We start from the raw sequence: 71,488 nt of genomic DNA on the forward strand, positions 1-71,488 counted from the left end.
TGGAGAGTCCCTGAAAAAACACGTCAACCAGCGCATCATCTGGCCAGCGGGTATTCGCCGCTAGTGTCCAGAACTCCGCTGCATAGGCCGACACGCTGCGTCCTCCCTGTCTGAGCCGGAGCAGCTCAGAAGTGGCAGTTCGGTGAGGCGTGGTTGGATCAAACACTGTGAGGAGTTAGTTGGAGAAAGCCTGAAAGGAGCGAACGATCTCTGCTCCACGGTCCCACTCTGCTAGCCCCCACCTCTTGGCCCCTCCCGTCAGAAAGCTCATAGCAAAAGCCACCTTGCTTTGATCCAAAGGGAATTCACTGGGGTTAAACTCAAAAGGAAGTCTGCAAGACGCAAGGAACGGCGGGCACTCCTCTGCGGTACCATCAAAAGGCTCAGGGGGACCCAAACGAGCCTGTCGAGATGGCGTAGATGCTTGTTCTAACCTGGATAGACGTCCCGAAGTTGCTGCAGTCCAGACATGCAGCTACGCATCTCCTGGACCAACGCTGGAAGACCGCCTCCTGAACCCTCCTCTGCCGAAGGTAAGGGAACTTCGTGGGCCTGAGTTCCTCCTGCTGGGTTGGACATTTTGGTGGAATTGTCATGGTGAGGTCCAGGCAGTAACCCAATTGCAGGAATAACCAGCCTTGGTTCTGGTTCAGAGTCTTTAATAACCAAAAATCACCACACACAGTGGGGAAAACAAATCAGAAGTCACAAACACGAAGGCACACTGGCTCTATTAAGTAATACAGAAAAAACAATGCCACGCTGAGGGCTGGAAAACAGTGGCTTAAGTAAGGGTGGTAATTGGGCAATTGCAGTCAGCTGCGACACTCCGGTGAAACCCACAGGGGGGCAGGGCACCTGGAAGGAGCTGCAGCTGACCTGCACACAACACAGAAACAGATGATTAGAAAACCAGTAACAGAAACCAAAACATGAATAAAAATCAACAACTTGTAACACCTGTTCTTAAAAACATGAACGTTCTCTGCGGCCCTGAGATCCTCCGGGAGCCCGTTCCAGAGGCGAGAGCCGTAATAACTAATAGACGCCTCGCCGTGAGTGTGAGTCATGATTTTCGAAATGACAAGGAGATGGCTGCCAGAGGAGCGCAGGGACCACAAGGGTTCATATGGTAAAAGCAACTGTGAGAGTTAAAAGGGGCCAATACCATGAAGACACTTAAAAACCATTAAAAGTATCTTAAAATCGATCCTGAAACATACGGGGAGCCAATGCAGTGATTCTAAAATCGGAGTGATGCACTCTTGCTTCCTGGTCTTCATCAGGACATGAGCTGCTGAGTTTAGTAAAAGTTGTAGACCTGAAGTGCTCTTTTTGGGAAGACCAGAAAGCAGGGCATTGCAGTAGTCAATTCTACTGGTGATAAAAGCGTCTCCGTATTGGCCGAGAGAGAATGGGGCAGACTCTGGCGATGTTCTTGAGATGATAAAAACCTATTTTAGTGAAGTTTTAATTGTGGGGGATAAAAGTCAGCTCAGAACCGAAAATCACGCCCAGGTTCTTCACTTGTGAAGATGGATTAAAAGACATTGATTGTAGTTTTGGTAAACGTTTCTCTCTCTGGGCCTTTGGACCGATGACTAACACTTCAGTTTTGTCCCGGTTGAGCTGGAGAAAGTTTTCTGCCATCCAGGATTTAATGTCTAAAATGCAGTTAAAAAGTGCCTCCATTGGCTGAGTCATCAGGAGACACAGAGATGTACAACTGTGTATCATCAGTGTAACTGTGTAAATTCACTCCATGTCCCCTGATGATGCTGCCAAGAGGGAGCATATAGAGGTTAAAAAGTACTGGGCCTAAAACTGAACCCTGGGGCACACCACATGCGATGCTATGGACCCCAGAGGAACACGTATCCAAACTCACCATAAAAGTCCTGTCTGTGAGGTAGGAAGTGAACCATCTTTGTACAGCACCAGAGAGACTGATCTGTTTTAAGTGGGTTAAAAGAACAGTGTGGTCCACTCTATCAAAGGCAGCGCTTAGATCCAGTGGAACCAACACTGTCGCCCTCCAGGCATCAAAATTTATTCTAAAATCATTTAAAATCTTCAGAAGGGAAATCAGCCCAAAAACACTATCGGGTTATATTGGACTGCATCAAAAATCTCCAATATAATCAGTCCATTAAGGTTCACATTTTTGCAAACAATGGTTAAATTAAATTTTCCTTTTTTTTCAAACTTACCGTATTTTCCGGAGTATAAGTCGCTCCGGAGTATAAGTTGCACCAGCCATAAAATGTATAATGAAGAAGAAAAAAACATATATAAGTTGCACTGGACTATAAGTCACATTTTGGCGGGAAATTTTGTTACTTTTCTTACAAAATCTGAGACCAAGCATTTCACATTGCAAGGCAAGTACCAGTAACAATAACAGAATAAACAACTAGGGCGCAGCAGCGCGTCACGGTCTCCAGCAGAGGATGGTGGTGTTTCAAACCCTCCCAGAAGGACAGGAGGGCTGATTCCTGGGTCGGAGCCGCCCGGCCCGCAGCAGCTCACCACAGAATCCAGCAGGTGATGGCGGGGCAGAGGAGCTGAAACCTGGACCAGAACCGGCCTGCAGCAGCACGCCACGGTCTCCAGCAGGTGATGGCGGGGCAGAGGAGCTTATTCCTGGTCCGCAGCCGGTCCGCAGTAGCACTGTATACATAATTTGGTATACAAGTCGCTCCGTAGTATGAGTCGCAGGACCAGCCAGACTATGAAAAAAGTGTGACTCTTAGTCCAGAAAAAATTGTACTGTCATTGGCTTTTGTTCTCAGATTGAGTAATATAATTTCATCAAGCCTTTCATGCATTCCACACTATGAAATAAGTAAAAGTATGTATGATTTGTGCTGATGTTGTATCAGATTGATATTGGTATTGGTCAACATTGAAGGCTGCAATACCGGTATCATATCGGAAGTGAAAAAGTTGCATCGGGACATCCCTATCTCTTACTAAATAAAATATCTACTAAGACATCACAATGTAGCCATTGAAACACTGCTTGTATGTTGTTTGTGTGTGGGTGCACGTGTGTGTGTGTGTGTGTGTGCGTGCGTGCGTGCGTGCGTGCGTGCGTGTGTGTGTGTGTGTGTGTGTGTGTGTGTGTGTGTGTGTGTGTGTGTGTGTGTGTGTGTGTGTGTGTGTGTGTGTGTGTGTGTGTGTGTGTGTGTGTGTGTGTGAAAACTGAATTGAAATCCTTAAGTGGAAGCAAAAATGATTGTCCTTGTTGAGCCTCCTCCCACTCACATCTGCCACCTAGTGAGTCTCCTCTAACCTGGTGAGGTGCAGTTTGGCTGTCAGAGGCAAACAGATCTGACTGCAGAGGTGAACGCTCCTCTGTGGGGAGATTTTCTCTGCTTTCTGCAACACAAATATTACAAAGAAAGACAAATCTGGAGTTTAAAGGAGCTTTTAAAGTAGAGCTTTCCTTTCCTTGATGTTAGTTAAAGTTTAGGATACGTTTCAACTGTAAAAAAATGAAATAATAAATAATTAGAATTTAAAATATCAAGTTGGTATAATGGCTGTCTTTTCTTCAGTTCAGTTAGTATTGGTGTTTTTATTTCATTATTAGGAAATGGAGACGCCTGTTTTTGTTTTCCCCTCTTGGTGATATTTTAACATTTTCAGAGCAGCAAAAACTGATGGTGAAGAAGAGATGACAGCTGAAAAAAGTTCAAAAGTGAGAATAAATGGAATTATTAAAACACAGAAACACAAAAGGAGAAATGAAAAGGAGGAGGAAAGGAAGGGAACGGAAAGGAAGCTGCGGGTCGAAGGCAGGAAATTAAAAGAGATATTAGAAGTAAAAGAGAATAAAGCAGGGTAAGATTTTACTGTAGAGTCATCCTGCCCTCTAGATGTGACAGGAGGTATAACAGCTGTCTGACTACTGATCAGACAAACCTGAGCTGACAACCACAGGTTGTTTATGTCACACAGAGTGAGGGATTTGGGATATTATAAATTAATAAGACAGATTTTAATAAACTCTTTCTTTCATGACAGCGTCTGTTCAGAAGCAAGCAGAGGGACGTGGATGGACAGGTGGGGAAGACTGTCTCTGGGATGGAGCTGCAGCAGACAGCAAAAGCGTGTGGACCAGGCTGGATAGTAATCAGAGAACAGAGGGGTGGGTTTTACTCACCAGCCCAACTCAGAAAGGTTTAAGGATTCATTTCTTCATCTGTCAGGTGTTATAAAACTCCTCTGAACTTAGACAAGCAGGGTTGAAAACCAAAAACTGTATCAGGTAATTCTACTGCAAAGTTAGATTACTTTTTAAGTAACATAATGCATATAGGCCGCTTTTAGTTTCACATCTACCTAACTAATAAATACAAGTGTTCTAATATTACTCAGTTTATGAATTTATTTTTATTTACCTTATGTCTTTTTAAGTTATACATTTTCCTCTCATCTGCTGGACCCAATATTTGTGTAAATTGTTTTATTTTATTTTATTTTGAGGCTCATTACTATGACACAGTAACATAAACAAATGTTCTTAACAACTAAAGGATCAGAATAAAATTAGTTTAGTAAGACATGATGAAATCTAATCATCGATTACAAAATAAGTGTAAAAAATCATTAAATGATGTAAATCAATTAAATAAATGAGCAGAGGCTGTGTGTAGTATACAAATAGAATTATGCATTTAGCAATATCAATTTTTTTGAATCAATAATTTTTAAGTAAAACTAAGTAAACTTTATTTATATAGCACTTATTACAGAAAGGCAAATCTCTAAGGAAATCATAAAAAATTAAAATGTGATTAAAAGACGATATAGAAGCAAATGAATAATGATCAATGAAATGAAAATGATCATAAAACAGATGAAAAAACATAAAGTGGTGTTAAATTGGAGGGTCTTCAGCTGCTTTTTAAAGGTGCCCAGGCTGTGAATACGAAATAAAAATAAAGGAAGTTAAAGTCGCCTGGAAAGACTTTTATATCTTCTCTTTGGAACTTCTAGAATATTGTGGTCTGAGGACCTGAAAGGAAACATGGAAATTATTCAAATCCTAAAACAACCACATGATAAACCGTAAGTCAGATATCTGACCATGTATACATTTATTTAAAATTTGTGGGCTTAGATTTATTATTAAGATTTTTCTTTACTAATATTTTTGTCCAGTTACCAAAATAAAAACATAGTTGTAAAAGATACTTTTTTGTGAAAATACCAAAAAATAAATAAATTCATGGTGGGGGGTGAATCCAGAAAAACTGTCTAAAACCAGCTGAAACGTTGAATAGAAGTTGTCATGTGCAACAAAAACAATCTAAATGTGTGAACAACAGGAACAATATTCATTATAGGAGAACGTAATGAACTGAACTCACCTGGAATGGTTACTTTGTGAAGAGCCTTGAAGCGACTCTTGTTGTGATTTGGCGCTATATAAGTGAATTGAAGTAAAATTCTTCTGGATCTGGTGAATTAAAAAATATTTGGAAGCTTTTTTGAATACTGAAGGGTGCCTGACTCGTGTAAAAGCCCAATACTACTGCTACTGAACCATGATGTAACACACACACACACACACACACACACACGTTTAAAACTTTATTCATACTTCAGCTGTTTTCTGCTCTAAAGGGTAAAACTTTGATTTAAAAATACTTCTGACTAAACAACACATCACATCAAAACACTATAAAGAAAGTCTATTTCTGTGATTTTTACCTATTCCCCTCCTTGTCTGTTCCAAATCGATTTGTTTCTTTTGAAGATGGATTGTGAGAAGAAAACAGAACGGCTCAATCCATCATTCTGTCTGCCTGAGGCCCTGCGCCATGAACAATATATTACTGGTGGTATCTGAAAGCACCCGTAGGACACCGGCGCGGTTCAAAGCCATAACCACAAACTAACAGCATGGAACTTATTTCAGGTCTTTCACACTACTTCTCCAGTTAAGATCACGCTGAAGGAGCATTTAACGCTTTATGTTTATCTGATGATCTAAACTGGAAGCAAAAGGAGACACTGTCGGGATTCATGAGTTGCTGTGCAGCAGAAACTAGCTACTGAGTCCTTTCTGCTTCACGAGAAGACAAAAGTAAGTCTGCAGAAGGAAACCAGGAGATAGTTGGTTCATTAAAGAGAAGTCCTGTGTTTCCTTTTAGGACTCATATCCTGCATGAGGATTAAACAGTTCTTCCTGGAATCATTCAAAGTTTTTAATTCTAATTTCTAGTTTTTGTCTGCCAACCAGAAGATGAAGCCACCAAATAACCGATGCTAAATAATCCATTTTTGCATTGCTGCACAATTATGGAAAATGTGCGGAGACACTCTTTAGTGTGGCTTCCCTTTATTAAGTTCATAGAATTACAATTCATGAGGAGATTCAGACTTTTTCGTCCATTTTTCTAAAAGCTGTTCTCACACAGCAGTTTTGTGCTTCTTAATTAGTGCTTGTGCTGCCGGTCTTCATTAGAACCAGGTAAACACCTGCTTATCTGACAGCTACACTAAAAACATCTCTGAATGCTTTCAGCATGATATCACATGTTCTCGTCTTTGACAAACTCCCATCCATGCATTTTTAAAGACATTGTTTTTGAGAGGAAACAGAATCTCTGGTTGTCTTAGAAGGTTTTAATCACCATGAAAAAGCATCATCCCTTTGCTGTCTTTCTAAACGCTGCTGTCCAAGTCACTTAAGTGGAATTGATGCAGAGGAAGTAAACACTTCTGTCACGATGGTCCGATCTTAGCCTAAATGAAAACTAAGGCTCTCGGGGTGAAGGCCAGGAATCTGCTTCAACACACAGCCTCATTAACCAGCAGCTATCCTGCCCTATTAGCTGTAATGGAAAGGCTCCCTAAAGGTGGTAGACCTGCTATTTTCTAGTCCCATAGACAAAAGGAGACTATTTTCACACTTACTGCTCCCATGAGGGCTCCCTGGCCTGGTTAGGTGGCTCAGATGGAGACCACAGGCCACTATTAGAGTTCTTTAATGGAAACTAGTTATGGTGGCAGGCAGTCTGAGAGAGCTCGCCATTTCCCCAAACAACCAAAGAGAAAACAAGTCTGCTTTGCTGTCACTAAGATAAGAATAAAAATCTAACAGCTTTCAGGGCCCTACAGAGGAATCTGCTACTGAACTCCCACGATGTGTTTACCTTCCGCAAGCAGGCAGCATGCTTTCCGGAGGCGGTTACAGTATGTAGTTCGTGTTTGTTTAAATCAAAGGATTTCATCTGCAAAATGCAGGCGTTGACAAGTTTAGACCTTCAGGGACGGAGTCAACAGAGGCCCTGAAGAACAAAAATACACAGTAAACACAGTCACTTGTAAAAGCGGCTTCTACCTTGAACAGACAAGAGGATCTTAAAGAGATGCTTGACTTTGCTTCTTCTCTCACACTCTCAGAATAAAACCAACACACACACATAATGTTCTGTTTGCACACTGACCGTCTGTGTGATGTGTTTATGTAATGTATACGGCAAAAAACTCAAGAAAATGTAGGTGGAGACTATTTTCAATGAATAATTTAATTCAGGGGTGCTCGTTACATTAGTGTGGATGGATTGTCTTTTGTTGACATAAGTTTTATGTCAACAAAAGGCGAGAGCTGTCCATCCTTTCCAAGATGGCACAGCTAAAAGACTTTTGCAAACACCGAAGGCTTTAAACTGTTATGTCTCGACACCAACTTAACAAGAAAAGTTTGAAACTTTGAGTTTGGTTGACTTTTGTTACTTTTCAGTGATTTTACAGGTAAAACTTAAATGAGAATATGATTTAAAAAAATTTCAAAAAAGTTCATTAAATTTTGTAATCCATCTTAGACTGAGAGACCATGTAAAGCAGGGGAACTCAAATAAAAGTCTCGAAAGATCACATTAAACATTTTCGATGACTCAAAGGTCCATTTGTCAAACAACGCACCTTAATACAATTAGCTTGAACACAACTACCCTGCTCAAATTTAAACAGCAACAAGCATACAATGCAATTTACATTTGGTAATGAATTCAAATGAATACTTAAATAAATCTAAAAATAAAACCCCTGTAATAAATTCATCCACAGCTAAGGAATGAATGCATTTATTATTCTGTCACAAAGCTGTTTAGTCAGACCACCATTCGGTATTTCTGTGTGTCTTGCTGCTGTAGAGTCTGAGAGAGGGGTCCATCACTTTCTATCACTTCGGTCATACATTCTTTTAGAAGTTCTGCATCAGAGAAAGGCTTCTAGTGTTCGCTTAAAATCCACAAATCTCTGAGGGAGCATCCTGTTGCTTTTTGTTGTTTGATGAGTAATGGATGCAGGGTACTAGCCAGAAGGTGGGTGTCCCACAGGACATAGGAGTTACGTTTTCTTCACTAGTGACTAGCTGCAGGTCAAATGAGGTGTTTTATTATTGACAATGTTAAAATAAAGTGGGAAGTTTATCCTTTTTTCTGCCTCTTGATCAGCTGATCTGTGGGTCTGACATGACGGCTGTGCGCGGTGTTTCGTTACTGAGCTCTATCGTGTCTTATTGTGACTAAAATGGGAGAATCACAGGAAACAGTTGATGGGAATTTGTTGAAACTAAATCACAGGAGATGCTTGAAAGTCTGTGTGTTCATCATGTATTAATACACGAACGACACCTGGGGTCATTTGCATTAAAGAGCTATTAACGCACATACTTTACTGTCGCCCAGAATATTTTAATGTGGATGTTTTCCTGCTCAACATCAGACTCAAACCCAAACTAGGCCTGTATAACCAATGTTACGTCTTCCTTACAAACACATCTTTATCCCTGCTCCAGCCACTGCGTACAAAGTTTGACAGAAATGGGCACCTGTGCTCTAGCCCTGCCATTAATCTGCGTATTTCCACTTGAACATGTTTGCCTTATGAATTGTGCAATAATCTGATTTTTATTTTACTTCCATGCAAATTCTAGATTAGACATTACAGAAAACAGGAAGGTCTGCCATCAAATTTTAAAGCAGTCCCTCATTAATTAGGCTGTCATTTTAGGAAATCTCAGATTTTTCAAGATATTTGTCTTCAAAATCCTTGTGCTGCGTCTCATGAGGTATGTAGAGGGGGTAAATATGTTGCTTTTAAGCTTAATATATTACTTTTACTTATGACCAATAAGATGTGATATTCTATATAAATAAAGAGTATCACTCTGATTGGTCTTTGAATGTTTAATCAGAAGAATTAGGATTCTTTGCTTTTTCAGGGATCAAACACATTTCGTATCAATGCAGATGAAGTCAACTTTATAAAAAGTAAGAAATTTATGTACCAAACAAATTAAAAACAAGACAAGTTATAAATAAGACGAATGTGATGGATGAATATAAGTGGATGGAACGTGATGTATGATGATTGAATGGTGTGTGTGTGTGTGTTCATCAGAACCTTGTATCTAGAAGCAGTGGCGGTTCGACATGGAATTACTCCCCGGACGAGGCCCCCTTTGAGCGCCCCCCCACCACCACCACCACCACACCACCCCACCTGCACGAACACACGCATGTTTTCTACAAACAGGAATGTTTTATTAGAACGACTATTGAACATTCATTTTTCTAAGTTGCACATATTTACATTAATTACTATGAAGTTGTCAGAATGTAAAGCACTATACATTATAAACTGTATCAAAATATATAGAATCAATTATACAAAAACAAACAATAACTAAATATTAAGAATATATGAACATAATATATAATAAATATTCTAAATTGCAAAAATATTTCACACGTAACAAACTAAAGATAATCACTACAGCATTGCACTTAGAACAGAAAACACAAACTAAAATTAAAACCTAACCTTGATGCAAAGTCATCAATAATGTCATCATATGAAATCTGCTCCCCTACTGAGTGATTGATACTAATCAGAGCCAGGTTAGTGAGCCGCCCCTGAAACATAGATGACCTCAGGTATGACTTGATCAAGTTTTGAAAAGCTCCTCTCAGCTTGAGCCACAGTGACTGGCAGAGCAGTCCAAAAGTTGGGGTAGATCTCCAATAGATCTTTATCATGATCCATAATATTTTAGAATTGCCCCTGAAATTGTAATTTAAACTGACATAAAAAAAACTGTAACTACCAAAACTGCCAACTTTTACAGAACAAATCATGTAAAAAATAATCAGTGCAGCCATCTGCAATAAATAAACAGGATAGTTAGAGGTGACTGGGGAGTTTTCTTCTGCTTGTAGAGTTGTTTTATTTATTATTATGTGAACATGATCAACATGTTTGTTGTTGTTCAGGCAGGCCACAGGCTGCAGTGAGCATTTAACAAATCCTAGTTTGAATCAGTAAAAAAAACGAAGGAATTTTTTTGAACCATTTGAATATTCGTTTCAATATTTCAGCCCTATTAGCTCTGTTAGCAATTAGTTGACTGAATTTAACCGTTAAAATCCCAGTTAACTGGTTCAAAAAATTGAAAACATGCGTCATGAGAGCGTACAAACCTTTATCTTTCTCCTCTTTTTTTCTTTTTATTCCTGAATCAGGCACCTGGTGGTTTTAGCCTTTTTATGTTCATCTCTTCTATTTGGCTCTTGACTCAATAAGTTTCCTTTAGTCAGGACTAAACAATTTGACCTTGATGGGGGGTGACCACAAAATCGTTTTGTTTTTCCTTATTTTATTCGGCCATTTCACACAATTCAGATAAATCTGAAAGAATGTTAGGCCTGTGTTTATGATATTATGAATGAAATGTGCGTTAAATGGAAGAACAAGATGTGATTGACTTTAGCCATGTTAATACAGATGATTCAGCCCCTACCCGCTCATTTCATTTGGGAAGACCCAGATGTGAATTCCCCCGCCGCGCCCCTTCCCTTCCCATGGACGTAATTTTCACTTTAGAAGTGGGGGGGACACGGGTGTGTGTGTGTGTGTGTGTGTGGGGGGGGGGGGGGGTATATCTTTACAGTATGCTCTAATGGGAAACAGGCTTCAACACAAACAGTTGTTTTCCACTTGGTCCTAGAGCTCAACCAGTGTCAATTTAATATAGCGTAATATTGTTTTTGGATGGTAAAAAGTGCAGGGGTCAAAACTTGACTTTGGAAAAAGTGGGGGGGGGGACATGTCCCCCCTGACCCCCCCCCCCCCCCAAAAAAATTACATCCATGTCCCTTCCTCTTCTTCATACACACACGGTGCACCCACCTGAACCCTCAGTCAACAGGAGCGCCTGCAGCTGCAGGGGGCGCCAACTTGCTGTTTCCAATCCAGACACTGTGATATATGACAGATAATAGAAAACCTCGGTGCGGTGCAGATTTATTTATTTTTTATTTTTTACTCAGCGCTTGTGCGCCCCTTTTGTGTCATGAAAAAAATACTGCCCCGGGCAACTGCCCTGTCTGCCCGTGCCTAAAACTGCTACTGTCTAGAAGAAACTTGAGTTCTAGGTGTGAAAAGAATTTGGTCTGCATTAAACTATAAGTGATTGTTTATAAAACGGCATCAGACGCAATTCATGTCAAGCCTACGTACCCGTTCCTGGAGACCCCGTTTGGATCCAAGATGTCAAGGAGTCAGTGACTCCAAATGCACGTGGCTCGTAGGAAAACCTTGAATGCAACCAAGTCAGTCCTAGGATGTCTCCCAAGTCACAACAGATAGATGAAATCGTTTGCGTCTAGAACAGTTGTTCCTGAATAGCTGAAGGAACCGTTTTGCTGTGTCAGCTGTAGCGTTCAACAGGTTTTGACAGCTTGTCAAGAGATGCGGTGGTCAGAGAGTTTCCTCCGGTGGCCAGTCCGGAGTTCTGCTCAAAAACTAACTGGATCACTCCGCAAGTGAGTCTGTTTTAATATTCCCATATTATGATTACATGGTCAATCAGGAAAAAAGAGGTTAAGAGGTGTTAACAAACAAACCCCAGAACACACGCCTTTTCCATATACAAGAATGTTCTAGTTCTGTGGATAAAGAATCTTTATGTGCAGTGATGTTAACGTTAATTTATATCTAATGAACATTGTGTATGAGTGTAGATAATGATTCACTTGTTAAACCAAACATTTCCGATCAGAACCTCAAAATGTTTCATTGTAATATTAAAATTCATTTCAACTTCATTGAATTAGGCACAGATTATTCAAACATTAATATTATTATTCATATAACATTTGTTCATTCAACCATATTATTATTTAATGATTATTTAACTTATGAGTTGTACAAGTTCATTTTTCTAGAGAGTGTACAATCCTGCAATCTTAACAAAAGAAAGCTTTGTTTGGGAACATAGGCTGACATCTTGTTCCCCTGAAATGTCAACAAGGACTGCAGGATCTGCTGGCTTGTTGGAAGACAGAATATAAAATCCACTTTAGAGAGTGGAATAATACCTGCAGATGACCGGACATTGTGTAAGTCAATATGTAGGTGAAAACTGACCGTTTCTGGACGTTACAGGTAGTTTCCCCGGAGCACTACTCAGAGTGACTGGTGCAGCTCCACCCGACCACTGTTCCCAAGGGCATGGTTCGGTATTTTCCCTCTACTTTCCCCCCTAAATTTAGTGCCTGCTTCAATGACATACCTGGCAAGGCTGAGTCGAGCCAAAGCCATTGCAATGCAAAAACCACCTGATGTGTGTGTTCTTCAGCAGAGAATCTCCAGAGTGGGGGGTGCACTAGTGAGCTATATGATGAACCTGATCATTGGCAATCATCAGATGGTCCAGTTCGACAGCCAGGCCACAGACATGTCCCAGTCCTCCTGATGGCTGTGTGTCACCAAAGCTGCTTTCATCTTCTTCGTCTTCTTTGCTGCAGATCTTGGGTCAGGTCATGAAGTAGGTGGGATTTTCATGAGTGGACGCGGAATTTCATTGAGTCCATATGTCTTATTTCTGGGTGGATAAAATGTCTCCTAAGGAGCATCAGTAATTTTTTTTTTCATAGATGGACCTATCAGTGCTCTGAGTGGTTTAAACACAACCTTAAATACAACCTTTAAAGTAAAGATGTTGAGAAAATTGTGGCGGTCAGAGTTGGTGACGACTTCTAACTGCTACAGATGTTTGGCTCAATGTCAGTGTGGTGGCCATGTAGGTATAGAGGAATGAGTACTTCCTGAGTTTTACACTGACATGCATCTATTGAATATAATGTTAATGCTAATCACAATGCATTTATTAACTAATGGTTGAGAAGTGTGAGAGCAGACGAATGAACATCTTGGTACAATTTCTTGTTTATCAAATGCAGTACTGTTAGGTTAAGAGTGCTTGTGTCTTCAAATGCTGATGGTGTTTATAGAGAGCCTAAATCTCCTTCCTTTCCAGTCGGCTCATGGGACAAAAAAATGAATGCAAGTCAACAGGGCTAAAAGAGCTATTTTCTAATCCGCTTTGCCTTACGCCCTGGATCGCACATATGTTGTGCTGCAATTTAAATGAAAAGTAATGGTGGGTGTTTCGACCACACCAGTCACGTACTTTGAGATTTATCAGCTTGTAAAAGTTTGTAAACAGCATGACGACGCACCAGACATCGGCACGTCGCATATGTGACATCACCACATAATCTCTTCTCCCCTAACGTAGCTGCTACTTACCACATGACCAGATTCATGGTGGTTCCTTCCTCCTGTGGGAAGGTTGCTGAGCTTACAACCCTTTTCCCTCAGTTTTCTCGGTGTCTGGTTCGATGACATTACTTTCGTGAAGCGCATTTGCATTCCTGGACTTATTTTCACACAAAACCTAAAATATCGTTCCCCGGTTCAAAAGTAAGCGCGTTCTTGATATAAAAACATTCTTTAAAATTCACAGACATCATATGTAAAATCCATGGCACAAAACAAACGGAATTAGAAAGTAGTGTATTTAGCCCCATTGGCTTGAATTCATTTTTTCGTTCTTTTGGGGACCCATGATGCGGAAGTGACTTAGGCTCCCTGTAGGATTGTTGTGCCACCTTTGCAACCAACCTGACAGGAGCTTATAAAGTGTGCGCCATAATAATTAGCCTAAATTGGCTGTTTCAATGATAGAATATGATTCCAGATAGTTATCCAGTAGGACCATCAAGGCTAATGATAATGTTTCCTTTGTAGCTCTGAAACTCAATAGCTCTGCTCTTTATGAGAGTCACATTTCCCTTGAGAGTTTTAGAAATAACAGTCATTTTAATCCAACTGTGAAGAGTTCCTGAGCCAACACAACACCACGAGAAGGACATTGATTATTTTTACCTTCCTTGTTTTCAACAGCATCTCATGAACTTGTTTTTCTTACAAATTACATTTTAATTGAGTGGAGTGAACAACACAAAGCACTTTAATGAATAACACAAGTAACATGTTTACAGTTGTCCCCTTTAAAAATCCATAGAAAATTATTAGGTGAACACTTGATTACAGTTTTGTAATCAGGGTCTTGTAAAGAGGCACTTGTTGTGAGATCAAGTGTTTCCATTTGAGCTGCTTTTAAACTGATGTCTTGAGGAAAACAGTTCTGCTAAGTTGACACATGCAAACACATAATATCTAAACCACCCACCCACACAAACAACACATGCACACACAACCTCTCTGGTTCATAATAGTGCATTAGGGAGAAATAAACCTATAAATTTGTTGGAATGAAGAAACAGCCTCAGCGGGCATTGGAGACAGACACACTCTCTGGGTTCATAACTGTGTTTCAGTAGCTCTTGGACAGACTGGTTATTTTTTTGTTTGTTCAAAGATTACTTGTGCTTCAAAGTGTGAGTTTCAATAAATTTCAAGTGTGTGAATACGGCAATGGAATAGGACTTTCAGTTGGCCTCAAAGAGATTCTGGCAAACTATCTGAGGACTCACGCGTGGGAAGCAGTGCCTCGCCAACACCTTTTACAGAAGGGACTGGATCCTGCTGACCTCAGCTGAGGATAAAGTCTGGTTGGAGAAGAAGTACTTGAGGATTTTCACACCCCAGCTGGAATTTCTGCTATAACGGAAGCAAGGGTCTGGGTATTCTGAGAGGGTTAAACCAATTGGTGGTCACTCTTTGAAACAGACAGTCTTGCATGTACTGAGAAATCGCACAACTGCCTGAAAATGGAAAAAAAGATTACAGTTGATAGCAAACTCTTAGTTTTAGAAGGAGTAATAGAGGGTTTGTTGAATATTTGCACCAACCTATTCAGAAATTATAAAGTGTAAATGAATGAATGATAGCTCAACTAGTGAGGTGGTGAACTTCTGTAGGGACAAGCATTTAAATCCCTATGGACTGGATGTAGATGATGGTAGAGGGACCAAAATGCAGGACACGGACAGTCATGGATAGGCATAGAGTAACAAACTTAACTCATATTTTACTACATTTGCAGTAGTCTCTAGTAAGAATGGATGCCTTGTAAGTCACTCTATGGGGCAGAAAAGTTCAGGTGCGCCTGTTTGAGGACATAGAAGTCAGCTGGAGGAGAAAGTGTCAGCAGACAGCAGGATTTGAAGTCCTGTCTATTTGGACATCTGCTGTGAGATTACCGCATGTCCATAAGGGGCTTCCGTACTGAGCAGGAGTACTGAGAGGCGGGGCTTAGACCGGAGATTTGTTCTGTGCATTTTAACGATTTTAACTAGTAAATTGAAGCAATAGACAACTAACGTGATGTGCTGCTGAGTTTCATGACATCTCACCTCTGATTGGCTGGCAACAATGCAACTCTACCACTGACTCTGTTTGCTCAGCAACGTTGATGTTTTTTCTCCACAAATAGTCTGGTGGAGTTCTGCCATGTGGTGGAGTTGCTAATGCTAACGTTTTGCTTCTACTAGTCAAGACATTGTCAGCTCTTTCCTGGATGCTAAATCAACTGTTAAGCTCACTAAATCACGAGCTAAGATGGGTGAGTCCATGAATGACAGTGTGATGTCGATCTGTCAGGCTTTTCTGAACCAAAAACTTTTCCGTCCATTTTCTATCAGAAGTTAATGCAGGAGATAAGGTAGAAGACTATTTTCATGTTCAACCTGCATATTAACCTCAGAGTGGCTGATCATTTTCAGTAATAATGAGTATAAAATGGTTTCTCCGTGAACCTTCTCTTTGAGAAAACTAATAAAAAATAATTCAGTTTAAGTATAATCTTGTTTATGAGTGAGGGAAAGATGGATTGAGAGATCGACAGATAAATTGGTGCGGGCATTGTACCGGTCTTTTGTGGTTAAGATTTACTGGTTTACCGGTCCATCTACGTTCCAACCCTCACCTATGGTCACAAGCGTTGGGTAGTGAACGAAAGAATGAGATGGCAGATACAAGGGGCCGAAATGAGTTTTCTCCACGGGGTGGCTGGGCTGAGAATGAAAGCTGGGCTTCTCTTCTTAGGCTGCTGTCCCTGCGACTTGATCCCGGATAAGCAGAACAGGATGGATGGAATAATTCAAAGACAAGATAGTCAATGTAGTGGCAAGAATCTTAGAATAGTTTCTCAAAACTGGGAAGTATTAGGACAGAATAAAGGTAAACATACTTAAGGCAGGTGTCCTGAACCCCACGGACTCGACCACACTGACCTGGTTCTGCATTAGGAGCAGGTGCTGTCTAACAATGTCAGTACTGAATCACATTAGTTCATTCTGGGTGCTTGACTTTACCAGGGCTGCACTAATGTCACCAGTTCAGCGCTAAATGTTTAATAGCATTATGGTGGAGAGCAGGGGTAAACAACTCTTCGCCGAGGGCCTGTATTCAGCATGTTTTTGTTGTCTCCCTGCTCCAACACAGTTGATTCACTTGTTCAGTATGTCATGGAGCTCTGCAGAAACATGTTCATCATTTAATCACACTGACACTCTTTCCTATTACTAATTAAAGGTGTGGTTCACTAATAAACCATTTTTAAATGTTTTTTTTCTGATAATAATCAGTCACTATCCCAGTTTTTCATGCAGGCTGAACATGAAAATCGGTCTTTGTCAGACACTTGACCCGTCTGTCACCCCCCCCCCCCCCCCCCCCAAACGCCATCTTGGGTGCATGACTCGTGTTGCAAGGGGGAAGCCACAGCTGAAGTTGAAGCAGCACAAGAGTCAAAAGAATGGATAAAACAACAAGGACAAACACATCCCTTACAGATATGAATTTATGAAGGTTAGGGATCGGTATTTTCAGAAATTGTCTACTATCAGCAATGTAGATCCCTACGACCTCAAAGAAAACAAATAGAGCTCAGCTCGTTTCATTAATGCACAAAATATATCACTTGCACTATTTCAGCACATTTATAAGAAAGTAAAGGTAAAAAGTAGCCGCCCCAAAACATTACTCCACTTACACAGACGCTGCGCCAGGTTTTCATTTTTGGATGGGCCTTAATTATACAAGTTAATACCGTATCTGAATAAACTAGCAGGTACAGAAACATTACCTATAGTCAGTGTCACGTTGTGGAGGGAAGGTGAGGGAGGAAGAGTGGATCCTTCAGGCAGGTAAATCAACCCAGGCCAGACAGCAGCAGACATTTGGTTCCTTTTAATGGTCAGGAGTGCAGACACGACAGGGTAGACAGATGTGAACATAAATTGACATGTAACGAGTACGAACCGACAAAACCACAAGCAACACACAAGGCTTATATACACACTGGGATGGGTAATCAGGTAACAAGAGGCAGGTGGACACAATTAAGGAAAAACTCAAGGCACAGGGGAGCAATAATGTGACAGTCAGAAGTTATGCTAGATATTTTTGCTTTTAAAAATAATACCTAAACTAAATGAATTACACAAAAAGGAGGGAAGACATGAAGGGAAACAGGAGACAAGGACACAGAACGTGACTGAAGCAGATTTCAGCACTTTTCGTCGAGAGGAGCCAGTTGAGGTGGCTCGGGCATCTGGTCAGGATGCCTCTTGGATGCCTCCCTGGTGAGGTTTTCCCAGCAAGTCCAACCGTGAGGAGACCTAAAGCAAGATTTAGGACATGCTGGCCAGGGAACGTCTGTAGCTGGCCCAAGTGGCTGGAGAGAGGGAAGTCTGGGCCTCGGGGCTAAGGCTGCTGCCCCTACGACCTGATTCCAGATAAGCAGAAGAAAATGGATGGAGTAAGACTTTGTTTACATGATGTTTCTTATTCTAGTCCTTGGGAACCGCTGTCCTGTTATTATTCCAGTTTAACTCCAGCGAAATGAAGAAACATCTAAATGTTGCAGAACAGAGCATCCCAGAGACAGGTTTTACATTTAAATAATAGCTCAATATTTTTAAATGGAATTAAAGTCATTTATTTAGGAAATTATATATATTTTTAAAACATCTCACATTCTGCTTGATTTACACATTACTTGGTAACTACAAAATAATTAAACAAACTAAATCCTAGAAGCTGGTTACGCATGATTAGAAGTGGAGATTGTATTGATTCTTGCTCGACGGATGTTTTAAGTAGTTAAAATAAAGCAGTGACTGTTATGCTAAGGTACTCTGGGTGTTTCTCAATGTCAAGAGGCCTAGCCTTGTGAGGCGATATCTTGAAAGGCCAGGCGCCTTGCGTGTGAGGACACTGTCCTTCCTTGGTCAAAGAAAACTGTTAAATGGAACAGACTTGCATCTCGCGATGCATCCGCATTTCATTGTTTTGAGTTCTTCAACCAGTTGTTTTGAATTGGTACAGTGAGGTTCTGATAGTCCCAGTAGAAGCTGGATGATCTCCACCAGGGCTTTGGATAGGGTTCAAACGATGGATCAGGGATGCATTAGAAATAAGGAAGCAGGAACAGTGGAACATGAACAGAGATGAGGGGGGCCTATCAGTTGTCTCGCACCTGAGATTTCCTTCTCCAAAGAGCAGCCAGCGGGGGTGGGTGTGACCGACCCAGCAGATCTGACATATCAGGGTTGGTCACGCCCACCAGAAGAACAACTGATAAAGAAGCATCACACAAACATCTGTGACACTTAAGACCGCAGTCGCTGGTCGAAACATGTCAAGGTAGTCATAACATAACCTTTCATGTCTGAATCAATAAAGAACCTCATTAAGTATTTAGGAAGAGGACGTAATGAACATGAAGTGTTTCAAAATTCACCCGAGTGAGAGCTGAATTGTACAGAGGAGCGGAGCATGCGCACAATTGTGTTCACAGACATGTAGTTCAAAACAGGTAAGATAAAAAAAATCCAAGGCAAAAATAAGATTAAACAATTAAACAAAAATACAAAGAACTGTCCTCATTTACAATATGTACAAGCAATCAGAAGTTTACGCGTGTTGGTGTGCAGCTTCTCACATTCAACTGCACATACCCAAGTTTCTAATTAAAATCATGTTGTACAAACACACAACAGATCTACAAGTTTGTGCATTTGAAACAGATTGGCCTTCATAATCCAGACCTTTAAAGCTTAAGCATACGAGATAGGAGATTTGTGATGTTAGCAACCTATTTTTTTCTTTTGTTTTATTGGGGGGACCACGCATATGTCGGTATCAGTTTTTATCGGAGTCAAAAACGTTAGACAATATAGAGCATCCCTAGTGATTAGGATCCCCTCCAAACACCTTTTTGAACATCTTTACAATTAACTTTCAGGCACTGGACAAAGGACCGCTGGGTAAACTCAGGATCAGCATGAGAGAAACTGATCGCGTTGTCCCGCTGGCAGAGTTGGAGGAGGCAGCTAGGAACTAGTTTTTACCATGATCCAGGCTTACAGATAGATGCCTTGTGAAGGAGTCAGACTGGATAAAGCAAAAAAAAAAAAAGGGTGGTGAAAAAAACCTGACATCGTCTAGCCTTTGTATCGCTGTGAGCCAAAGTAAAAAGAAGAGATGAGAGCCAAAGGTCCTTGATTGCTCTTTTTATCCTCCTTGGTGAAAAGCCAGGATGGCTATGTGTTTGTCTTTTAAAACACAGGCACTGAGAGAAAAGCAGAGAGTAAAGTTGTGTCATCAGAGTAATTTGTGCTCAGTGTTGAAAAAGGGCTGCAGGGAGACGAAAAAAAAAACCTTGACATTTCCATCAAGCCATTGAAGAAAAGAGAGGCTGCTTGCAGAAAGGCTATAAATGGCAGGTTTGAGTTTCCGTGTCTCAAAGTCATTGCTGGTGTCTTCATGCATATGCCACCTTCAGATAATCACTAAAATGCACCCATCTGTAATTGTGGCCTGCTGGCCTGCAGTACAGACAGAAAAGTCAGGAAGATTTGACAGCAAATAGCCCAGAGAAGCGTTTCCAGACTCAGAGTGTGGGCTGAATTTTACATCAGTCTGTTGTGGAACGTGTGTGTGTGTGTGTGTGTGTGTGTGTGTGTGTGTGTGTGTGTGTGTGTGTGTGTGTGTGTGTGTGTGTGTGTGTGTGTGTGTGTGTGTGTGTGTGTGTGTGTGTGCTCAAAGCTTCATGTAACAGTTAGATTTGGATACTTGGTAACATTTAAATAGACATCAAGTGGATAACATAACTCTGCTTAGTTTTGTTCTTCTGAAACAAACTGTCCGTTTGCACAGAACTGAAATCCAAGAAGGTTGCGCATTATGCTTTAAAGAGTAAGTCACCCCCAAATCAACTTTTTTTTCTGATAAACTATATAAATGCATGTCTAATCATGCTGCATACACATGTGGTCAATAGTTTTGCACTTTAGTGCATTTTAGTTAAAATTTTAATTTTCTGCCTAAAACTGTCAGTGTTGTGCCGTTGTCAGGTAAAAACTCTGCACTGCATTTGAATTTAAATCTGCCATCGCTATTGGCTAAGAGGTACATTATGATGTTAGATGGTACATTATGATGTCACAATGTCGTGAGTGTGTGTATTTGTGAGCGGCTCCGCCCTCTCAGTCTGCTAGGCAACAACATTTGTTGCATTTTTCAAACAGGAAGTGGGAGTTGAGTAAGAATCTGGTAGGGGGTGACTTGCTCTTTAAAGTACAGATCTATGCAGTATTATCCTGGTGAACTAGACCAAAGTCTTGCATTGCAAAATACAAAGTAAGAAATTGGTCTAGAAACGCTCCTTTGGAACCTCCACAGCCCCTGGCAGCAAAGGTTTATGATGGGTCAGTCCTCCTGCATGCTCAGATCATTCCCTTCCCTTGCCTGAAAAATTGTTCCAAAATGAAAGTTGAACTCACATCTTTCTTATCCGTGAATTCAATGCCTTTTGGCGAGTCTCAAATAAAAAATTGTGCGTCTTATTTCTGTAAAACATATGCCATTAATCATTAACGTAAAATACATTCACAAGTCCAGCGTTGCGCTAATATTACTACCAAGCGTGGCGGCATGAATGCCACAAAATTCCCGCATCGCCACGCCGCGTTCATAAGACACACAGCATTTTCATGCTGATTTGCCAGCAAGGTGTGCCCTCTAAAAGGTCCAATAAATTCATCACATCACAAATCCACTAATACAATAGTATCTGGTGTCCCATCCAAATCCCTTACTGAACTCAACACATCCAGAATTCTGCTTCACATCTCCTAACCTACACCTGCTCTAATTACCACATCTCTCTTGTCTCCCTGACCTGCTCCACCACCGTGTCCCAATTTGGTGCCTCAGGAGCAGCTTTGGATCTCCCAGCAGGAGCTGGATGATAGATTTTAAGCGTTTGTTGTAATATCTGCAAGACATTTCCTCTTTTTTAGTTGTGCAAAGTGATTCAGAAAGGTTCTTTAACAGGTAATCACACATCTGACTTTACAAGATTGATCACGTAGTAAAACAGTCTGACACACACAGCGCAGGCTAAAGACGGTCTCCGTATTTTATGTTGTCTAACCTTTGCTTCAAAATCAAACTGCAAGTGCGACATTGAAGTTATTTTGAAACATCCAAACCAGAAGCTGTTAAACACGTCAGTCTGAGTTGACGCTAACTTGTCCCCTCCCTAAGGTGTTAAATTGTTCACCTCTGACTTACAGATACTTCCTTTTTAAAGGATCACATCAATCCTCTCATCATAGGAGCCGCTGTGCTGAACTTTAGGGCCCTGAAGTCTGGCTGTAGAAGAAAAAGCTGAAAAATGAAATCCTCTTGTTTCTTCAACTGCCTTCAATTGATCTTTTCTTGACTGATCACAGAAATGTCAAGCTGAGCGGTGCAGCTCTCCATGTCTCCACATCCATCTCTAAGTGTTAGCCCTTCAGCTGCTGCCTGGTTCTCCGAGTCCACGGTTATTCTCCTGAAAATACAAGCTGTCATAAAAGAGACAATTTAAAAACAAGAAGATACAAATAATCTTCTCCTCTGCAGAATGCATATGTTATATTTTTATTTATCTTTCCCTCATTGAAGTTATTTTTGATCTTTACAACAACCTACAGCTACCACTTCACCATCAGGTGTGTGTGTGTGTGTGTGTGTGTGTGTGTGTGTGTGTGTGTGTGTGTGTGTGTGTGTGTGTGTGTGTGTGTGTGTGTGTGTGTGTGTGTGTGTGTGTGTGTGTGTGTGTGTGTGTGTGTGTGTGTGTGTGTGATTTGTTATTACCTCTAACTACTCCAGGCCACAGTAGTTCATGTATTGATTTTCCTCTGTGTTCATTGTGCCTCTTGATCCCATCAAAACCACTCACCGGAGAGAATGTGAGAGTGTGTGTAGTCTAAAGTTTTCTACGTGTGGACAGATTCCAGATTAGGGGTGTGTTTACTCTCTGCTGACACACCAAGCTGCAATTTTACAGTCCTTGATTTGAACAGTGACACCAAATCCATTTACATGAGAATTATTTCTCTACATATTGTGTCTTTGTGGTTAGACTTGTCCAGTTTAATGCGTGGACACACTCAGAAACACAATGTTGATGCTGCTTGCGTTGTCCTTTTTGTCATTAACTGTCTGTTTATGTAGAAATTTAAATACATTTGCATTTCATCATGTGTGCATGCTGTTTATTTGCAATAATAAATGGAGTCTGAGTTGACAGCTGCCGTTGTTGATGTCATTTGAGAGACTTTCCAGTGGCATATTTGGAAGACGAAGCAAGGCACTTAGATTTTTTTATTGCCCACTGCCGGACTCTAAATTGATAAAGTCAACCAATTCTAAAATGGAAATATTAGATTATTAAAATTTGAATGAAAAAAAAAACTGAATGAAAAAAATGCAAGTGTGGATATTAAAAAATAACATGCAACCTAATTTGCAAGGTAGAGATCTATAAGTAAATGAAAACTATAGTTATTTTCAAATGATCTACCCCATATTATTAGAGCAATGCAAAGCAATCTATGAAATAGTGAAAGCTAACTTCCTTGTATACATTTAGTGCCAAATTTCAAGTTCTTTTTTAATTTTACTAGAAATAGAAAATTACCTTTGAGATATGAGTTTCAAAAAAATAAAAACTATACAAAAATAAAGAAAAATGTCTATAAAACGATCTGACTTGAAAAATCTTTTAAATTCATAATAATTATTAAAAATATTTTAGTAGATCATTTATAATAACAACAACAATAACAACAACAACAATAATAATAATAATAATAATAATAATAATAATAATAATAATAATAATAATAATAATAATAATAATAATAATAAAAAGAAGAAGAAAAATATCCTGTCCAACTAATTTCTTATTTTAATATTTTTATTCCTCTAAAATGTATTTAACAAAAAAGAGCAAAAACATTTTAGAGAATACTATTTTAATTTCTTTTAACTGAATTTATTTTGACTTGATCACGGATCACTTCGATCCGGCGTATTCAACTGTTGTACCTTGATTGTCCGCCAGGGGACGGAAACGCTTGTCAGCCCGATCTGACGGCTGCAAAAACAGCAAAAGAAGAAGGTAATCGCCGGTGGAGGGAAGTTTAGTTTGTTTTGCTAGCTGGCTGAAACGGCTGAGTGATTGTAGTTTGTACGTGGTTCATTAACAGGTCAGTTCGGGTGTTTTATACAATAAAAATGAAAAGTTGTTACGTTTTACTGTAGCTATCGCGACAGTAACGTGCCGTTTGATATATACGTAGCGGCTAATATGTGACTGTTTCTGACATCATTTTCAGGTCTCGTCTTTCGTTTCGCTAAACGATTGTGAAACGTTTTACAAGTTTGCATTTATTGTCAACGTTTAGTTTTAATTCTGTATTTAACTTTATTTATTCTTCATTTCCAAAGTGATGAGTGCAGAGGACACCAGGAGAGGTTCGTGGAGGGGTGGGGGGAGAGGATGGAGAGGTGGTGGGGGTGGATGGAGAGGACGGGGCGGTTGGAGGAGTAGACCGTGGAGAGGAGGATCAGCTGCATCCAGAGGAGGAAGAGGCTCAGGAGGATGCTTTGGTGGTGGATGTGGAGCAGGAGGAAATCCAAACATTAGCTCTCAGAGAGGTGAGCTTAAGTCACCTGGAGTCAGTCAGGAGACATTGGAGATCAAATGGTCCTCGTTACTTAACGTTCTGTTATGAAAACGTTAGTGTGGAATGACATAAAATCACGTGATTAATAACCCTGACCACCATCACTCCCACAGCACCCCTCCAGACAACTCTAGATGCTCTGTGTCCCTATAAAGGATGGACACTCTACTTCACAGAAGGTTTGTAAAGATAAATCTGTCTCACAGGATGTCCACCTTCAGCAGTGAGTGATAAATGTTATTAAACTGTTTTCTTTTCTTGCACCTGCAGGCTTCATACAGAGCTCCCCCAGTGTGGAGAGGATCAAAGCGTTTGAGAAATATTTCACTTCCAGGATTCACCTCTATGACAAAGTCAGTCATGTGGATCCTTTTTATATTTTTACACGTATTTTATAGTTTTACTTTTCAAGAATAAAAACTATTAGTAGAATGTTTTTTAATCAGCTTAGACTAATGTTTCTGTCCAGGATGAGATTGAGCGCCAGGGCAGCGTGCTGGTGGATTACACAGACTTAACAGGAGACCAGGTTGTGTGTAAAGCACTTCCTGACATAATCACAGAGCTGAAAGAGCAGCCTGAGGTGATGCTGAACTGTTTGGGAGTGGCTATTCACCAGGTGAACATGATCTGCAATTTACTTGATTTAAACCCAAACATATAAACTACTAACCTTTAGGAATTTAGAATATTGTTTTGACCTTCAGATACTTGCAGAAATCTAGTTTCATCTGTGACATCTGACTGTGTGATTCAGGTGTTGACCACAGATTTGGAGAAGCAAGCTGCTGAGCTGCAGGAAGAAGAGCTTCCTGTTGCTACGCCGATCATCAACATACCTCATATTATTGTGAGGTAACGTGCCTACATGAGCATGTAGTATTAATCTGTGACAGATAAACACTAACTGTATTTATCTGAATGACCCACCCACAGGTTGTATAACTATGAGCCGCTGACTCCGCTGCGAACGCTGCGTGCTAGCGTGTTTGGACATCTGGTTTCTGTGAAGGGAACTGTGGTCAGAGTGAGCAACATCAGACCTCTGTGCACCCGGATGGCTTTCAAGTGTCAGACGTGCACAAAAGTGGTGTCTCTGCCGCTGCAGCACGGAAAGTATGCAACACCTACCAAAGTAAGTTCAGACTCTCTTAGCACGCTTTAGGTCTAAGTTGCACCGATGAGTTTGGTCAGTTGTGCAATCTAGAGATCCAGTAAATGTTTTAGTAAAAATACAATTCTATGTTTAGTAGTTTCCATGGCAGAAGTTGTTGTTGTTGGTTTTCCACCCAGTGTATCCAGCCTGGTTGTCGCAGTCGTTCTTTCATCCCCATTCGCAGTTCTCCCCTCACACAAACTGTAGACTGGCAGATCATCAAGTAAGTGTGTTTTGTTTGTTGAAGTGTAATAGAATGGTCTGAATTTAAAAAATGTGTGGGAAAAGATAAAAGCTGTTGGTGTCAGGTTTCTTGCTGTTTGGCCTGAGCAGTTACCCGGCTTACTGGAAAATTAGCGAGCTTTCGAGGAATATTGGCTCAATCCCAGAGCTCAGGGATGGAATGCATCGCGCTGTGAACGCACAAACTCATATAATTGTCGAGATGAGTCGTAAGCTTGAAACTTTGGCTGAGATTCAGGCTCTGGCACAGAAGGTGGATTCCATCAAGGAGAGAGTTGACGGGACAGCACGGTTGGGAATAGCTTCATTGCGCTATTATTGGATCCAGAGGGGTTGGAGACCAACAGACAGAGAGGAAATTATTTCTGTCTGGCCCCAAAACAAGTTCTTATCTGAATCTGGTGCCCTTGAGCCTGTGAGGCTGAAGTGATAACTCCCCCTCAGAAGAAATGTGGAATGCTGTCATCGCCATGGCAACTCTGTCTCCCTATCCCAGCCTGGGCGGGACTGCGACTGGTGAAGGCCGTGGAACCATATCTAGGAGTCACTGTGTCTCTAACCCATTATCTCCCTCCCCTGTCCAAACGGAGGTGATGAGCGCTGCCCCATGCGGCTGCATGCACTGAAGTGAGGAGAGTCCCAACCCTACCTCCCCACCTAGTGGACACTTAAGTCGTGTAATGTCTGAAGTCTGTTGCATTTCTGTCTGAGGTGTTTTTTGCATAGCAAAGCTACCCTCTCTGTGGAGGGTAACTGAAGTGCCTTTTTTGCCTCCCCCTGACTCTATCCTCATATAAACACTCTTGATCTATTAAGGTAGCGCCACTCGGGTTGCGAATGACCACAGTCACCAATTCTTGTCATGTGTCTATGTATGTATGTCTGATCTCAGAATTGTGTGTACTGAAACTCTAATTTCCCTCTGGGATTAATAAAGTATTTTGGAATTGAATTGAATTGTAAGCCAGTGGTTTGTTTTAGGTTTACAGGAAACTGGCTTCAGCTGCTGGTGTTAAACATGGCCTGAAAAATCTGGCTTGATCCAGCTGGATGCTGCAGAGATTCTTCATCCTGCTGAATTTTTAATGATTTTTCACACAACTATTTTGAATTTGTGAGTTAAGTTTGCAGGTTTTAGGTGAGGTTTGGGTTTTCTGTGTTGCTGCGCACTAGCTGATGCATCTGCAAGAAACGTCTTAAGCCTAATTTATACTGCACCGTCTGCGTCGGGACGGAGACACGCAACGCAATTATCCGTCCTTGCGAGCCTGCTGGAGAGCCCTCGCAAGGACGGACTGAGTCGAGCTCCTTTTCTAAACATACGTCCATCCAGATGGAGAATGCAAGCTTGTGATTGGTCAGGAAGCCGCTGTAGTCGACAGCGCCACCATTGCACCCTCAAAAACATAAAGAGAGCCGAGGATAACTAGCGGCAGACACGGAGCAGCTTAAAGAATACCTCACGGAAAAACTCTGAAGATATGAACGTTCTATTCCCCCGTGACTGGAGGAGGGAAAAGATACACAGCAAGTGTTTTATTCGTGGACGGAAATGACGGGCACGTGGTTTAGAGGTGGCGAGCGCATGAAGAGGAGGAGAATGAGGAACAAATATGTCTATGTTAAAAAGTCTCTTAAATACAAAAACACAATACAAATACACCATCTTGGACCGAATACATGACAGAGTACCACAGAACAGCGCTACTCCCTCTGTTGTCCTGGCGGGGAATTGCATTGCAACGCTCCCCAGGAGACGGAAAAATATGACGGCTTATTGTATATGTGCGTGTGTGCAAGTCTGTCCCTCATGGAGCTCACAGAGAAGTATAAATTAGGCTTTACACATGAGAGAGAACATGTTTCTATAAAATTTATGTTTTTATGCTGAACAAGAAAATTTTGACCCTGTTGGACGCTCTGAATAGAAATGGTTAGAAGGATTTAATCTATTAGGATTGAGAAGGAAACTTAAAGCAACAGTAAAAAAGTTTCTTGCTTCTCCCTCCTACTGGTTAATAGCAGAATTACAACGGTCGTAAACAACCCTGCTACAGCCAGCTTCATTTAGCGCTAACAACAAGCTAATGCTAACACAAACCAACTATTAGTAAATAAGCCACAAAGTAAAAAGATCCACTCTGTTGTACAAAATATGATTACTTACAAGTCCAGTAGCAGCAAAGCCAGGTCATCATCAGTCTGTGATTTTGTAGCCTCCTTTAGCTCCCTCAAACGAGTGTAGGCCATGCCGATGTTAACTCTGATTTTAGCTCTTTGCAAAGGCTCCGCGAACTTCTTCCTCTTGTGCTTTTTATTGACAGTCACCAAATAAAAGAAGCTAACTGCTAGCCTTTATATGAGCTACAGGCACTGTAAACAACTATTGTTGTAAAGCACCACTGTTCCTATCAGACCCACTAAACTGTTATGTGCAGTTTCTGGTCAGCAGAGGGCAGCAGAGTGCTGTCCAATGCGGAGTGGCTCAAGAACCACTGAAACCAGTTTAAAAGCAGTAACTTAGCAACTCTTTAGTGTTGCTTTAAGTATATAGAAAACAATCTGCTTTAATTATGGATAATCTCAAATACAATGATGTAAAAATACTTCAGTCCATTTTCAGACCTCACTTGAAAGGACCCTGCTGTTTTGCTTCAGGGTGCAGGAGCTGATGGGCGGAGAGCAGAGGGAGACGGGACGAATCCCCCGCACTGTGGAGTGCCACCTGACCTCTGACCTCTGCGACAGCTGCGTCCCGGGTGACACCATCACCCTGGCAGGGATAGTTAGAGTGATCAACGACGGTACGAATACGGGAGTGCATCGGTTACTCCACAGACTCTGATACCAACTAATAATTTGTGTTGCTGCTCCAGGCAGCTCCAGAGGAAACAAAGATCAGTGCATGTTTCTGCTCTACATCGATGCTACCTCAGTCAGCAATACTAAAGGTACTGCCCTTCATGTCTGGTCTTTGTCTGAATGTCCACAGAGGACTTTTACTTTTTACTGTTTTTTTAGGCCAGCTGTCCAAGTCTGGAGGTGAAACTTCAAGAGGGTCACTTGAAGGTTGCCCAGGGGGGGAGGAGTTCAGCCTGAAGGAGCTTTATGCTGTTCAGGAGATCCAGTCACAGCCGGACTTACTACGACTAATTGTCCAGTAAGTTTTCCCACTGCCTTGTGTCAGAGTTACGTTACTATATTGTCCACTAGGTAGGGGTGTGAATCTTACAAACTCATACTTGTACTGGATTATTATTCTCGGGTTGAAGATTCAGATCATATCAATTCATAATCGGTTCTCTTAGTAACAAAAGTGTCAATTCCAGGAGAACTTCTTCCTTCTGTAGGTTAGAAATCCGCAGGTGTTGGTGATGTAGGGAGCCGTGGATGTGATGGAGTGGGCTGCTCTGGAAGTCCACGCATCACTAGCTAGGATGATCCATACAAACAGTGGGAGCAGCGAGTAAGCTAGGAAATGTTTGGAAAATCCCTTCCCAGGTAATGAAACATGGAAATTTGGGATTGATTCAGAAGCCATATAAATAAGAAGCTCGATTCGGATGTAAATCGATTTTTGTTTCCAGCACTACTAAGTTTGAAAGGTTTAAGATTTTTTTTAAAGGTTTTTTACATCTGAAAAGTTAAAGTATTTCTGGAGTTTGATCTAAAGTCAGAAACTTTTCTCAGTTTGAAGCTTTTTATATCAGTTGAGCTTTAAATGGCGTTCTCTTTCTTAACATTCGTTTCGATGTCTCACTATGGCATACGCCACTCCGCGGATTCCTCAGAAGCACTTATCTCAATACGCCAATCCTGATTGGCCAGTGACCGTGACGTACGCGTCACCTGCTACTATAAGTAGCAAGCGTCCCAACGCACGCACCATTCAATCACCTCTTCTCGCTTCGGTGGTCGCTTATCTCTAAGGTAAGTTAACTCAACTGTTCACAGACGGAGCCTTCTAATATTCTCTCCGTCGCCGAACGTTAACTTACCGTCCTGTCCTGACCTTCACCATAGGTTCGGGGCATAACGAGCAGCTTCACACTCCAGTGCATCTGTTCGTTCTCTTGCTAACACACCAGTTAGCCAGCATGGAAGCCGCTCCTCCCACCAGAGGAGTCGACGGCGCAGGAGCTCGCCTCTGTACCTGTGGGAACAAAATCTCAAGCGAAGACCCGCACAAGGTCTGCTCGAGCTGCCTCGGGCTGGAACACGCCCAGCTGGCATTGGAAGTCCCCGGGTCATGTGAGAGCTGCGCTTGCTTCACCCTGAAGAGCCTTCGCCGGCGGCTAGCGCGCCAAGCTAGCCTTTCGGGGAAGGACCCTTGCCTGCCGGCCCCTGGGCCACCGCCTGGGGACGCCAGCGAACATGTCCTCCCGGAGCCGGAACCGTGTGCCGAACTCAGCTGGGGCTCACAGCTCGAACCGGCCGGTCCGAGACACCCCGTCGAGGACGTGTTGGAGTTGGACTACGGAGACGACGAGGACACCTCGGAACTCCTCATTTCAGAGGAGGACGAGGATGACGACGTTTTTCTCCCCATCGCTCAGGCCTCCATGCCTAGCTTTCCGTCCTCTCCCAGGGATGGAGCGGCTTCTCCGGCCGCCCACCTGGACATGCAGTCAGTCTGCCGACGCGCTGCGACCAGGCTCAACATCCCTTGGCCCACCGTGGTCACTGAGGCTGTCAGATCCCGCTACGAGGGAAAGAAGCTGCCTCAGGCCACAAGGGCGGCAAAGCCTCTCCTTCCCGCCTTCCCGGAGCTTCTCCAAGAAGTGAGGTCCTCCTGGGACAAACACCCTTTCAGCTCCAGGTCTCCTGTCCAAGGAGCCTCCTCGCTGGATTTCGAGGGGATGGAGAAGGCTGGCATGCTTCGCATGCCGCTGATGGAACCGCTGGTTGCAGCACACCTGCACCCACGGCTCTCGGCAACTTCCTCCAGGCCTCCCGCTCTCCCTGCGAAGGCGGACCGCTTCCAGTCGGCGCTGAACGAGAGGGCGTACAAGGCTGCCGCCATCTCGGTCCGAGCTTTGAATGTCTCCTCCATGCTCTCGGCGTACCAAGCCGAGCTCTGTGAGGACATGAATACGAAGCCGGACCCGGAGGTGTGGGAGGAAATCACCGTACTGACCGACATCTGCCTGCGTGTGCAGCGCTGCGCGGTCCAGGCTACGGCTAAAGCTATGGGCATTATGGTGCTTCATGAACGTGCACGATGGCTGAACCTCACCAACCTCTCTGATAGAGAGAAGGAGGACATTTTGGACATGCCAATTGTGCCTGAAGGTATTTTTGGCTCTGCCCTGGCATCAATGCAGCAACGGTGTGAGGCCAAAAAGAAAGAGGATGAAGCCCTTCATCTCTGCCTTCCCCGTAAGCCCTCACCGGCGCTGCCGGCTCGGCCGAACCTTCCTCAGGCAGCTGCCAGAGCCCAGCCTCAGTTCCGGATCCCAAAGCGCCCGAAGCCTCAAGCTGTCCAACCAGCTCCTTCGGGCTCAGCGCTTCGACCAGTTTGGCCTCAGAGATGCGGCAACCAAGCCGCTCCGCCGTCGGGACAACCCACCAGACACGGCGGTCAGCAGGTGAGGAAGAAGAAGAGGGCAGCCTGACGGAGTTCTTTCCCTCCCGACGCTGCAGCTGGCAGTTCCCCGTTCGCCAGCTCCTCCTGTTCGATGTTGCCATGGTGCCTTCTCCCCCCCTCACGGAACCCCTCTGGCAGAGTCCCCGAGCGGTCCAGGGTGGGGCCAAGACGTGCAGCCGGCTGTGCCGGCTCAAAACACACGTCACAAGCACTCACATTGTTTTTCACAAACATGTCACGCTCAAGGAGCATTAAAATGTTCGCTGACGCATCCAGACAAGATGTCAAGGGCGCAGCAAAAATCAATAAAAATGTCACCCATGAGCGGAACCAGGCGGGGGCGGCCCCTGGCGGACTTACCCGCCAGCCACGGGTCGTCCCCGTACGCCTGGGCCGTCAAAGCACAAAGCCCCCGCGCATGCGCAGTGGTTGCCACGAGCACCGCTGCCCCACAACCTCTGGAGGGAGCTGCTGCTCCGTGTGTCACGGCTGTGTCACCGCTCTCCACTCACATGGAGGAATGGACAGCGGTTTCTGCTTCACATTGGGTGCTGAGAACTATTTCGAGAGGTTACAGGCTCCAATTCGCCTCAGTTCCTCCTCGATTCTCCGGTGTAGTGTTCTCCCACGCCCAGGGGACGTCAGCTCACATCCTTCAGGGAGAAATCTCCCTGTTGAAGAAGGGAGCGATATGCATTGTGCCTCCCGATCGGTCTCAGAGCGGTTTCTAGTCCAGGTACTTCCTGGTCCCGAAACGGGGAGGGACCGGGATTCGCCCGATCCTGGATCTGAGGGCCCTGAACCGATGCCTCAGAAAGTACAGATTCAAAATGCTCACGCTCTCATCCCTTTTGCGTCTGATTCACCAGAACGACTGGTTCACCTCAATCGACCTGAGGGACGCATACTTTCATATTCCCGTGTACCCTCCACACAGGAAATTTCTGAGGTTTGCCTTTCAGGGAGTGTGTTACGAATACACCGTGCTCCCATTCGGCCTCTCGCTGAGCCCGAGGGTGTTTGTCAGGTGTACGGAGGCAGCGATCGCCCCTCTGAGAGGGAGGGGCATTCGGCTGGCCACGTATTTAGACGACTGGCTCCTGCTGGCACGGTCCAGAGAGGAGGCAGCGTCAAACACGCTGGTTGTGATCCCTCACTTGTGTGGTCTGGGTTTCAGAATAAACTGGCAGAAAAGCGCTTTACTCCCCTCCCAGAAAATAACCTTTCTAGGTCTGAATCTGGACTCAGGGGCGTTCACGGCCCGTCTCTCGACACGCGCGTGAATGCGCTCTCGCTCTGCCTGGCGCGCTTCCGCCTACACAGTTCGGTGCGGTTTGCGTTATGCCTCAGGCTTGTGGGTCTCATGGCGTTGGCTATTTCAGTGGTACCACTCGGCCGTCTACACATGAGAGATTTTCAACGCTGGGTGGCTTCTCTGGGTCTCTCTCCAGTGCGCCACAGAGCGCGCAGGGTGACGGTCTCTGCAGCGTGCGTCGTGGCGCTCCGCTGTTGGCGTCACCCCTCCCTCTTGGCACAGGGGGTGCCTTTGGGGTTGGTTCTCGTGAGGAAAGTGGTCACGACAGATGCGAGCCTGTCAGGTTGGGGGGGGGGGGGGGCTCCTGGATGGTCGCTCTGTCAGGGGTGTGTGGAGCAGAGAGCTCTGGGGGACACACATAAATTATCTGGAACTCCTCGCGGTCTTTCTGGCCCTGAGGCGCTTCCTGCCTTTTCTCTCCGGCCATCATGTCCTAGTGAGAACAGACAACACCACGACTGTGGCTTATATAAACCACCAGGGGGGGCTGCGCTCCATGCGGTTACACACGCTGGCACGCAGAATGATATGGTGCAGCAGGCATCTCCTCTCAATCAGAGCCACCCATGTCCCAGGTGTTCTGAATCGGGGGGCGGATCTGTTGTCCAGAGGGACACCCCTGTACGGGGATTGGAGCCTGCATCCAGCTGTGTTGGAACAGATTTGGATCCGGTTCGGCACAGCCGTAGTGGATCTTTTTGCCTCCAAGGAGAATGCTCAGTGTCCACTGTTTTTCTCCCTGCGCGACCGAGACGCTCCACTCGGCGTGGACGCGCTGGTGCACGACTGGCCACGGAGACTGCTTTACGCTTTTCCCCCAGTGGCCCTGATACCACCCACCTTGCTGAGGGTACGAATCCAGCGCCACACTCTCATTCTGATGGCCCCATACTGGCCAGCCATGCATTGGGTGGCGGACATTTTCCAACTCCTGGAGGGCCAACCTTGGAAACTGCCGCTTCGCAGGGACCTGGTGTCCCAAGCAGGAGGCTCGATCTTCCACCCTCATCCAGAACGGCTGGCCCTGTGGGCCTGGCCCCTGAGGGGTGCGGGCTAGTGTCAGCAGAGCTGCCCCAGGCAGTCATTCGAACCATTCAGAATGCTAGGGCCCCCTCCACTAGGTCCCTATATGACTGTAAATGGAGGGTGTTTGAAGCCTGGTGTCAGGGTAGGGAGGTCTCACCCTTCCAATGCCCGGTGAATGTCATTCTGTCTTTCCTGCAAGACTTGTTGGATGGGAAGAAGGCTTTCTCCACCATTAAAGTGTACCTAGCAGCCATTTCCGCCCGACACTTGGGTTTTGGGAAGAAATTGGCAGGTCAACACCCCCTGGTGTGTAGCTTCATGAGGGGCGCGCGCAGGCTTCTCCCTGTGTCTCGACCCCTGGTGCCCTCATGGGATCTGTCCTTGGTGCTGTCGGCCCTCTCTGGGCCTCCATTTGAACCTATGGACAGCCTGGACCTTAAGATCCTGTCTCTTAAGGTGGTGCTACTCCTGGCTTTGGTATCTGCAAAGCGAGTTAGTGACTTACAGGCTCTCTCTGTGCACCCATCCTGCACCCAGTTTGCACCAGGTGACATGAAGGTGTCCTTGAAGCCCAACCCTGCCTTTGTGCCTAAGGTAGTGGGCTCCTTTTCTCCTATTATCCTCACAGCTTTCTACCCACCACCCTTCTCCTCTCCTGAGGAGGAGCGGTGGCACAAGCTGTGTCCGATTCGCGCGCTCAAGGAGTATGTGAATCGGACGGAGAACCTTCGCAGGGGGGACCAGCTTTTTGTGTCATGGGGTGGGCCTCGTAAGGGGAAACCCGTCACAAAGCAGCGGCTTTCCCACTGGATTGTGGAGGCTATTTCTATGGCTTACTCCTGTCAGGGCATTCAGGCACCTGTTGGGCTCAGGGCCCATTCTACTAGGGGCCTATCTGCCTCTTGGGCCCTTTTTCGGGGGCTGTCAATCCAGGAGATTTGTGCTGCAGCAAGTTGGGCTTCTCCACTTGCATTTGCACGCTTCTATAAGCTTGATGTTTCGGTCCCTGCAATGACTCACACGATTCTGAGTGTGGGGTCTTTGGCGGGCCAAGACGTATCCCTGTAGGTTGGTGGTCGCTGGATAAGCTGTCTGGCAATACGGGAGTCTCCATATCCCATAGTGAGACATCGAAACGAATGTTAAGAAAGAGAACTTTAGGTTACTATCGTAACCCCGGTTCTCTGAGTAACATGAGTGAGATGTCTCACCAGACAACCCTTCTTGCTGGGCGAAGCGAGAAGAGGTGTTTATCTTGAATGGTGCGTGCGTTGGGACGCTTGCTACTTATAGTAGCAGGTGACGCGTACGTCTCGGTCACTGGCCAATCAGGATTGGCGTATTGAGATAAGTGCTTCTGAGGAATCCGCGGAGTGGCGTATCCCATAGTGAGACATCTCACTCATGTTACTCAGAGAACCGGGGTTACAACAGTAACCTAAAGTTTTTATTGTATAGCTCGTAACAGCAGGCAGAAAAATGGGTGAGAACAACAATAAAACCTCCACAATGAAACGACTCCGTTTAAATTAATTTCATTATTAAAAATCTCCATATCTACTTTTTACTTTGTGTTTCTGCTGAAATCCCTAAAGTCCTGGGTTAAAGCCACCGAGCCAAACCTATCTATCTGTTATGTCTGGTGAAAGGAAACAAGCTTCAAAGTGTTTTATTGGTTTATTTCATTTGTTCAGAAGGAAGAAAAACAAAATTAAAAGAGAAACAACAGAACAAACCTGCAGCTGAGTGTCGGCTTTAGTTTCAGAGGTTTCTCTGTTTTTGTTGTCTGGATTACAGTTCAGCCCTTGAATTGTTTTCATTTTAACATTTAGAAATGTCAGAATATGAGTGACCCCTGACGGCTTTCCTAAACGGTTTTTATGATGAGATTTTTAACAGACCTAGTTTATGTCTTATTTAAATAAGAATCCCATTTTTGTGGCCTGTGAGGATTTTGACCTGTTTAATAAAGTTTGGAAACCCTTGCTTTAGCCACACGTGTTTGAAGCTGCCAAATTCTGTTTTCATCCCGTGTGTGTGTGCGTGTGTGTGTGTGTGTTGCCTCTTTCAGCTCTTTGTGCCCTGCCATCTACGGACATCTGGTGAGTTTTTCCAGATCTGGCCCTTTGGTGCAGCGGTGACACAGATACTCATCAATCCTGTCATATAAAATCCTGACTTTTGTCCTGTTGGTGTTTGTTTTTACCAGCTGGTGAAGGCTGCTCTAGCTCTAGTGTTGTTGGGAGGCCGACAGAAACACACAGACAAGAACAGCGTCCCGGTGAGAGGAGACCCTCACATCCTGATAGTGGGAGACCCCGGACTGGGAAAGAGTCAGATGTTACAGGTGACACACATACACACACACATGCCCCCCCCCCCCCCCCCCCACACACACACACACACACACACACACACACACACCAGACTTGGTGAAATGATGTGCTTTGGTTATGTAGGCGGTGTGTAACGTGGCTCCCAGGGGGATCTATGTGTGTGGGAATAGCACCAGCACCACAGGTCTTTTATTCTCTAACTAGCTGATCATATTTAGCAGTTTTATGTTTTTACACATGGATTTAATTTAGACTTGTGTTGATCTTCCAGGACTAACGGTGAGTTTGTCCCGAGACGCAGGAACAGGAGACTACGCTCTGGAAGCAGGAGCCTTAGTGTTGGCTGACCAAGGTAGAAAAAATGATTAAAGGCTTTTAGTTTGGAGGGGCTTTGATGCTTATGTGTAACTAAAATTGTTATAATTTTTTAAACAAAGCTAACATTGAAAATTATTCCTAGAACTTGTGTGATTGTTAGTCTATGTGGGCTGATCCTCTTATCTGTGATGGATTGCTTCTGTCTGTGTGTTGTAGGTCTATGTTGCATCGATGAGTTTGATAAGTTGGGGCATCAGCAGCAGGCTCTGTTAGAAGCCATGGAGCAGCAGTCTGTGAGTCTAGCTAAGGCTGGTATCGTGTCCTCTCTGCCGGCCAGAACGTCTGTGGTGGCTGCTGCCAACCCCGTCGGGGGGCACTACAACAGAGGCAAGACGGTGTCTGAAAATCTGAAGTGAGTTCAACAGTCTAGGAAGTTCCTGGAGACTTTGATAGTGTTTAAACTACACTGCTTTTGTTTGTCTAAAGGATGGGTTCAGCTCTTCTCTCCCGCTTTGATGTTGTGTTCCTCCTCCTGGACATCCCAGATGAGTCACATGACCGGCGGCTGTCGGAGCACGTGATGGCAAACCGGGTGGGAAAAGGCAGAACCAGCAGCGCCACAGTCACCAGAAGCAGCCATGAGTTAGAGACCTCCATCCTGCTACAACACACAGCCATGCCTCTGTCTGAACGTTTACAGGTACGGCTCTACCTCACACACACCATAAATAATCACATGATGATTCAGATTGTTTTTAGATGAGGCCCGACTGTCATCAGTGTGTTGATATCGTCTAGGTGAAAGCAGAGATGGTGTAGTGTAGTGACTAGGGTTGTCACGGTAACCGGTATAGCGGTAAACCCCGGTAAAAAAGTTGACAATAAAAATAACCGTCCAGTTTTTAAAAAACTATATTATTTCGGTGGGTTTACCGTGGCCGCGGTTTCGGCGCGATGACCCTTACCAGCCACCGTCGCTTCAGCTTAAAGTTCCCGCGGCGCGCACACGCACTTTTTAATTTGCAACGGCACCAAAACTTTGAAGCTGAAATAATGGCCGAAGGAGGAGACGGCAGCGCCCAGGACATCCATCAGCCCTCAAAGAAGACTAAATCGGAAGTATGGGCATATTTTGGATTTCTGAAAAATGCTGAGGGACAGTTAATAGAAGACTGCTATCCCGTTTGCAGAACGTGCAGGAAACAAGTGTCTGCAAAAGGCAGCAACACTTCGAATCTAATGGCACATCTGCGTGACCATCACCCACGTCTCTACAGCCGGTGCAAGGTAAGTTAACATTAGCATTTTAGCTTAAATGCATGATGTGAGGACTTTTGGCTGAGGGAGAATGCAACGAGTCACTATATACTGCAGCCGCAGCGTCCTCTGCCAGCATTTACACCGTGTCACAGACACCCTGTTGCTGGATGAAGCATCTTATTTGTTGATGATGAAGAGAAATATACAATTAGTTCCTTGTCATTGATTTGTTTACTTATTCAATGCCATTTATACTTGAACGTTTGGATTTGATTACATAGTGTAGTAGTTATTTTAGTAATTTGTTTAAAGTGGCTATTTGTTTTAAATACATATTTTTTAAGGTTGACTTGTACAGTGCTCAAGTCAAGTGTGGACTGGAGTTTTAGATTTTCCTTTTGATAATGAAGAAAACAAGTATATGAGAAAACAAGTGGTGTTTCTTTGATTTGTTTACATATTGTTTATGTTTTGAATGTTTGGATTTGTATAATTTAAACCTGCACTGACTACTGTAACATGTTCCAGAAAAATAAGCTATTTGTTCCTTTACTTGTGAAAAGTTGCACTTTTGCTAAGGCTTTGTGTTATTTTAGGTTTAATAAACACTGTTAAACCTTTTCAAACCTATTTCTGTTTGTGTAGAACAGGACTATCAATGCTTTCTGAACATATGCAACACCGTTTAAAAAATACCGCGATAATACCGAAAACCGTGATAATTTTGGTCACAATAACCGTGAGGTTAAATTTTCATACCGTGACAACCCTAGTAGTGACTAAAGGAAACTGTTTCTTTTCCATTCATCCAGCAGAGGGCAGCATGGTTTAACTAAGATGAGTTTGACTAAATGCCTGGAAGCCATGTTTGTGAGCTGCTTAGATAAACAAAACTGAACCTGGACTCACACCAACTTGTTTAATGTTAGCTGGGTTTTTTTTCCTCCAGACATCAGGTTACCCTCCGTTCTAGCCTTTCTCTTCCTTTACTGTCAAAAACCGTTTCTTCACTCATGTCTGGACTTAAAGCTTTGCGGCCATAAAACGCATCATCAGCAGATAAACACTTTGTGTAAAATATTCAGATTAATAGCTGCACTCTAGGAGCCGCAGGAGGGGGTGTGGCACACGGTAAATAAAGCTAGCTAGTTGGGCGTTTATAGATGCATGAATTCAATTCAATTCAAGTTTATTTATATAGCGCCAAATCACGACAAGAGTCGTCTCAATGCACTTCACATAATAAACATTCCAATACAGATCACTTCATTAAGCCAATCAGTAAAAAGTTTCCTGTATAAGGAACCCAGCAAATTGCATCAAGTCAATGACTAGTGTCAGTGACTTTACAGCAATCCTCATACTAAGCAAGCATTTAGCGACAGTGGAGAGGAAAACTCCCTTTTAACAGGAAGAAACCTCCAGAGGATCCTGGCTCAGTATAAGCAGCCATCCACCACGACTCACTGGGGATGGAGAAGACAGAGCAGACACACACACACAAACACACACACAAACACACACACACATACACACACACATAACATGTATACCAAGTAGTGTTTCTATGGTTACACTGTGATTTCTTAGTAACATTGTGATTTCTTAGTAAATATTCTATTTGGTGAGAGATGAACTTTATTGTATTTATCCTAGTGAATCTATAATTAAACGGGTAAACTAGCAGTGGCACATTCAATGTCAAAGAAAGTAAAAAGTTATTATGAGGAGAGGGAGAATGATTAAATGGTTAGCAATAGTGTTCAAGCCGATGGCCCCCTCCATGAGGCCACCACAGCTCAGCAGAACATCACCGTAGCTTCCTCTGGGGAGAAAAACGCTTAGAGAAAAAATAAAGTTAACAGGTGAAATAGCAGGAAATCATACCGTTAAAGAGCAGATTGTAGAAGAAAGTAGTCGAGTGTGGAAAGTGGTCAGTGTGTCCTCCAGCAGTCTAAGCCTATAGCAGCATAACTACAGAGATAACTCTGGATAACCTATCCTTTTAGATGGAGGCATGTTGGAGGCAGGGCAAGGGAGAGCCGTCTTTACTGACTGTACACTCCACCTCCCTCTACTCCCCCACTTGTCCAGATCTAGGCTAACATCAGATTTTAACCATAGGCCCTATCAAATAAAAATGTTTTAAGCCTAGTCTTAAAAGTAGACAAGGTGTCTGCCTCACGGACTAAAGCTGGGAGTTGGTTCCACAGGAGAGGAGCCTGATAACTAAAAGATCTGCCTCCCATCCTAATTTTAGATATTCTGGGAACCACCAGTAAACCTGCAGTCTGAGAGTGAAGTGCTCGGTTAGGAACATATGGAACAATCAGATCACTGATGTATGATGGAGCTTGATTATTAAGAGCTTTATATGTGAGAAGGAGGATCTTAAAATCTAAAATTTAACCGGCAGCTAATGTAGGGAAGCTAAGACAGGAGAGACATGATCTCTCTTTTTAATTCTCATCAGAACTCTAGCTGCAGCATTTTGGACAAGCTGAAGACTTTTAACTACATTCTGTGGACTTCCTGAGAGTAATGAATTACAGTAATCCAGTCTTGATGTAATAAATGCATGAACTAGTTTTTCAGCATCACTCCTGGAAAGGATGCTTCTAATCTTAGCAATATTCCAAAGGTGGAAAATGAAATCCTACAAACCTGTTTAACCTGGGATTTGAATGGCATGTCCTGGTCAAAGATAACACCAAGGTTCCTTGCTTTGTTCTCAGAGACTAATTTAATGCCATTCAGGTCAGGTGATTGACTAAGCAATTTCCTTTTCTGGATTTCAGATCCAAAGATGAGAACTTCAGTCTTGTCTTGATTTAAAAGCAGAAAGTTTTGAGCCACCCAATTTTTTATGTCCTCAACAAAAGCCTGTAATCTACCTAACCGATTAGGTTCATCAGGGTTAATGGATAAATATAATGGGCCATTCCCATCTGTACCGGGTCGGCCCGGGCCGGGTAGCCCCAGTCGGCCCCAGCCTGGCCCGGTTGATTCCACACATCCTTGTCTTAAGCCCATGTGGGCTGATTCTACCCACCAATCAGAGGCTTGCTCTAATGGAAGGTGTGAATTTGCTGTCAGCAGTGGGTGTGTTGGCCCTGGTCGGCCTGAAGCAGACCCCCTCGAGAAGAGGGCTGAGAATGAGCCTTGGTTGGCCCGGAAAAATACCAGGCCACCCAGATATGTAAACAACCTACGCTGCCCGGGCCGACCCGGTACAGATGGGAATGGCCCATATCTGAGTATCGTCAGCATAACAGTGAAAGTTTATCCCATGCTGTCTAATTATTTTACCAATTGGGAGCATATATATAGTAAAAATAATTGTTCCAAGCACTGAACCCTGTGGTACTCCACAAGTAACCCTGGAGTATGAAGAAGATTTGTCATGTACATTTACAAAATGAAATCTGTCAGACAGGTAGGATTTAAACCAGCCTAACGCTGTGCCTTTGATCCCTACAACATGTTCAAGTCTTTCTACAAGAACATTGTGATCAACTGTGTCAAAGGCAGCACTGAGATCTAACAAGACTAGAACAGACACAAGATTCTTATCTGAGGCCATAAGAATATCATTTGTAACTCTCACTAATGCAGTTTCAGTGCTGTGATACTCTCTAAAACCAGACTGAAATTCCTCAAACAGAGTGTTAGTGTTTAAATGCTTACATACTTGGATTGTGCACAATTCCTGATGAAGGTCTCTGACCGAAAGCTTGGCCAATAAACTCTTACATCGCAGATTGAAGTGTGCAGATTCTCATTTTGTTTATTCCACTTTTTGATCCAGCACCTTTTCCCAGACGATCGGTGACTCCTTCTACTCTGTTTGGATTTGATCTAAAATGCAAGTTGAAGGTTTAGATGAAGCTAATATTTTTGATAACTTTGAAACCTCAACTTGATCAAAACGGTTCAAACACCGATGAGGTTCTACAGTTACCTCCGATGCTGCCTCACTTACTGAGGAAGAAGAAATCGCATTAGGGAGGATGCTAATGATTTTGCTCCTCCTTGAACCGTCACCTTATCGTGGTGGAGGAGTTTGAGTGCCCTAATGATCCTAGGAGCTATGTTGTCTGGGGCACTTAGTGCCCCTGGTAGGGTCTCCCATGACAAATTGGTCTTAGGTGAAGGGTGAGACAAAGAACGGTTCGAAGGATCTTTCATGGCGGTTAAAACGAAGAGTCGGAGTACCCGGCCCGGAGGGTTACCGGGGTCCCACCCTGGAGCCAGGCCTGGGGTTGGGGCCCGTGAGCGAGCGCCTGGTGGCCGGGCTTTCGCCCATGGGGCCCGGCCGGGCCCAGCCTGAACCGGATACATGGGCTCGTCCAACTGTGGACCCACCACCCGCAGGAGGAACATGAAGGGTCCGGTGCAATGCGAATCGGGTGGCAGACCAAGGCGGGAGCCTTGGCGGTCCAATCCCCGGACAAGAAAACTAGTTTTTGGGACATGGAATGTCACCTCGCTGGTGGGGAAGGAGCCGGAGCTTGTGGCAGAGGTTGAGTGGTACCGGCTAGATATAGTTGGACTCACCTCGACACATTGCATTGGCTCTGGAACCCGAGACCTGGAGAGGGGTTGGACACTCTACTTTTCTGGAGTTGCTCCGGGTGAGAGGCAGAGGGCTGGGGTTGGCTTTTTGTTAGCCCCGAGACTCTCTGCCTGTGTGTTGGGGTTTACCCAAGGGGACAAGAGGGTAGCTTCCTTGCGCCTTCGGGTCGGGGAACGGGTCCTGACTGTTGTTTGTGCTTATGGGCCAAATATCAGTTCAGAGTACACACCCTTTTTGGAGTCCCTGGGACGAGTGCTAGATAGTGCTCCATCAGGGGACTCCATTGTCCTGCTGGGGGACTTCAATGCTCACGTGGGCAATGACAGCTTGACCTGGAGGGGTGTGATTGGGAGGAACGGCCCACCTAATCTGAACTCGAGCGGTGTTTTGTTATTGGACTTCTGTGCAAGCCGCAGTTTGGCCATAACGAACACCATGTTCGAACATAAGGATGCCCACCGGTACACTTGGTACCAGGGCAGCCTAGGTCACAGGTCGATGATAGATTTTGTAGTCGTATCATCTGACCTGCGGCCGTATGTTTTGGACACCCGAGTGAAGAGAGGGGCGGAGCTGTCAACTGATCACCACCTGGTGGTGAGTTGGATCAGATGGCAAGGGAACATGCCGCGTAGACCTGGCAGACCCAAACGCATAGTGAGGCACTGCTGGGAACGCCTGGCAGAAGAACCTGTCAAGACGGTCTTCAACTCCCACCTCCGGCAGAGCTTTGACCACGTCCCGAGAGCAGTGGGGGACATTGAGTCCCAGTGGGCCTTGTTCCACTCTGCGATTGTCGAGGCGGCTGTTGCTAGCTGTGGTCGTAAGGTGGCCGGTGCCAGTCGTGGTGGCAACCCCCGTACCCGCTGGTGGACACCAGAGGTTCGGGGACCCGTCAGGCTGAAGAAGGAGGCCTACAGGGCGTGGCTGGTCTGTGGGTCTCCGGAGGCAGCAGACAGGTACCGGATAGCCAAGCGGAGTGCAGCAGTGGCAGTTGCCGAGGCAAAATCTCGGGCGTGGGAGGAGTTTGGTGAGGCCATGGAGAAAGACTATCGATCGGCTCCAAAGAGGTTCTGGCAAACTGTCCGGCGCCTCAGGAGAGGAAGGCAGCAACTCGCTCACACTGTTTACAGTGGGGATGGGGAGCTGCTGACGTCAACTGAGGCTATAGTTGGACGGTGGAAGGAATACTTTGAGGAGCTCCTCAATCCCACCAATGCGCATTCCGAGGAGGAACCAGAGCTGGGAGGCCTGGGGATGGACTGTCCGATCTCGGGGGCAGAAGTTGCTGAGGTAGTCAAACAACTACACAGCGGCGGAGCCCCGGGGGCGGATGAGGTTCGTTCTGGGTATCTCAAGGCTATGGATGTTGTAGGGCTGTCATGGTTGACACGTCTCTACAACATTGCGTGGTCATCGGGGGCAGTTCCTAGGGAGTGGCAGACCGGGGTGGTGGTCCCCATCTTTAAGAAGGGTGACCTGAGGGTGTGTTCCAACTATAGGGGGATCACACTCCTCAGCCTCCCTGGAAAGGTCTACTCCAAGGTACTGGAGAGGAGGGTCCGATCGATAGTTGAATCTCAGATAGAGGAGGAGCAATGTGGTTTTCGTCCTGGCCGTGGAACTGTGGACCAGCTCTATACCCTTGCAAGGGTGATGGAGGGGGCATGGGAGTTTGCCCAACCAATCCACATGTGCTTTGTGGATTTGGAGAAGGCTTATGACCGTGTCCCCAGGGGCACCCTCTGGGGGACGCTCCAGGAGTATGGGGTGGGTGGCTTTCTGTTAAGGGCCCTTCAGTCCCTTTACCAGAGGAGCGTGAGTTTGGTCCGCATAGCCGGTAGTAAGTCGGACCTGTTCCCAGTGAGGGTTGGACTCCGCCAGGGCTGCCCTTTGTCACCGGTTCTGTTCATCACTTTTATGGACAGAATTTCTAGACGCAGCCGTGGTGTGGAGTGTGTCGAGTTTGGTGGCAGGAGAATCTCGTCTCTGCTTTTTGCGGATGATGTGGTCCTCCTAGCTTCATCCAGCTCTGACCTTCAGCTCTTGCTGGGTAGGTTCGCGGCCGAATGTGAAGCGGCTGGGATGAGGATCAGCACCTCCAAATCTGAGACCATGGTTCTCGACCGGAAAAGGGTGGCTTGCCACCTCCGGGTCGGGGGAGAGGTCCTACCTCAAGTGGAGGAGTTTAAGTATCTCGGGGTCTTGTTCACGAGTGAGGGTAGGAGGGATCGGGAGATCGACAGGCGGATTGGTTCGGCGTCTGCAGTGATGCGGACGCTGAGCCGATCTGTCGTGGGGAAGAGGGAGCTGAGCCAGAAAGCCAGGCTCTCGATTTACCGGTCGATCTACGTCCCAGTCCTCACCTATGGTCATGAGCTTTGGGTAATGACCGAAAGAACGAGATTGCGGATACAAGCGGCCGAAATGAGTTTCCTCCGTAGGGTGGCCGGGCTCAGCCTTAGAGATAGGGTGAGGAGCTCGGACATTCGGGAGGGACTCGGAGTAGAACCGCTGCTCCTCCGGATCGAAAGGAGCCAGTTGAGGTGGTTTGGGCATCTGGTCAGGATGCCTCCTGGACGCCTCCCCAGGGAGGTGTTTCGGGCATGTCCTGCCGGCAGAAGGCCCCCGGGTCGACCCAGGACACGTTGGAGAGGTTACATCTCCAATCTGGTCCGGGAACGCCTTGGGGTCCTGCCGGAGGAGCTGGTGGACAAGGCCGGGGAGAGGACGGCCTGGAGCTCCCTAGTTGGGATGCTGCCCCCGCGACCCGGACCCGGATAAGCGGAGGAAGACGAAGACGAAGCTAATGATTTTGTTTCTAATGGAATTAATTTTACTTGTAAAAATCCCATAAAGTTGTTGCTGCTGAGGGCTAAGGGAATAGATGGCTCAGAGCTATGATTCTGTGTAAGGTTGGCAACTGTACTGAAAAGAAATTCAGGATTATTCTTATTCTCCTCAATTAGCGATGAAAAATAAGCAGTTCTAGCTTGTTGAAGCTTATTTTTATAAAGCACAAGACTTTTTTTCCAGGATAAGTAGGACTCCTCCTGGTGTGTAGACCGCCAGTCGGGCTGCTTGATTATGGAGAAATAAATCATAAGTATTTAAGATGATTTGTCATGTTGGAAACAGTTGTTGCCTGATGTGCTTTTGTCTGAAGATTCCAGCTGGCGAATCGGTCGACCTGATTCCAGCGTGCTTGTTGAGGAAGTACATAAGCTACGCTCGTCAGTACGTCCATCCCTCCCTCTCCCCTGAAGCGGCTCAAACCCTTCAAGACTTCTATCTGTCACTGAGATCTCAGTCCAACTCTGCTGACGCCACGCCCATCACCACACGGCAGCTGGAGTCTTTAATCAGGCTGACGGAGGTTCGGATATTGCTATGACAGAGTAAACCAGATTCCTGCTGGATGTTCGTTATGACCAAAGGTTTTTTGTAGGCAAGAGCCAAGTTAGAGCTTAGAGAGATGGCTACGAAGAATGATGCAGAGGATGTGGTGGAAATCATGAAATACAGGTAACTGCAGCATTTACGATGCATCACACTTACTTTATAACAAATAAATAAAGGTTCTTCTTAAAGCAGCAATCTGGAGTTTTTCCCTTTTCAGGAATGTATGATTCTTTGACGAATCTGTAAAAGTGATGTCCATCCTGTAGAGCTCCATGCACCGTTCAGCATTATGGGCTTGACACACGGGAGGCGACATCGCCTCTCCTCCATTCATTTTCAATGAGACATGCGCGACAAAGCGATAATCGCGGGTCTCTCTCCTACTAAGCGAAACGCGAAAAACGTGCGTGTGAAAGTTTGCACTCGTGCACATGTCGTGCACGGACGACCCAGCGACGCGATCCCAGAAAGTTGAAACATTTTCAACTTTTCATCGCTGTCGCTCGGACAAGGACCAATCAACGGAGGTTTCATTCACTGACCAATGAGCGGACATAATGCTCCGCACATCTCCGAGCAAACATGGAGGAGAAGTTGATTATTATTATGTTTTATAAAGTAAAATCAGAAGTAAGATTTCACATAACTCTAGCAGCACCTTGTGAAACATCATATCTACCACTTTTTAAACTCTGAACCGCTTAAATAACCTTAATTCCCTCCAACCTGACACAGCCAAACAAAACAACGGAAGTTTCGATTTCGCCATGGAACAGAACGCGTAGACTGCTTTGCCGCTGGCCGCTGCCGCGGATCGCCTCCCGTGTGACAGGTAATAAAAGCGACAGCGACAAATTTCGCTGATCGCGGTCGTTTGTCGCCTCCCGTGTGTCGAGCCCATTAGGACGTACAGCGACCGATGCAGAGTTGGCGATATTTCTTAGGGGCAAATAAGTCTTTATAATATATAAGGCAAGGCAGCTTTTTTGTATAGCACCTTACAACAGCATAAAACCGACCAAAGTGCTTCACAGAAATTAAAACATTAAAAACAATACACAACATTAAAATGCATAAAAACTAAAGCTTAAGAACTTACACTAAAATTACTAAAAAATAAATAAGGAGTCTTATGCTGAGTTAAAAGCCAAATCATTAAAATAGGTTTTCAAAAGAGATTTAACATTTAATAAATGTGAAATTATGCGTTGTAGCTCTATTGGCTAGAGGTGGGCATTCACAAACGACGCATTATCACAGAAGTAGGGAGAGGGGTTTACGGTGTAGTACATTTCCCCACCTCTAGAGGGTGGTCTCTGAGAAAAAACTGTAGATTTCTGCTTGAATGGTGAATTTATTGTATGTTAATTTTCATTCTTTCATTTTGATTTTAGGTCTCCTGTTCCCATATAAACATAAATATCTTGATATTTTTATGCAGAACAGGCCCTTTGACCAGTGCACTTATGGGTTCCTGTGTTTTTTATTTTTTGTTTTTATTTTACTGTAAATGTTTTATGTTTGTGTGTTTGAAGTCTGGCTGACACATACTCGGATGGTCTGGGAAATCTGGACTTTGAACGCTCTCAGCTCGGGGCTGGCATGAGTCAGCGCAGTGCAGCAAAGCGACTCATCAACGCACTACACTCGCATGCTCAGAGGACCAATCAGAAGCAGTTTGATTTACAGACACTTCGATCCATAGCTGACAAAGTGAACATAAAGGTGAAAGCATTGGCACAAAATGAACAAAAGCACATTAAAACATGCAAACTTTTCATATCTAAGACATTATACAGATAACGCAGTAAAAGCTGTTGGAAAATTGTTTTAATTCTGTTCTTGATCCTTTCCAGGTGATGGACTTTCAAGGACTCTTGAGTTCCTTGAATGAACAGGGTTTCCTTCTGAAGAAAGGGCCAAAGCTGTACCAGCTGCAGACCATCTAAACACTGACATCTAATTATGTCTAGAACACACAGACTGACAAGGTCAGTGTCTATTTATTTATAATTAAAATGAACAAGAGGGGAAAAGACTTTTGGAGGACATTTCAAACCTGCAACAAGCACAGATGTGACAAAAAGAAGGGAAATTATCAAACTGCTGAAATCTCAGAAAAACGTATGTGAGGGGAAAATGTTTGTATAAATTTTTACATACAAATGTGTTGTCTTTGTTCCTTGTAACTGGATTTGTTGTTTCCATATTTGCACTTTGACTTTCATCTATAAAGCAGGTTCTGTGTGTTTATTTAAACTTAATAAATCTGCTAAACTCTGATAACTGCTCATTAAATGGTTCTGTTTAAGACACAACCAGTTATAAAACTGTTCCAAATTGTTTAAAGGATTATTTCAGGTCAGGGTTTGAGGGCTTGAGATTTTTATTCATCTGAAAATCCAGTTTATCTTTTAGAATTGTATGAACATCAAATTAAAACCATTAAATATTTTGCTAATAAAATTTTTAGTTTTTCGAATTCTAAAAATGAGAAGTCTTTTATTTTGAAACGCAAAAATGTATTTAAATCGTTTTGTATTAAATATAACTGAGGCGGTTCAGGTATGTTTATATTTTATTTAATTTGTTAAATGTAAACTGACGCCGTTGAAACAAAATTACCTTTTCAAAACAAAAACTGTTTACGACATCGCCTGCCGGATCAGTTTACGGCAACATGGCAGCCTGCTGGCTCGAGCAGGGTTCCTGCCTGAATCGGTAACTTCAACATGATCACGCTTTGAAATAAGGAGGTGGCAGCGGGTCGGTAGGCTCGAGAAAATGTTAAACGCGTGTTTTCGGCGGATTTCCGCTCCGTTGTTTAATGCAGCCAGTGTTCCCGGCCTCGTGTCCCCGCGGTGTGCAGGTGTGTGTCGGCTCGCGCCAGCATTATGGCGGCTCGGTCTTCCACAGGTGAGCGGTTCCTGGTTCTTCAGACTGAAGTGGACAGGAAGCCGCGTCGCGTGCTGGCCTGGTATCCAGGGTAAATCGCTTCACGCGAGAGGAATCGCGCTCGTGCACCGCGGGGGTCTCAAGAGGTCACCGGTTGGTTTTCAACCTCGGGTGACCTCCAGGGCTCGAGGACTTAGCAGCAGAAAGACCGAGGAGGCTCAGAATAATTCTGGGGCGGCGGACCGGGACGAAGCGGGCTTGGTGCCGGGACACGGGCTGTTCCAGTTCAAAGAGCTGGTAAGTCCAAAAGAGTCGTGTTTTCCGACTCTTAACATAACTTTAACTCAACTCTGATACTTTCAGGTGAACATTCCCTTTGGCTAGATGAACATCTGACCGATATAACAAAGTGCAACACAACACCTAAAGGCAGCGCTTGAGGGCAGCCCCCCTGTTGCCTGGCTGTCCTGGGAGTCGTACTCCGTTACCTGGAGTCGTGCCCCGCTGAACTCTAATGGGTTGTTTTCTTTTCTATTTCCTGGGATAGAAAATCAGCGACCGGGTCTCATGGTGATGACTGGTGGTAGTTTTCAGAAACTTGTTGAGAACCGAAAAAATAAGTTATTGTGTTTCTGTGTGAAATCCTAACTGATTTCTTCCAGCTGAAGGTTTTTCCATGACCTGAGTTTTGGACCTTGTTTATTTTCTGCAGTATGAAAACCCGTGGACGATCCCCAACCTGCTGTGTATGTGTCGGATCCTACTGGCTCCTTATTTGGGTTATCTGATCATCCATCAGCACTTTGATCTCAGTCTGGCTCTGTTCATACTGGCTGGAGCTACTGACCTGGTAATTCAGACCGTTTCCACTAAACTTTCTGATTTTTGCTTAAAGGTACAGTGTGTGATATTTTTACCTGTTTGCTATCACATCCTGTTTCCAGTTCACAAACTTGTCCATTTTCACTAATATTTCTCACTAACATCAAATCTAAATATTCCTCTCAACTTGTTATTATACATAAACTGTGGTTGAGGCTCCATGGTCATCCACCATCTTAAAATACAGTAGCTGTTTAGGGACACACAAGCTCCACTTACCCGTTTGGCTATAGCTGTAACCCGAAAGAACCAGCAGAGGGCAGCAGTGCGCCCTGGAAGCATGGAGTCTGCTAATTCAACTAAGAAATAGAAAAAAATAGCTACACCGTTGCTGTACTTGTTTGAATAAAAAACTATTAAATCAAAAGACAAATCATTTGTCTGTTATCATGTCCAGCACAAGGAAGCTGCATGTGTTCAGACCACCCCGCTCGCTATTAGCTGGACGCCAGCCTCTGATTAGTGTCTCTGACTCCCAAACTCACCTCAAGTTGTTCATTCATCTTTTCCTAGTTCCAGAACTCCCGATCCGGTCCCAACGTGTCCAATCTTACTCAAGTCTCCTCTCTTCCCGTGCAGCCTGCCGTCTCGCCCAACACGCTCCAGCGCTCGTCCGCTAGCCAGTGGCTAAATCAGTGTTGTTCATTCATCTTTTCCGAGTACCAGAACTCCTGATCCGGTCCCAACGTGTCCGTTCCAAAGTACTTCTACTCAAGTCTTCCCGCAGCCCGCCGTCTCACCCAACAGCACTAGCCAGTGGCTAAATCAGCGTTGTTCACTTTATCTCCACAACACTTTACTAACGGCGATGTAGTTCTCCACGCGTTACAGAGACGCTCCGACACAGAGGGCTTCTTCTCAAACATTACGTTTAGACTTTGGCCTCCTTTTGCTGGTAATCCGTGGGAGTTTACGTGCAGCGTACACAGCGTCTCCCCGGCTCTAGCCATGGCCAGCTAGTAGCTCAATAGCTCGTGATGCTGATCTCCACCACGCCAGCCGTGAGCCACGATTAGCTGGTGGATAAGTCAGCATTGTTTACGTGATCTCCAGCATGTCCCCGGCTTACCAACACTCCTTCACCAGCCGTAGTTAAAGAGCAGCCAGTGATAGCTCCATATCCTCCATATAAGCTGGTAGCGGCAGCCAGTTTGTTTACTTCGAGGCACCGTGATCCACGTGAAACAGGTGTTGTGTGAAATTATGTTCCCCTGAAATATTTTGTTTCCCTTAGACCAGGGTTCGGCAACCTAATCCCATCAAAGACCCTTTATTACCCGTTTCCCACAGTAAAGAAAACACTGGGAGCAACAGCAGCCACGGCGTTGTGGGCGGGACCTACCCTCAGACAGCAGAGCGCTGCTCACAACAAGTGACAGCAGCCAGTACCGGTCGCTCGTGTACATCAAAGTTATCCTTTCATAAGACGATAATCAATAAAATGATTTATATAACATGGATCCAGAAGTTGTAGCCCGTCTCTGCCTACAATATTTAGATATTTTTCACCCTGTTGGTGGTTTTACTGGGCAGGTGTCACTTTTGTCATACATTTCTTTTTAAAGCATGTTTAGACTGTTCAGAATACAAATCCAGGCTCTGTCACGTTTGATTGTTGTAATTAAACTTTGTAGGTGGGGAAGGTCAGAAAAGGATCCGATCATTTTGTTTTTCCCTCATTTACAGCAACAGAGATAACGGCGCAGTGCGCCTGGCTCTGGTGTTAATCAAGTTAAATTTGTAACAATTTTCACAAGAAAACAAAACAGTCAAAAGCAGGGCTTGTGTTGACCGGACAGTTCCCGTATTTGACCGTTTATTTTGATGGAGAAAGAATAGAAAGAATTACCCAGACGCATGCAGACGAACTGACATTTTATTTGTTACGCACATCGCAGATGTAGCTAAATCACTCAAGAAAAGACTCCCATCTGAACATCTGAGCTGGACACTGCTCAGCGCAGCTCACTGTCAGAGTGTACTACATAAGGTCCACAGCGAGCTGAAGATGTGGAGAGGGGCTTGGAGCTCGTAGCAGAACCAGAGCGCATGTGGGAAGATTCCTCCGACTGAAGCGAGACTTGTCACTTAGAAAATGTTCCCTGATTATGAAACTTTGGCTGAATAGCGCTTGTTCCTGTCTCCAATGTGGCGACACATCCAGGAGCCATCTGAGGAGAGTCCCAGAATCTCACATCCTCTTCAGCTCATAAAGCGCATATGATTACGCACAAGCGTGACCCGTCAACCCGGTCTCACAGTAGACCGGGTTGGAACTGTTCAGGTTGACGCAGACAATCTTTACATTTAGAATTGGCATACAGATGTAAAATTAATGCAGTAAAATATAAAGCATTTTATTTAAATATCCATTCATTATTTTACAAGCACAGAGAGCCGCATCAGATGGATGGAAGAGCCGCATCAGATGGATGGAAGAGCTGCATCAGATGGATGGAAGAGCCGCATCAGATGGATGGAAGAGCTGCATGCGGCTCCAGAGACGCGGGTTGCCGACCCTCGACATAGACAGTCAAGAGCAAATATTTCCAAATTCACATAACTTATTGTCCATTATGAGGACTAAACTACCTCAAATAAAAGCTGGTTAAACGGAGTGAGATTACATCTTTTTACATAACTTTTCAAAAATGATAAGTAAGCTTGCTGCAAAAGAGTGAACAAGAATGTTTTTAATGTATATTTTTTATTTGTTTTTTGGAGGAAATACAGATAAAAAATCACAAGCATAACATTATTACATTACATCATTTTACATCATTTTACTGTAAAAGTTGATCACAAATATTGTGAAAATAGCCAGAAGTGTGATCTCTCAACATAGGGGACAAAATATTTCAGGGGAACACAATTTCTCACAACACCTGACCTCCCGGTTGATGTCACCCCTCCTCCGCGTGTGAATCGTGACCGCTTCAGAAAAATACAGAACTAGCTTGCTTCCTTCAGAACTGGTAGGTTGATAAACAGTCATAATTATAAATGCTTTTTTAAAGAGGTCAAGTAGCTTGTTTTAAGCTTTGTGAGTTAGGCTACACAGGTTGGAAACTGATTATACAGTCAAACTCACGAGTGATCCACCGTAGCTGCAATACTTTCTCTGAACTGCACGGTGCTAAAGAGTCACATTTTTTATCATGATTTCAATGGATTTCACACACGGCGCCTTTAACTACATCTTTACACACCTGGACCGCTGTCTGCCTCCTTGTGTCTCCTATAGTTGGATGGCTACATCGCGAGGACGTGGCCCAATCAGAAGTCCGCCTTGGGCAGCGCTCTGGATCCTCTGGCTGATAAGATCCTCATCAGTATTTTATACGTCAGTCTCACCTATGCTGACTTGATCCCAGGTATCAAACCCAGTCTGACATCTTTAGAGAGCATTAAAGAGTGGCTGGGCGACACAAACGTTACTGGTTTGCTTCTGTTTCAGCTCCACTGACAGCTTTAGTGATTTTCAGAGACATCGGTTTAATAGCTGCCGTCTTCTGGGTCAGATACAAGACTGTACCTCCGCCGGTAAGAAACCCTCCACTTTTCTCAGTAAACGACTAAAATCTAACATATTTTATAGAAATCTTTAAAAAATAAGGTTTGAGTATGTACTATTAAATATTAACTAGGGCTGGGCGATGAACAATTTTTAAATATTGATCGATATACAGGTGCTGGCCAGTAAATTAGAATATCATCAAAAGGTTGAAAATATTTCAGTAATTCCATTCAAAACGTGAAACTTGTACATTATATTCATGCAATGCACACAGACCAATGTATTTCCAATGTTCATTACATTTAAATTTGATATTCATAAGTGACAACTAATGAAAACTCCAAATTTGGTATCTCAAAAAATTAGAATATTCTGAAAAGGCTGAATATAGAAGACACCTGCTGCCACTCTAATCAGCTGATTTACTCAAAACACCTGCAAAGGCCTTTAAAAGGTCCCTCAGTCTTGTTTTGAAGGCACCACAATCATGGGGAAGACTTCTGACTTAACAGCTGTCCAAAAGACAATCATTGACACCTTGCACAAGGAGGGCAAGACACAAAAGGTGATTGCTAAAGAAGCTGGCTGTTCGCAGAGCTCTGTGTCCAAGCACATTAACAGACAGGCGAAGGGACGGAAAAAATGTGGTAGAAAAAAGTGTACAAGCTCTAGGGATAACCGCACCCTGCAGAGAATTGTGACGACAAACCCATTCAAAAATGTGGGGGAGATCCACAAAGAGTGGACTGCAGCTGGAGTCAGCGCTTCAAGAACCACCACGAGGAGACTCATGAAAGACATGGGATTCAGGTGTCGCATTCCGTGTGTCAAGCCACTCTTGAACATGAAACAGCGCAAGAAGCGTCTCGCCTGGGCCAAGGACAAAAAGGACTGGACTGATGCTGAGTGGTCCAAAGTTATGTTTTCTGATGAAAGCAAGTTCTGCATTTCCTTTGGAAATCAAGGACCCAGAGTCTGGAGGAAGAGCGGAGAAGCACAGAATCCACGTTGCATGAGGTCCAGTGTAAAGTTTCCACCGTCAGTGATGGTGTGGGGTGCCATGTCATCTGCCGGTGTTGGCCCACTCTGTTTCCTGAGGTCCAGGGTCAATGCAGCCGTCTACCAGGAAGTTTTAGAGCACTTCATGCTTCCTGCTGCTGACCAACTTTATGGGGATGCAGACTTCACCTTTCAACAGGACTTGGCACCTGCACACAGTGCCAAAACCACCAGCACCTGGTTCAAGGACCATGGTATCCCTGTCCTTGATTGGCCAGCAAACTCGCCTGACCTTAACCCCATAGAAAATCTATGGGGTATTGTGAAGCGGAGGATGCAATACGCTAGACCCAACAATGCAGAGGAGCTGAAGACTACTATCAGAGCAACCTGGGCTCTCATAACACCTGAGCAGTGCCACAGACTGATCGAGTCCATGCCACGCCGCATTACTGCAGTTATTGAGGCAAAAGGAGCCCCGACTAAGTATTGAGTGCTATACATGCACATTCTTTTCATGTTCATTCTTTTCAGTTGGCCAACATTAGAGAAACAAACATTTTTTTATTGGCCTTTAGAATATTCTAATTTTCTGAGATACCAGATTTGATGTTTTCATTGGTTGTCACCTATAAATATCAAAATTAAACGTAATAAACATCGGAAATACATTGGTCTGTGTGCATTGCATGAATATAATGTACAAGTTTCACGTTTTGAATGGAATTACTGAAATATTTTCAACCTTTTGATGATATTCTAATTTACTGGCCAGCACCTGTAGATAATTATTGAAAAATATTTTAAAAATAGAAAATATATTTTACGTGCAGCCCTGGCCATTTTATTTTTGGTGTTTTTAGTTTTTCTCCCCTTCATCTCGCTGAGACATCTTGCTGCCTCATGCTCTGTTTTGGCTTGAGAAGGGGAAGGCCGGAATCTGTGGTTTTTATTGGTTAGGAGTAAGTAGTGAGTCTAGTATGCTGCTACCTGATAGGTTATAATGAAAAAAGGAAACTTTATCGGAGTTTTATCGACCCATTTTTTTTCTATCGCGCCACATGTCTATGGATAGATATATTGAACTATTGAATTATTGTCCAGCCCTACTATTAACTGCAGTTGACCATGTTAACAAGCTTAAAAAGCTGATTGTTTACTTTCTTTAAGTCAGATTCTCTTTTTTCCCCTGAAAATGTAAAAAACATAAAATTATCCACAGCGAAAAGAAGTCAAACTTTGTGGTGAAATATTTTAAACTCTGACCTCTAATGGAGCGAAGGTGCATTGGTATGTTTCACAAATGATAATATCTACTCTAATAATAAACTTCAAGGATTTCTGGGTTTGTTGTGTTTGCTGCAGTGATTTTTTTACATATCAACTAAACCTTACATTTTACAATCCACTCTTTGTCCCCACAGGTGACCCTTAGTAAGTTTTTTAACCCCTGCTACACCACAGCACAGCTGAGGCCAACTGTATTCAGCAAGGTGAGACGAACACTAAGTAAGGCTTGTGAGAACTCATTTTCTTTATAAACGACACTTCTGGTTTTACCTGAGAAGAAAAGGTTTTTAATTACTCAACCTGTTAACGGTGTGGAACACTGAAAACCCATTTTTTATGATTATTTCTGATCATAGTTTTTAATGCAGACTGAACATGAAAACAGTCATCAGCCTCTTGCATGAGCTGCTGGTGGAAAATAGACAAACTTTAGGATTTGAAAAAGCTGACCACTCTACATCACACTGAATTGGACTTGAGCCGCATTGTGGGGGCTTGGTTTTGAGCCAATTTTCCCCTTGTGCTACTATCTTTGAGATCAGGGCGAGTTTTGAGCTGAGCGCCGTGTACGGAGGTAACGAGGCGATTAACACCATGTGACTAGCTCTTGATCAGCAGTCGGGAGCTCACACGGATCTATCCAATTTTTCATTTATTTTTATTTTTTTGCTTGTCTCTCGTGAGTGCATCGCACTGTTGAAGCGGCGCTGTGACCCCAAAAAGAACCAGAATCGCTCATGGTGCATGTGCAAACATGAGTCAACACGGCTCGCCAGCTATTTCCCTACTAACACACATCAGCCGTTTTTATTTGTTCACACACAATAAGGATTGTTAAGAGAACGTTTGCTGTGTTAATGTCAAATTAAACTTATAAAACATTGTTTTACTTTCTTTCTTTTGTCTGCCTCCTCCAACCCCCATAAATCTCTGTGTGTCCTCCTACAGCACTCCTGAAGGACAACATCAATAACACGATCAAAAGTCTGATTGTGTTCTGTAAAAACCACTATTTTTAGGTCTGTTGCTACCAGACCTACAGTATGAGCACATGACTCATGAGACTTGGTCTACGAGGAAGTGTATAGTTTGAGACGGACCTGAATGCTACACGTAAAAAGGTCACTCAGTGTCCACCCGGCTTTAGACATAAAGCAGAAAAGAGCTTATTGTGGGCTGTTTTTATTACTTGTTGGTGATAAATCCACTAAAGCACCTGTACAGTTTCTTTATACCATTATTAAATGTCATCTAGGTGGATGTCTGGTTAGGAAAAAGTGCAAATGAAGGAGTCTCTTTGGAAATGTTCAACTCATGTATCCGTTGGTCCAGAATGATCTCATTGACTAGTACATTTATTACTTTTAACTGTTGATATATTTTAGTCTACTAAGGCCAGAGACATGTGCTGTCTGTCTGACTACAGCAGCTTTCTCTCTCCACATTTATTTATTCCAGGTGAACACGGCCATCCAGCTCTGCCTGGTCGCTGCCTCTCTGGCTGCTCCTGTCTTCCAGTACACAGACAGCATCCTGCTGCAGTGTTTATGGTAAACACACACACACACACACCTACACACACCTACACACACACACACACACAGGTCTATTTGCCCTTTAATTTCAGCAGTGCACTTTGCATATCAGTGTAATGCTATCACAGAAACATTACAAACAGCATCACTTCTGTCGAGCACATTAATGCTACTTGTTCTGACACATTCAGGTTGAGTGTGTAAATTCAGTTTTAATTTGAAATTTCGAGATGAAGTCAAACCCAGGACAAACCTTTCAACAATAAAATGCCAATGAGATTCATTTTAGATTAAATAAAATTAAAATTAATTAGTTAAAAGAACGCTAAGAACAAAAAATAAAACCCAGACACGAAAAGCATTAGGAGAAGGCCATCCTATAAACATAAGTCTCCAACCTGCTCTTAAAGACTGCCAGTGATGGAGACTGTTTGATTCTGAGTGGGAGCTGGTTCCAAAGAGAGGGTGCAAGGACTTGAAAAGCCTGATCACCACGTGCGAGGGACAATAAGCAATTTCTGGTCAGCTCCGCTAAGTAGGTGGGGGCACTGCCTTGGGAAAAGTTAAACACAAAAAGCAGAACTTTAAACTGTGCCTGGTATGAGACTGGGAGCCAGTGAAGAGAATTCAGCACTGGAGAAATGTGGTCCCTTTTCTTAGTTCCAGTCAAAAACCTAACAGCACTGTTCTGCACTAATTGCAGGTGATGCACAATAATCTGACCCATCCCAGCATAAAGGGAGTTACAATAGTCAAGCCTAGAGATCACAAACGCATGGAGTACACGCTTCAACTGAGTTCTGGAAAGAATAGGCTTGAGTTTAAAAAGGTGATGCAACTGAAAAAAGCAAAAACGGACCACTTGAGTACGCATGAGATTCCAATCTAGGAGCAGAATCAAGTCTCAAGCAACGAATAAAAGAAAACTTGTGTTCCCAGAACTATGCAGCATAAGGGACACAGACATACTTATGTACTTACAGTATTGCGTAAGTACTAAACACATACATATTGCATTGGTGTTATGTACCAGGATAATGCCAGTACCAGTTAAACCGAGGAGTTATACACTCTTACTGCAGAGGGGATGAATGACCTACGAAGGTCAAATCAGGGTCAGATGTGGCTCATCACACCAGAACTCCCTGATGGGAAGGTTTAGTTATTAGCTGTTTGTATAAACTTGGTGACATTACACATGGAGCCATGAACATGTTAGAAACAAGTCTTCCAGGGTGATTTACCAGGTCAAACAGGAGAGCTGTAAACCTGCCCTCTCCTAGAGGGTAAAAGTTTTTGCTTTTTACGGGGTTCAGCTTTAAAACGTTACAAAAACACCTCCAATAAACCTGATTAGTTTCTGTAAAACAAGCAGCTGATTAAAGCTAATTTGTCTTTTAACTTGTTTCAAATTTTTCTTCATGTGGATTTTTTTCTTAACCATTTGGAATTGTGGGTGTTGTTCTTGACATCGCCACTAGAGGGTGGAATGCATCAGTTACATACCTGTAACAGGTGGATTCTCTATTAGCTTATACATGCATTTGGAGCAGAATCACAGAGCTAACGTTTGGATGGTTTTACTGACAGACTGTTTCTCATTGTAGGTATGTCACAGCCGTTACCACGGCAGCATCAGGATACAGCTACTGGCACTACGGCCGTAAGACCGTTCAGGTGCTGAACACCAAATCCCCCTGATGCTCACCTGCAGACCCACAGGAATCAAACCATGATCAGGTAGTAGATTCTGCAGAGACTCGTCAGCCGTGACAAGTGAAGGACGAACAGATGGACAATCGCCAGGAGCTCTGAAGATATATAGCAGTGATGAGCATTTGTGGGTTGCCATGGCAATTATGCTCAAACAACAACCGAAGCCGCAGATGGTTTAGTGCAGACCCCAGTGAGGCCACAACCCCGCCGCCAGTCTGGTCCCAAGCCTCGTTCTCAGACAAAAACAGCAGACATAAATATCAACAGGCTGTCCGACCACAGCTGCAGACACGCACGTCCACCACATCAGGAGACCCGTCTGTCTCAATCAACACGACACAACGTCTACCTAAAGATTGTCTGTTGTTTTTTAAAACTGATGATTTGTGATTAAAATGTGAAAATCTGCTTTGGGCTCTCTGGTGTGTGTGATGCTTCTGGATGGAGGAATGAGTTTTATCGTTTAAGGGGTAAAAAAAAATCATGTTTAATCTGAAGAGACAGAAATCTGACAGCTGATCCGTTAGCAGCCTGGAGTCGGGATTAAATATCTAAGAGATGGCCGGTGGTCCTAACAGGCCTCCACACATGCTCGTTTCCTCTTCTGCTGATTAAAACCTTTACAGTCTAATTCCAGCACTAAATCAGATTTATGCCAAAGTGGGTGCAAATCAAACAAAAACAAAACCATGCTGGTCAACAAATGAGCAAAATGTTCTACAAATCAGCCCAGATGTGACCAAGTATGAAATTGTTGTTTATATGAGGAACAAACGATCATGAAGGGAAATAACAGCTTTTTAACTGGCTGTAAAACATTATGGGACAAAAATAAGAGACTGGTTGTTCTTTAGCTGTAGATTATTTAATGTAAAATGTTTAATTCCACAGGTCAGGAACAATATCCGATGTAATAGTAGTAGTAGCCCAAAACAGTAAAACATGCAACAATAAAGCAGCAGCATTTGATAACTGTTACACAAATGACTGCAGACCTTAGGGCGCATCATCGAGTCAGACGAGTTGGAGGTCATCAGAAAGCCCGGTGGAAACATGGTTTTTACTTTAATCTCCTCTGGTGCTGGTTTCCCCTCCAGGACACCAGCCTAATGTGGGAAGTAAGGAGGTAACCTTCTCATTTCATCCCCTTATTTCCTGCACCATGTGGCCTCATTACAGCCACGGTGTTGACCGCCAGGCTCATGCGTGGTGTTTTTATGGCCTTGTGTCAGATCTCTGTTCATTATGTCCTCGGTGAGAAACTGTCTCATTCTAAAATAAGACGTGTTTGTTGGGATACCTGATTAAATACCAATGTTTTAAAGCTTTATGGTGCAGGAGCCTCTGAAGTGTGATAATTGGTTTATTTTTTTCAGATTTACTGCAATGTCTTAAAGCCTTTTTGTTTGTTTGGGGAAAACTCTTTAATGTGAGATCCTGAGAGGGTGGAAGTTGAAATCGTCTGTCCTCGTTCGAGTGTTTAAGCTGCAGGGAACACAAACTGATTTCTAAAACATTCCTGTCTTCATCTCTCCTTTTGAGTAAATTGTGGAAGATGATCTTTTCAGATTTCCTTTGGATCGCCTCATTCCTCAGCTGATTAAATATAGCCATAAAAGTTCTTAACATTGGTTTATCGAAGGTGATAATATCCTCTGGTCAGATTCTAAAAGAACCAATCACTTCATACGGAAAGCCACTCCAGTTTGTTTTTAGTGCAGAAAGCACAGATTTGTGTTTGCTGGCCGCATCCTCAGCATCCACACGCAATTCCACTTATCCAAAATCAGAAGGGAAGCCCGGATAAGACACCCCTCCCCCAGTGGCACCTTTCAGCTTTGTCCTGAGTAGGGACCCCCGATAGCTCTGACAACACACATGCCTTTAAAGCAAACTCATTCAAGGCGTAAAGGAAACCATTCAACTTATATCCACGTATCCATTTAACACATTTGAGTTTTAGAACTTTCTTTCTTGGAATCCTCTCAGATCTCTAGTTCTTGGTGACCCACCGTGGCATCCATAACCCCCTCAAGGGGGCCCCAACAAGATTGCAGGGGGGTCCCCAATATTTTGTCTGCTGAGGTTGTGAGGTAACAAAGATTATTTGTAAAAATTCTGTTTATAAAATTCCAATGAGACACTCACTAGTGTAATCAAGACGTTGTAAGAGCTATAACTGTATGCCTGTATAAAGTATGGGCTCTCATGGGAAAATGGTTGGGTACCACTGCTCGAGAGGATCCCAGTTTCCTCATTTATCAACCGCACTTACGCCAGATCTGTGAGTATTTTGTGCGTTGGGACGATTTTACACACCATGTGCTATTTACAAATTTGTACTTGTGTGTAGACATGTTCTTAAAACAAGAACAGCTCTGACCATCTGTACGAACAGCATCTAGTGGTAGGACAGGACAATACTGAAGGTCTCAGTCATCCACGTGTTCCTCATCCAGATGCTATTTTTACCCAATAAGTAATTATGTCTGTAGAGACAGCTTTATCACATTACTGGTGTTAGGACCTATAAAAGACACCCTGACATTGTAACATGGCTGATCTCGTGTTATTGGAGGATTTTGAAGAGCGTACTCTCTGGAGGGAACGCGTCCTCCATGGGTGTACTGATCTGCTTAATACAGTGCATGACTCCTGAGCAGATACTGCTTCCTGAAGGAGGTCCATCTGAAGCTATGCTGTCATTTGGGACCCGTAGGGAGCAACAGACAAACCGCACATATCCGATTCCTGTTCATATTTAATTATTGACAACTACGAGAACCAAAGAACCAGAAAAACCAAATCTGGTTAATTGAGAGTATTTCTGTAAATGGCTGAGAAAGTTAGTACCTGGGTACGCACAAGTGGGATTTATCAACAAACGATTGTGCAGGAACATGCGTACGAGTGGCCACCGCATGTTTGATAAATCAGGATGTTGGTCATTCATACGAACATTCTAAATTTCATTCGTAGGAAGGAATGAAGGACAGTTTCTACGAATGTTTGATAAATGAGGACCCAGGTGTTCCAAGGCCAAATAAAATGTATCCCTCTGGGAATTCTATGGTCTAATTTCACAGCCTGGAAAGCCTCCAGAGAAAAACAACTGGGGGCAATCCTAATCAAAGGTCAGAACCACCTCAGCTGAAGCTTTTCTATGAAGAGAAGCAGAAGTTCTACTATGAGCTCCCCTTAAGTGCTGGAGGTCCTCGTCATATCTCTAAGGCTGGATTTGGCCCCTCCTATGAAAAAAGCACAGTTCAACCACTTATTGGAGTGTAGATGGACAAGTAAATCATGAGTTTGACTTCAGTTAATACTAATTGATTTTTAATACATTTTTTATTTTATTGTTGAGGTCCTGTAACTAATGCAGTGTTGCCACAGTTACCTTGAAATAGTATTTTGATTACTGACTCCATCCAAAAGTAACTTAAGTATGTTACTGATTACTATATACTGAAAGTAACTAAGTTAGATTAGAAATAACTTTATTCATTACCTTCAGCAGCTGCTACTAACTGTACCCATCGCCTCTACATAAAAACCAGCAATCAGTTTTATTATGCTGATGCAATGCATTCAGAAGAATGCTAACAGCTATCATCCAGCATAAGCACACACTGAGAGTCGTGATTACTGTTAAACACTGATGAAAAGTTGAACGGCATCGGCACACACCAGAACACTGAACGAGAGGCAAACAATATCCAACATAAACCTAGCAATATAACCCCAGAAAACACACCACAATAGGACTAACCACCAGAAAACACACCACAATAGGACAAAACACCAGAAAACACACCACAATAGGACTAAACACCAGAAAACACACCAGAATAGGACAAAGCAACTGAAAACCAGCATCCTACACCTCGCCCGTTGTCTGTTCCGCGGTGGACGGGGTCACTAGTGACACTATAGTGACTGTGGAACAAGCAGCAGGCGAGGTGCATTGTGGGTGGCTGGTTTTCAGGTGTTTGTTCTATTTTGGTGTGTTTTGTTGGGGTTTTATTTCTAGGTTTGTGTTGGATGTTGTTAGTCTTTTGTTCAGTGTTCTCATGGTGCTGTTTTTGGTTGGTGTTCATTTTGCACCACGAGTAGCGGTTCTGTTTCAAGAAATGGGACCACGGTGCTGTTCGGACATATAGAACGAAACATGCAGCTTCTTCTAAATACAGTATGCCTGCTGTTGGTGTCGCGCATCGCACTGTTCCTGTCGCTGGGTTTGCCATCTTTGCAAATCACAGAAACGATTACACAAACTACAGCAACCAGTAACACATTGTGTCTTGGAAAAGTAACTTTTATTTGACTACTGATATGGAAAAAGTAACGCGTTAGATTAGTCGTTACTGGAAAAGGTGGTCGTTTAGAGAAACGCTCTACTAGCAGCACTGCTCATGCAAGGAAATCAAGAACGCTCGCAAAGGTTTTGAGACATTTTGGAAACTGGTGAACGCCGTTTGCAACTTGTCGCCAACATTTGCAACCCAGTGAGATTCGGTCATCATTTTACCTGACTGCTCCCAACACAGAGCAGGAAAATGCCGGTGAGGGTGGAGTGAGGAGGTGTATGAGGTAAACTGCAGGATCAGAGTGTGTGGTAGAGGAGGAGGGACTTGATTCACCTCAAAGCTCCTGATTCTTTTACGTATCTCACAAAGCCCGTAGCTACAGCCTAACAACGCCCAACTAAACTCTTCTTAAGACGATTTAGAGCTGTTAGAATAAAAAGTCCTCTCAGAAATTTGATCCCTGAAAGGAGAAAGGATGACCTGGAAACAATAAGACAAAGACAGATTGAGATTGAAAAGATGTTTCCGTAGCGTAGGAAAAGCTCTGTTGACCCATAGAAATGCTCCAAATCTGTGATTCTGAGAGGCTGCAGACTTTAGTTGTTTCCCAACTAAATAAGAAGCAGCTGAAAGTGGAAACTGTGATGTTTACCCAGAATGCTCAGCATTAATAACAGTAATGTGGAAAATGATGATTGCACCTTGTGGGGAATGGTGTGTTTTAATGCATTTTAAATGTCCTTAATGAGAGGTAATGCAGCAACTTTTTATTTTCTCCCTCGCTGCTTTCCTTTTAGCGAGCGCTGATTGACTCCAGGCGTATTTTATGCTTTCATTCTCGATAGAACACACTTGAAAAGCAGATCTCCAGGGACCACCTATGTTTTGAGAACTGGAGGCTGGTTTCGAGGGCCGCAGCAACAACCCTCTGAAGCTGAAGTGGATGATTTTTAGTGATGGAGGCGAAAGCAGCCAAATGTACCTTCACATTTCACAGCCCAGCAGTCCAGAACCCAGAGTCGGGCTGAATCACACTAACAAGGACAAACTTTAGATCTGTATGCTTATGTCAGCACCGCCCTCAGCTACCGCTCCCTGCTTCACTCAGTCCTGGATGGAGTGACAGGAATTGCGTCTCCTCCTGAGCTGGAGAAAGCTCGAATGTCTCAGGAGAGTCTGCTGATTTCACTCAGTAGGAAACGAGGCTGATTTCATGCTCGGTATCTTTTTCTTGTGTTTGCACATCATGCTTTTGTCAGGTTCAGTTTAACCATTTCTTAATAATGATTCTAATTTTATTTGCTCCATATTTTCTTGTCTTGATCCGGCTTGCTCAAGGTGTTTCTGAAAATAATTCAGACATGAAAAATGCAAAAGAATAGCCCAGAGACCAGCTGTAGCAGTAGCAAATGACTTTCCTCAGCAGGTCAGTCAAGCCACGCCCCATCGTAGCCTCAGCAGGTCTACCATTGGCCAGTACAGTTTTAGGTCTGGCCTGATTGGTCATAGTGCTGTCCAGTTGCATACGAAGAGTCTGCCCCACAAATATTTACATATGTAGGATGACTTACCAGGCTAACAAAATATCCTAAAGCCACAAAAACCCAAATAACAACAGACGTTCAGAAAACCCGAAGGTTAGGATGCTCTGCTAGACTTGAGGACCCCAACAGTATAACTCATTCTTATCATCATTAGGGTAAATACTCAGTGGCCTAGCGGTAGTGTGTTTGCCTTAGGACTTCCTGGTCGGGTCGTACCAAAGACTTTAACAATGAGACCCTGAGTCGGGTTAAACCACTAAATAGTTACCGAGTGCAGCCATCACTGCAGCTCGCCGCTCTCCTCCACGGAGATGAGTCAAATGGAGAAATGAATTTCATCAGTGTGTGATGATGACTATGGGACTTTAACTTTAAATACTTGGCGACTAGGAGTACAACACATATTTGAACAGTTTGGAATTTTTATAGCTGATTTAGTTTAAACCAAAAACAAACATTGTTCTGCATATTATCCAACATCAGCTCATTGCTTTCTTTTAAATAACTAAATCCCATTGATCCTATCCCAAACAGTCAAGTTATACCCTTCGGATCAGACAACTGAGTCGAGGTAGTGCAAAAGTGCACTGGGCTGGACCATTTCTCTGGATACCTTGGTGTCTTTTAGAAAGCAGGCACTAGTGTGTAATAGGGGCTGCATGACTTAATTTTTTTAAAGTCGACAGTCAAGTAATGAAAATCGAGTCGACTTCGACTAGTCGTTGATGACGTCATACACCTGAAGCGGCACGGGGGGGGGGGGGGGGGGGGTGTCGGTAGGTTCGCTGGAGTTTTTGACAATTAAAATTGCGCCCACATTTTCTAAGTTAACACATCTCTTTTAACAACGGTAGTTTCTGCATCCTGCTTCAACCATCTCCCCCCTCCCCCTGCGCAGCGGCCGCAAACTCACTGATGCGCCTGCAGCCTCTCAGAGTTCCTGCTGCTCTAAACATAAAAATAATTATTTCATTTTCTGTTCCTCACTTCTGATTACCTTCAATGGTGTCTGTTTGTTGCAACCACCAGGTACAAAAACTAACTTGTTTTTATTTGACTATTTTTCTGTCCTGCCTGTTTATTATCTTCCTGCATCTCCTCTCAATCCTAAAGAAAAACTGCTACCTGGGTTCATATATATTCACCTTATGAGTTACCTTTGAACTGCAGTTCTAAAAGATCTACCGACCGCAAAAACAGCGGAGTGCCGCTGCTCGCCGGCCGACTACAGCGGGACCGTTTTTGCTGCGGAGTTCGTGCCGGAGCAGAGCAGAGATAGCGGAATCTTGGGGGGTGCGTCACTGGAGGACAAAATGTGCCTCGCTCCGCAGCAGCGAAACGCATCAGGCACAAATAACAGACATAAAACATGAAAGGAAATGAGCCGACATGAACGATCGCGTGTTTAATTTGATTTTGAGGTGGTGACACCTGATTTGGCGGTGCTCAGGACGCAGATGTCTGGAGCGCGTCAACGATCAGAGCTTTGCATGCACAAACTGGTTAAGATTAGGATGGGGGTTCGGGGAAGGTTAAATTGCAAGAGGGAAAAGGTCACAGTTTGGTTAAATGTCTGTTTTACCACCGGTGTCAGTACCGACGCTCTGGCACAGCGCGTCGCCTCCGCCTCCCGACGCAGGGGCTCATCACCTGCTGGAGGACTGCATCTTTTCAGTCATTATCACGTGACAGCGACTAGTCGATGACAGGCATAAAAAGTCACTACAGACCCGTGAAGTCGACTAGTCGACTAGTTCATACAACCCCTAGTGTGTACTATCCTGGAAGTCAGGAAGTAGAGCTTCAGAGTGTCTCCAGAACATTCAAATGTTTAATCAAATATACATCTTGGTAATGTGGATTCTAGTTACTTTACTTCAACAACTTGCTTTCTTCCTCTGTTCTTTTCCTTCAGCAAACCCAACAAAGAGATGTCAGGAGGTCTCAGGTTTTTTACAGAAGACAACTATAATTAAAAGGCTTTAGAAAGCCTGTTGTCAGAGCTGTTAAGGAGGCTGAATCGCACCATCCGGGGTGCTTGATCTGTAAACATTAGGACATTTTCAGCTGTGTGTGTGTGTGTGTGTGTGTGTGTGTGTGTGTGTGTGTGTGTGTGTGTGTGTGTGTGTGCGTGTGCGTGCGTGCGTGCGCAGGCAGCTCTAGGGTGTGACTGGACACAGCGTAGGTTGCCAGAGGTTCTGAGCCAAACTTCACTTCAAAGTTGACTGGTTATGAAACCCCACTGAGTCAGAGTGCTTATAGACCACAGAGCAGGCCTACACACACACACACACACACACACACACGGTGGCGCCAGTATAAATCCATATGTGTACCACATCCATGCCCAAACATACACTCATGCACACTTACGTCTTTTCTGCTCCTGAAATAGCTTCCAGCCTCCCACTCCCCCTTATATAAGCTCCCGCAGCACGGAGATCTGCTGGTGAAGACCGGGGTGTGTGTTTTGTTTAATGTGTGTGTGTGTGTATGTGTGTAAATGTCTATGATTCCTGCTGGTAAAAGAGTGCAGCAAGTCAGATGACATGTCCTTGAAAGAATTCTGGATTAAATTGAACATTTCCTGAGTTATTTTTGCCGTTTTGACCAGAATCTCTTGTGACAGCTCAGAGCTGGGCTGGTACAATGACTACAAAGTATTCAAGGGTAGGAGCTATAAATAAACCAATAAAGAGAGAGAAGGATACATTCAATATGTGAACAAACCTTAACACCTGTAATCTCTAACTGAAATATTAAAATAATTTTTGTGATTCATGACATAAATGTCCATCTACCTCAAAGATCTACCTTTCTGTTGAAGAAATACTATCGATGTTAAAGCAAACAGGATCAAACTCTAATATCACAAAGCTGTTTCTGCTTTTCTGTTTTTTTAAACTTCATCTTGTATTGTTGCAGGACGGCCTCACAGCTGGTAAACCTGCAGCAAGAAGCAATGCACATTAGCAGAAAATGAAGACTAGAGTTAGAAGAGTTTCATTATTTCCTTCAAGATAAATATTTTAATTTAACTGTCAGAAATTGTGGTTCTTGTTCAGTGATTAAACAGGGATTTTTCTTTTGATTATATTTCCTTAGCCTGAGAGATGGACCCAGTTGTATCTCAGTAGAATATTTATTTATTAATGCAGAAAGTAAAAGCTTGTGCTCTTATAGCTGCAGCAGACTAACAGCCACAAACCAGCCGTTGTGCTGCGTCTTTATTATACCTTTATTTTTTATTGCTCATTAGGCTAATGTAGGCTGGAGGCTCCTGAGGACCATCTCTACCTTAGACATCTCTCCCCCTGATGCAACTCTGAACACAAAGAGAAAAGGCCCGTTTGGCTTTCCCTTGTCATCAAACATTTAGGTTTAATTGCTGCTTTAGATTTTAGCAAAAGTTGCAAAACATTCTGATCAGATGTTTTCTAAATTAGAACCTGAATAATCTTTTCTTTCATTTCAATTCAGTTTCTTTGGAGTGCGTAGAGAAAGTATTCAGGCCCCCTTCAATTTTTCACTCTTTGTTATATTGCAGCCATTTGCTAAAGTCAATTACATTTTTTCTTCATTAATGTACACAAAGCACCCCATATAGATTACAGTATATACACAGACTTTTAGATATTTCTGCATAGTTATTAAAAAAGACAAACTAAAATATCACATGGTCACAAGTATTCAGACGCTTTGCTCAGTATTTAGTAGAAGCACCTTTTGAGCTAATACAGCCACGGGTCTAAAGATGCAACACGTTTCTTACGCCTGGATTTGGGAATCCTCGGTCTTTCCTCCTTGCAGATTCTCTCCAGTTCTGTCAGGTTGGATGATGAACGTTGGTGGACGGCCATGTTTAGTTCTCTCCAGAGATGCTCTAGTGGGTTTAAGTCAGGGCTCAGCTGGGCCATTCAAGAACAGTCAGAGTTGCCATGAAGCCACTCCATTATTTTAGCTGTGTGCCATGTTGGAAGGTAAACCTTCGGCTCAGTCTGAGGTTCGGAGTACTCTGGAGAAGCTTCGTGTCCAGGATATCCCTCTACTTGGCCACAGTCATCGTTCCCGATTGCAACTAGTCGTCCTGTCCCTGCAGCTGAAAAACACCCCCACAGCATGATGCAGCCACCGCCGTGTTCCACTGTGGGGACTGTATTGAACAAGTGATGAGCAGTGCCTGGTTTTCTCCACACATACCTCTTACTCCTCCTTTTCACCGGAGCTGTCAGCAGCACGTTACTGCAGCAGCACGTTACTGCAGCAGCACGTCTTGCTCGCGCATGCTGCTGCTTAGCCCTTCCCACGAGACGCGAAGCAGCAGGGGAGCAGCAGTCACCGATAGAGCATGAAGTAACGCGACATTAGCAAAATCGTGCATGACTTTGTCAGTAAACACAACAACAAGCAGGAGAAAACTACAACGTGGCTCACATAACTCACCATCTTGCCCCAAAACCGCAGATACGTCACTCCATACATTATCCTTCTTGACTGTGACTGGGATCAAACAGGATTGGGTACTTCTCCACTGCAGTAATCAACCTTTCGTCATCCATTATGGAAAAACAAAGGAGACCGCTAGCTTGGTGATAACTTTTTTTTTTAAGTAAAGCAACCGGAAGGCAGTACATGTCTTTATTCTGAAAATCTCGGGAAGCTTCGCTCCGTTTCTGCGTCCGATTTCCTGTCTTTCCTTCCCCAAAAATGTTGAACTTGACCCGTTTCAGAGGCGTAGCGCGTAGAAAATAGAACCGGTGCGTAAGGGCCGCGACATTCTGCTCCTGAGACGCGGCCGACTCGCGCTGCTGACGGCTCCGGTGGAAAAGGTTCTGTTGACCACAGCGTTTCCCATCAGCAGCTATGACGTGCTGCTGCAGTAACGTGCTGCTGACGGCTCCGGTGGAAAAGGTTCTGTTGACCACAGCGGTTTCTATCAGCAGCTATGACGTGCTGCTGCAGTAACGTGCTGCTGATGGCTCCGGTGGAAAGGAGGGGTTAGAATTAAGGCCAAAAAGTTCCATCTTGATCTCATCAAACCAGAGAATCTCATTTCTCACCATCTCGAGGTCCTTCAGGTGTCTTTTAGCAAACTCCATGCAGGCTTTCATGTGTCTTGTACAGAGGGGAAGCTTCCGACGGGCCACTCTGCCATAAAGCCCTGACTGGTGGAGGGCTGCAGTGATGGTTGACTTTCTACAACTTTCTCCCATCTCCTGACTGCATCTCTGGAGCTCAGCCACAGTGATCTTTGGGTTCTAGTTTACCTCTCTCACCGAGGCTCTTCTCCCCCGGTAGCTCAGTTTGGCCGGACGGCCTGCTCTAGAAAGGGTTCTGGTCGTCCCAGACGTCTTCTATTCAACGATCATGGAGGCCGCTGTGAGACTATGCCTCTCGACTGGCCAGGGAAAGCCCTAGGATTCCCCCTGAGGAGCTGGCCCAAGTGGCTGGGGAAAGGGAAGTCTGGGCCTCCTTGCTTAGGCTACTGCCTCCGTGACCCGACCCTGGGTAAACGGTCAAAAATGGATCGATGGTGAGGCCACTGTGCTCTTAGAAACATTAGTGCAGCAGAGAGTTTTTGTAACCTTGGCCAGATCTGTGCCTTGCCACAATTCTGTCTCTGATCTCTTCGTTTGACCTCGTGATTCTCATTTGTTCTGACATGCATTGTGAGCTGTGAGGTCTTATATAGCAGGGGAGTGTCCAGGGAGTGGCCTGGGGTAGTACATGCCACCCTTAGAATCTGATTTGCCACCCCAGGTGCCACCCCACTAAGTTCCAGTTCAAATTGACTTTACATTGTCGACAAAAGGCTTGGGTTGTAAACTCCAAAATGGTGTGTGGTTGCATGCACCTTTCACCTTGTTTTCTAGCCCAGGCCTACAGAACATTTCTGTATTATTATTATTATTATTATTTTCATATTCACATAAATATAATTTAGAGTCCCACTCAACTCCAGTTGGTGGCAGTAATGCAACAAGAAGTGACTTGCTAACCACCACAAAACTAGAAGATGAAGAGAAAAAATGGTGATTGTGCAATATGAAACTCAAACGTTTGAAAGAAAGTAAAAAAAAAATAAACGATTTGTGTAAATACATAAATAAGCATAACCATTGGTGCCACCCATGCATAAACAAGTGCCCCACATGGGCCACCCCATTTTAAAAGTCCTGGACACTGCTCTGTTATATAGACAGGTGTGTGGCTTTCCTAATCAAGTCCAATCAGTATTATCAAACACAGCTGGACTCCAATAAAAGTGTAGGACCATCTCAAGGATGAAACATTCCAACTGAACCCACTTATCAGGGTATTACGATCAGCTCATTTATTGCAATTAGTTAATGTTTCTTGTGTAAGGAAACCCAGCAGATTGCATGGAATCACTGACTTGTTGTGTCAGAGTCTTGACAACAATCCTCACACTAAGCAAGCATGTAGCGACAGTGGAGAGGAAAACTCCTCTTTAACAAGATGGAACATCCAGAGGATCCTGGCTCAGTATAAGCAGCCATCTACCACGGCTCACTGGGGATCGAGAAGACAGAGCAGACACGCCAAAAATAAATAGACAAATTAACTAGTAGTAGTACTTTACTTCTAGAAAGTAAAAGTTAATATCTGAAGAAGGAGAACATCTAGTGGCTGGCAGTAGTGTTCTTGCCGATGGCCCCTCCAGGAAAGTGTCACAGCTCAGCCAAAAGCCAGACCTGGTTTGGCTTTTCTGGAGTCATCAAGACATGCCTGTAAACTGATTAGGTTCATAGGGGTTTATGGATCAATCTAACCCAGTATTATCAGCGTAACAATAGAAGTTTATCCCATGCTGCAGAAGCATTGGAAGCATATACATAGTAAAAAGAAGTTTTTTCATTTACATAAACAAACTGAAAATTACTGGTGCAGTTTTTACTGTAGAAATTTATATCTAAGTTTGTAAACTGGAAACAATCAGATAAAAATAGTTTTGGTGAAATATTACCTAGATTATTTACCATCGATAAAAACTTTCGGGATTTGTCCTTTAAACTAGAAGAACTCTTTGCATTCAAATAAATGAAATTGTATAATTTGTAGGCATTTTTATTTTACAAATCAATACTTCCCGCTTCTCCCTTAATTACCATCCATCCATCCGTTTTCATCCGCTTATCCGGAGTCGGGTCGCGGGGGCAGTAGCCTAAGGCGAGAGGCCCAGACTTCCCTCTCCCCAGCCACT

General features: G+C 43.9%; 3 protein-coding genes across 3 annotated transcripts; all 3 read left to right on the forward strand.

The window, feature by feature from the left end:
- The first annotated feature begins 23,780 nt into the window (after positions 1-23,780).
- Positions 23,781-47,743, forward strand: mcm8 (minichromosome maintenance 8 homologous recombination repair factor). The gene is made up of 21 exons (XM_015945042.3): positions 23,781-23,879; positions 24,121-24,330; positions 24,473-24,538; positions 24,630-24,712; positions 24,829-24,978; positions 25,117-25,214; positions 25,296-25,494; positions 25,653-25,738; positions 28,417-28,562; positions 28,635-28,709; positions 28,780-28,918; positions 35,758-35,788; positions 35,896-36,033; positions 36,146-36,206; positions 36,294-36,374; positions 36,557-36,752; positions 36,827-37,040; positions 45,343-45,552; positions 45,625-45,701; positions 47,114-47,303; positions 47,435-47,743. Exons 2-21 carry the CDS (start codon positions 24,123-24,125, stop codon positions 47,525-47,527), a joined length of 2,541 nt encoding a protein of 846 aa, XP_015800528.3. The 5' UTR covers positions 23,781-23,879; positions 24,121-24,122; the 3' UTR covers positions 47,528-47,743.
- On the forward strand, positions 29,646-31,375 carry LOC139062131 (uncharacterized). The gene is made up of 2 exons (XM_070542596.1): positions 29,646-29,688; positions 29,782-31,375. Exon 2 carries the CDS (start codon positions 29,856-29,858, stop codon positions 31,371-31,373), a length of 1,518 nt encoding a protein of 505 aa, XP_070398697.1. The 5' UTR covers positions 29,646-29,688; positions 29,782-29,855; the 3' UTR covers positions 31,374-31,375.
- Positions 47,744-48,243: 500 nt separating the features above from the next.
- On the forward strand, positions 48,244-58,820 carry crls1 (cardiolipin synthase 1). The gene is made up of 7 exons (XM_070542597.1): positions 48,244-48,770; positions 49,186-49,323; positions 52,600-52,729; positions 52,813-52,898; positions 55,296-55,364; positions 56,620-56,711; positions 58,304-58,820. Exons 1-7 carry the CDS (start codon positions 48,363-48,365, stop codon positions 58,395-58,397), a joined length of 1,017 nt encoding a protein of 338 aa, XP_070398698.1. The 5' UTR covers positions 48,244-48,362; the 3' UTR covers positions 58,398-58,820.
- Positions 58,821-71,488: the final 12,668 nt, after the last annotated feature.

Source organism: Nothobranchius furzeri, chromosome 12, assembly GCF_043380555.1.
Source record: "Nothobranchius furzeri strain GRZ-AD chromosome 12, NfurGRZ-RIMD1, whole genome shotgun sequence".
Classification (NCBI taxonomy): domain Eukaryota; kingdom Metazoa; phylum Chordata; class Actinopteri; order Cyprinodontiformes; family Nothobranchiidae; genus Nothobranchius; species Nothobranchius furzeri.

What these genes read in the sequence shown, in the direction of transcription:
- mcm8 (XM_015945042.3), top strand. Translation starts at nt 24,123, where the DNA reads ATGAGTGCAGAGGACACCAGGAGAGGTTCGTGGAGGGGTGGGGGGAGA. An exon ending in CTCAGTCAGCAATACTAAAG is followed by an intron (nt 28,710 to 28,779) that starts GTACTGCCCTTC and finishes CTGTTTTTTTAG; the next exon opens with GCCAGCTGTCCAAGTCTGGA. An exon ending in CTTAGTGTTGGCTGACCAAG is followed by an intron (nt 36,375 to 36,556) that starts GTAGAAAAAATG and finishes TGTGTGTTGTAG; the next exon opens with GTCTATGTTGCATCGATGAG.
- LOC139062131 (XM_070542596.1), top strand. Translation starts at nt 29,856, where the DNA reads ATGGAAGCCGCTCCTCCCACCAGAGGAGTCGACGGCGCAGGAGCTCGC.
- crls1 (XM_070542597.1), top strand. Translation starts at nt 48,363, where the DNA reads ATGTTAAACGCGTGTTTTCGGCGGATTTCCGCTCCGTTGTTTAATGCA. An exon ending in CTATGCTGACTTGATCCCAG is followed by an intron (nt 52,730 to 52,812) that starts GTATCAAACCCA and finishes CTTCTGTTTCAG; the next exon opens with CTCCACTGACAGCTTTAGTG. An exon ending in GGCCAACTGTATTCAGCAAG is followed by an intron (nt 55,365 to 56,619) that starts GTGAGACGAACA and finishes TATTTATTCCAG; the next exon opens with GTGAACACGGCCATCCAGCT.